The sequence below is a fragment of the Cannabis sativa genome, chromosome 7 (genome assembly GCF_029168945.1).
Source record: "Cannabis sativa cultivar Pink pepper isolate KNU-18-1 chromosome 7, ASM2916894v1, whole genome shotgun sequence".
Lineage (NCBI taxonomy): Eukaryota > Viridiplantae > Streptophyta > Magnoliopsida > Rosales > Cannabaceae > Cannabis > Cannabis sativa.
In genome coordinates, this window is record NC_083607.1 from 38,477,633 (window position 1) to 38,549,721 (window position 72,089).

Below are 72,089 nucleotides of genomic sequence, written 5' to 3' on the forward strand. Positions count from 1 at the left end.
ACTACCAAGTATGTTTGATTAACATCCTAATATGAATTCTAAAACAATGAAATAAACACATAAGGGTTTAAGAAAACCTTACATTGGGTGCAGCATAATATTATGACTCCTTCCATTCAGATCTCTAGCCCTTGATTCCTTTCTGTAGCAGAGCATTATCAAGATCTGAATCTGGATGTGACAGTCAGTAGTCCCGTGATCCGTAAGGGGAAACATCGGGTAAGCTGTGCAATCCCACACCGCCTGGGGAAGGTCAAGTGGGATGATTCTGAGACTCTGTAGGTATGGGACTACACAGTTGAAGAGAGCTTAAATGGATTGATTGGTACTACCTATGTCAACAAGGTGCATCTTGTTTTTCGGTAGCCTATCACGAAAGAACTCCACAGTTAAGCGTGCTTGGCCTGGAGCAATTTCAAGGATGGGTGACCTCCTGGGAAGTTTTCCCAGGAAGCGTGTGAGTGAGGACAAAGCACGCTGGAAACACTCGTGTTGGTCTGTAGGGCCAGTGATCAATCCAGGTAGTAGCAAGAGTGACATACTTGTGTATAAGAGCCATTCATTCCGTGGGTGTAAGGACCCAATGGAGGCTTGAAGCGGGGACGTTACACTGGATCTCCTTCTCTTCTTCTTTGATGCTGATTTTCCGTAGTCTTACATACTATGATTGAGGTACAACTTGATGTGTGTGGGCACTACTCTATATTGGAAATTATTTTACCAGGAGCTTAGATCTACTCACAAGTATGTTGATTAACACCCTAAATATGAACTTCTAAAACGATTATAAATTAAACACATATAAAGTATGAGAAACCTTACATTGGGTGCAGCGGAATAAAATGTCTCCTTCCGTTTAGATCTCTAACCCTTGTATCCTTTCTGTCGCAGAGTATTATCAAGATCAGAACCTGGATCTCTTTCTCTCCTTTCTTTAGTGCTGAATCTCCTTCTTGTTGAATGTCTTTCTTCAAGATCTTCCTCACTATGATTAAGGTATCACTTGATGTGTGTGGGCACTACTCTATCACTAAGAGGCTCGAAATTATTCAAGGAAGAAGAAGAGAGTGAAGGTGGCGGCTAGGGTTTTGAAAGAGAAGGCTTCAGGTTTTTCTCTGAAGGAAACCAGAAGTGAAAGTTCTAAATTTCTTGCAGCCTTCACTATCTATTTATAGCATTCCACATAGGATTATGTTTGAATTATTTAGCATTAAAATAATAAAAATATCAGATGATAATGCATATAAAAGTGGTCGGCCATGGCTATATGGATTTGGGCCTCACTTTTTGCAATTTTGCAGTTTTATCATTTCTGCATCTCATTTTCCAAAAAACGCCAATTTTCAAATTCAACCATTTAAATGCCAATTCTAACTGTTTAATAACTATAAATAATTATTAAATAATATTTTCATTTATCATATTTATTAATTGAACCATACAAAGTATCATAATTAACAAATATGCCCTAAAAACTCTTTCTTTACAATTTCGCCCTTACTTAGTGAAAAATTCACAAATAGACATAGTCTAATTTGAGAATTATAATTGATTAATCAAAACCAATTAAATGAGTCTTACAAGTAATATTATCTCAACTAGTGGGGGGACCATGGGTCTATATAACAGAGCTTCCAATAAGCAGATCAAGAATTTATAACCTAAATTCACTAACTTATTAATTCTTCGTTGAATCCACGCATAGAACATAGAATTGCACTCTCAGTATATAGAACGCTCTATATGTTCCACCATATAGACACGTCATTAGTTATCCATTGTTATAATCCTAATTTGATCAATGATCCTCTATATGAATGATCTACACTGTAAAGGGATTAGATTACCGTAACACCCTATAATGTATTTTATCCTTAAAACACTTAACCCCGTATAAATGATATTTAAGCTATGTGAAATGCGTACTCCGGCATTTATTTTTGTTTGGTCAAGCTCGAAGGAAATCATCCTTTACTTACTATTCGCCAGATAGAAGCTATAGATTCCATATTTATGTTAGCGCTCCCACTTAATTGCACTACCGTGTTCCCAAAATGTACGTATCACCTTGACCCAAAAGTAGGCTTAACTAACAAATCAAAGAACACGAATAACTTTCTTGAGATTGAGCCTAATCATATCAGGATTTAGATCATTTGATCTAGGATCAACTAGGCGTTATTGACTTGAAAAAATATTACAGTAAGTTTGATAAATCTATGTCAAAGTTCAATATCGGTCCCTTCCGATGCATACTCCATGCACCCAACTTGAGCTTTACTTTAACCAATGCTCTCGAAAGAACATAGCATCATACCAAATGCAAGTAAACTCTGTTGTAGATTATCATATCAGTAAAACCCAGTGTCTGATAAATCTAGGAATCTTTATTCACATAGTCATGTTTACTTTCTAATGTGTTGACAACACAATAAACAGGATCAAGTATGTGAAAAGGGTTTCAGATGAATTTATAAATCAAATAGATAAGCAGTTGATAAGATGAACCAAAACATACACAAATGAATGAAAAATACTTCTGTTTGTTTATTGATGTTGAATACAATGGATTACATTGAATTGGAGTTTTATTTAGGGCATAAAACCCAACAAACTCCCACTTGCACTAATATAAAACTAATCAGTACATATCAATTAATCCTAAATTCTGACGGTGCTTTTCAAATGCAGTTACTGCCAAGACTTTGGTGAATGGATCAGCTAAGTTGTCTTCTGTATCCACTTTCTCAACCAGTACACCCCCTCTTGCCACATATTCTCTGATGATGTGATACTTTCTTTCTATGTGTTTGCTTCTCTTGTGACATCGAGGTTCCTTACTTTTGGCTATTGCTCCATTATTATCACAAAGTAGGACCAGAGGCTTTTCCATTCCAGGCACGACACCAATACTGGTGAAGAACTTTCTTAGCCAGACAAGCTCTTTAGCAGCTTCTGTTGCAGCTATGTATTCTGCTTCCATCGTCGAGTCCAATATCGCGGTTTGTTTAGCACTTCTCCAAACCACTGCTCCACCCCCAAGAGTAAACACCATCCCTGATGTAGATTTCCTATCTTCAAGAAATGCCTGGATATCTGAATCAGTATAGCCTATGGGATTTAAAGCACCACCCTTATAGACTAATACAAGATTTCTTTTACTCTTTAAGTATTTCAGAATATACTTAACTGCATTCCAATGTTGTTGTCCTGGATTTGATTGAAACCTGCTCATGATTCCAACTGCATAGCAGATGTCAGGTCTAGTGCATAACATTGCATACTTAGACTTCCAACTGTAGAAGCATAAGGAATTTTCGCCATGTCCTCTATTTCTTGAGGATCAGTAGGAGATTGTTCCTTAGATAGACAGACACCATATCTAGAAGGCATGTTCGCCCCATTGGTATTGTTCATGGAGAATCTCTCTGAAACTTTGTCCATGTCGGTTGTTTGAGAGAGAGCAAGAGATTTGTTCTTCCGGTTTCTGATAATCTGAATACCAACAACATAGGCTGCCTCACCCAAATCTTTCATATCGAATTGAGTGTTAAGCCATTCCTTCATGTCAGTCATTTCCTTGATATTGTTTCCAATAATCAAAATGTCGTCAACATAAAGGACCAGGAATACTACTACTTGGTCTTCCTTGAGTTGGTAAACACAAGGTTCATCTTCATTCTGAAGAAAGCCGTAGGTCTTGATGATTTCAGCAAACCTTTTGTTCCATGAGTGAGAAGCTTGCTTTAGTCCATAGATAGACTTAATTAATTTGCAAACTTTCTTTTCCTGCCCTGGAAGAACATAGCCTTCTGGTTGCTCGATATAGATGGTTTCTTCAAGTACCCCATTAAGGAAGGCAGTCTTGACATCCATTTGCCAGATTTCATAGTCGAAAGCAGCAGCTATGGTGAGAAGAATTCGGATGGATTTGAGCATGGCAACAGGACTAAAAGTTTCCTCATAGTCCACACCTTCTCTTTGGGTATAACCCTTGGCTACAAGTCTAGCTTTAAAAGTGTCGACTTCGCCTCCAGCGCCTCTTTTCTTCTTGTAAACCCACTTACATCCGATTGGATGATAGTCATCAGGTGCGTCTACATATTCCCAGACTTTGTTCTTTTTCATGGAATCCATTTCTGAATCCATGTCGGCTGACCATCGTTTCTGTTGCGGACTAGCCATTGCCTATTTATAGGTTAATGGGTCGTCATCAATACCGTCACCAACGACCATATTGATTTCACCATCCAAGCCATAACGAGCTGGTTTTGTTGAAACCCTCCCACTACGACGAGGAGCGGTGATCTTCTGAACAGGAACTTTGGTAGTAGTTTTCTCAGTCGGTTCGACTGAGGGAGTGGGATTATCCTCTTCTTGAGTGGAAGAGGACGGAACATTGGAAGGAGTTATATCTGAAAGCATTTCCTCTAAAACAACTTTACTTTTTCGGTTTCTTGTCTTTAATATAGTTTTCTTCAAGAAAAGTAGCATTTGTAGAAACAAATACTTTGTTATTCTTATGACTATAAAACAGTCCACCCCTAGTCTCTTTAGAATTTCCGACAAACATGCAAACTTCAGTTCGTGATTCAAGTTTGCCTTCTTTCTTTCTCAAGACCTGAGCAGGGCACCCCCAAATTCTGTAGTGGCGTAAACTAGGTGTACGACCATTCCATAGTTCGACGGGTATCTTAGGGACTGCTTTAGATGGAACAACATTTAAAATTTCATTTGCCATCTGTATAGCATATCCCCAGAAGGATGTAGGTAGAGTTGAGTAACTAAGCATGGACCTAACCATTTCCAAAAGCGTGCGATTCCGTCTTTCTACAACTCCATTTTGCTGTGGACTGATAGGGGCGGTTAATTAGGATTCAATTCCAAGTTCAATTAAATGATCTTTGAACTGCATATCCATATATTCTCCACCCCTATCAGTTCGCAAGATCTTTAATGTTTTACCCAATTGGTTTTGAGCCAATGCTTGAAATTCCTAAAACTTTTCAAATGTTTCAGATTTCTTATGCATAAGGTAAATATGTCGATATCTAGAGTAATCGTCAATGAAAGTGACAAAGTACTCATAACCACCTCCGGCTTTTACATTCAAAAGGTCCGCAAACATCTGAATGCACTAACCCTAGGGGTTATTTGGCACGCTCTCCCTTTGCAGAGAAAAAACGTTTGGTCATCTTTCCTTCTAGGCAAGACTCGCGAACAGGTAATTCACCTAAGACGACATTTTTCAATGGACCGTCTTTGGTTAGCCTATTCAGTCTGCCATAGCCTATGTGACCTAAACGTAAATGCCATAGATATGTTTAATTATCATCATCAATCTTTTGCTTTTTGTGGTTTCTAGGTTTAGCTACTTTAAAAAGTTCGTTATGTAGGGCAAATGGTGTTTCTGGTCTAAGAACATAAAGCCCCTGTTCCATGGATGCAACACAAATATGAATGTTATTTCGAGAAATGGTAGAACCAGAACTCGAAAAATCTAATTTGTATTGTTGCAATTGTAAGCATGAAACAGAAACCAAGTTTCTACTGAAATTTGGAATGTATAAGACATTGTCTAATTCCAAAATTCTGTTTTGAAACTTGAGTTTGGCTTTTCCTCTAGCTCTAACCGAAACCATTTCGCCATTACCAACCTTAAGTTTCAACTCTCCGGATTTCAAATAATTCCATTTCTCAAGCAATTGCAATGAACAACTTACATGGTTTGTTGACCCAGAATCAAGAATCCAAATGGATTTATCATTCTCTAAAACACGTGATTCGAAGACTAAAGCATCACTGCTTATTCGTTTGTGAATTGTTGTTCTTGCTGGTTCATTTTGTTGTGAAGTATAACTTGAGGAAGTGGAATCACTTTCTCTTATCTTCTCAACTAAGCTTGAAATAGTAGGATTTATGGAGTTATGAACTATTTTCTCTTCAGAGTGAACAATTCTTAGCTTACATGCTTTCTGGAATTTCATGTTCATCATGAGCATATGTGAAGTATTACTCTAACAAGGAGTTTATAACTTCAAGTTCATTTGCTAAGATATTAACTAGGAGTGGAATGGGATGAGGGTTATTGGCACTACAATACATCAATAAAACAGAAGTAAGGTTTTAGTTCAAATTCATACACAAGTTCAGAAAATAACGAATAATCACTTATGTTATAAAAATACTAAATCTAACATAGTTTATTTTCCAAGGTTTTCAACATAATGAAATACAGTGTCCCGGTAGGCGAGAATTAAAGATAACATTATTTGAATAGAGTAGTCAGCTCATCTAAAATAAAACCATTTTAGCAACCTTTAATTCGATCAAAATGAGAATCCAACGTTGTCCCGGTAGGCGAGAGTCAAGGTTATTCTCATTTTATGAGCTTCCACCATTGTTTCGTGTTTTATGAGTTTATCTCTAAGTTGTCACCGTAGGGGAGAGTCTAATAGAGACGAAAACTCACAAAACACTTATAAAATGAGATCTTACGGTGTTAAAAGTTTTCAACGAATAACCATCCATAAGGGGGACGAAGTCTAGCGTCTCGAGGTTATATTGAAAAAATTTAACTATGGTAAGACCAACGATGGAGATCGAATATCTTTTGATTAAAGCTCATTATTTTAAAAATATGTATTTTATTTAATCATCTATTCCGTATCATAATAATAAAAAATTACAAATCAAAGTTGGTTTAAATAAAAAATTAACTTTAATTAAATTTCAATTATTATTTAAATTCGAAAAATAATGGAACAAATTTGAAAATATCTTGTTTAAGTTGTTTTAGAAGAATCTAAAAAATCAACTTAAATATCTTTCAAATTATATTTAATTAAATATAAAATTAAGTTGTAACCACTTAATTTGAAAATATTCCATTTTAAGTTAATATTTAAAAAAAAATATCAACTTAAAAAATATCTGAAGAATCTTAATAACCAATTCCTAAAATTCCTCAACTTAATTTTGAAATTTGAAATTCAAAAAGATATTCAGATTTAGGTTGATTAGTTAGAGATAACTAATTTTCAACTTAAATAGGAATATTTAATGAAAAATTTAAATTAAGCTTCAGAAAGAATCTAGTTGGTTATAATTCTATATTTAATTAAATACAAGAAAATACATATAGTTTAGCTTAGAATATAATTCATTGAACTATGTTTTTCTTAAATTAATTTCAAAATAAATGAAATTAATTATGTTGCTAATCAATTTTATTAGGTTAAACTAATTTAATTAACCTAGTACAGTTATCCAAATCAGGCAAATGGGCCTTCACAATTGGGGTAGTTCATGTGAGGGGGAGCAGGGTTCAGTATGCCGTACCCACTTCTATGGCCCCCAACTCTCACACAAGGCCCAAAAGAGAGGAATTTAACCTTAAAATGAACAACTGTTATTAATTGAATAGGCCCAAAAACTAAATTGGCCTAAATAAAATCTATCAAAAACTATGATATTTTCTTTAGCAACAACAACATATATGCATCTATAACAAAATTAAACATATAGTCTCACACAGGCACACATTTGGATGGATCCTATCATGTTGCTAGGTCATACACAGATGAAAGAAGATTGTAAAATTTACCTGTTACAAATTATTTACTTGACCTATTGACAATTGAACCATGGGTTAAAATCAGATCATTGGATCTGTCAACAAGTTAACCATGACAATTTAGATCAAGCAATAAAAGGTTTTATAAAACTTACATACAAGCTAAAACACATACTCCTGCAACAAGATGAATTTGGATAGTTGGATGTAGGAATTATTTAATTTTAAATAAAAATTTCGAAAATAATTAAATATTAAAAAAAAATATTTCGGTTTCTTAAGAATAAAATAATAATAATAAAAAAATTAAAATTAAACCTACAATTTTTGAAAAAATAGATTTCAACTAACTTAAATATCATTTCAAAAATAATTGCTAACTACCTTTTAAATTTTTAAAGTTATTTTATAAATTAAATATAAAATAAAAAAATAAATAAATATTTTTCATATTTTATAATTTAATTTGAATATAAAATAAAAAGACTTAAAAGTTAGCAAAATATCTTACTTCTATTTAAAATTACATGATTATAGTAATCTTATTTTAAATTTAAATAAGGCCAAATAATTTTAAAAATATTTAATTTAAAAAATATTTAATGTCTGACCTTTATTTCAACAAATAAGATAAAATAATCAAATTTAAAAATAAGATATAAAATCAAGCAAAAAGATAGATTTTTACTTGTTTTCAAATTCAAATTACACTAATATTTAAAATTAAATTTAAAAAATTCAAATTAATTTATTTTTGATATTAGATTTGAAAATTGTAAAATAAAAATCAAAATACAAAACTACACAAAAAATCAGAAGTTAATTTCATGAAATAGCATGAAAAATCGAAGAAAAACGAAAAAATTGCGAGTTGTACGGAGAGTATGCATTGCATACTGTCCGCGTGCGTGCAAGGGAGGAGCTGACCGAGAGAACTCGGTGCAGGAGGCTGCTAGCAGCCTCTCCGCGCGCGCGCTCAGTTTCAGACACAGATTTGTGTCCGTGCGCGTGCTGTCTGAAGGGAAGTCCCTCATGCGCGCGTGTGTGACAGTTGCACCATCCCGATATTTTTCGAAACTTCAAAAAATCATAACTAATTCAAATTAAATCGAAATTGAGTTCTGTAAAAAAGTAAATTGCTTAATTTTTTCCAAATTATCCAATAAAAAGAATTCTAGAAACAGATATTCAATTATTTTTCACGAAAATTCACAAACATCAATCAATCATCATACAACACACAAAACAACATGATACCATCCAAAACACAAAACAACATGATACCATCCAAAACACAAACAAATCGTTTTAAGTCCAAATTTCTTGCAAGCAAATCAATTACCATGGCTCTGAGGCCAGTTATTGGAAATTATTTTACCAGGATCTTAGATCTACTCAGAAGTATGTTGATTAACACCCTAAATATGAACTTCTAAAATGATTATAAATTAAACACATATAAAGTATGAGAAACCTTACATTGGGTGCAGCGGAATAAAATGTCTCCTTCCGTTCAGATCTCTAACCCTTGTATCCTTTCTATTGCAGAGTATTATCAAGTTCTGAACCTGGATCTCTTTCTCTCCTTTCTTTAGTGCTGAATCTCCTTCTTGTTGAATGTCTTTCTTCACGATCTTCCTCACTATGATTGAGGTATCACTTGCTGTGTGTGGGCACTACTCTATCACTAAGAGGCTTGAAATTATTCAAGGAAGAAGAAGACAGTGAAGGTGGCGGCTAGGGTTTTGAAAGAGAAGGCTTCAAGTTTTTCTCTGAAGGAAACCAGAAGTGAAAAGTCTAAATTTCCTGAAGCCTTCACTATCTATTTATAGCATTCCACGTAGGATTAGGTTTATGCCCTAAATAAAACTTCATTTCAATGTAATCCATTTTATTCAATATCAATAAAGAAACAGAAGTATTTTTCATTCATTTGTATATTTTGGTTCATCTTATCAATTGCTTGTCTATTTGATTTATAAATTCATCCAAACCCTTTTCACATACTTGATCCTGTTTATTATGTTGTCAACACAGTGGAAAATAAACATGACTATGTGAATAAAGATTCCTAGATTTATCAAAACACGGGGTTTTACTGATATGATAATCTACAACAGAGTTTACTTGCATTTGTTAAAATGCTATGTTCTTTCCAAACCATTGGTTAAAGTAAAGCTTGGGTTCGGTGCATGGAGTATGCATCGGAAGGATCCGATATTGAACTTTTACATAGATTTATTAAACTTACCGTAATATCTATTCAAGTCAATATCGCCTAGTTGATCCTAGATCAAATGATCTTAATCCTGGTATGATTAGGTTCAATCTCAAGAGTGTTATTCGTGTTCTTTGATTTGTTAGTTAAGCCTACTTTTGGGTCAAGGTGATACGTACATTTTGGGAACACGGTAGTGCAATTGAGTAGGAGCGCTAACATAAATATGGAATCTATAACTTCTATCTGGCAAAGAGAAAGTAAAGGATGATTTCCTTCGAGCTTGACCAAACGAAAATAAATGGTGGAGTACTCATTTCACTTAGCTGAAATATCATTTATACGGGGTTAAGTGTTTTAAGGATAAAATACATTGTAGGGTGTTTCGGTATCTAATCCCTTTACAATGTAGATCATCTATATAGAGGATCATTCATCAAATTAGGATTATAACAATGGATAACTAATGACGTGTCTATATGGTGGAACATATAGAGTGTTCAATATACTGAGAGTGCAATTATAAGTTCTATGCGTGGATTCAACGAAGAATTAATAAGTCAGTGAATTTAGGTTGTAAATGCTTGATATGCTTATTGGAAGCTCAGATATATAGACCCATGGTCCCTCCACTAGTTGAGACAATATTACTTGTAAGACTCATTTAATTGGTTTTGATTAATCAATTATAATTCTCAAATTAGACTATGTCTATTTGTGAATTTTTCACTAAGTAAGGGCGAAATTGTAAAGAAAGAGTTTTAGGGCATATTTGTTAATTAAGATACTTTGTATGGTCCAATTAATAAATATGATAAATGACAATATTATTTAATAATTATTTATAGTTATTAAATAGTTAGAATTGGCATTTAAATGGTTGAATTTGAAAATTGGCGTTTTTGAGAAAATGAGATGCAGAAATGATAAAACAACAAAATTACAAAAGTGAGGCCCAAATCCACTAGCCATGGCCAGCCACCTTTGTAGGATTTATCATTTAATATTTTCATTATTTTAATGCCAAATAAGTCAAATCTAACCCTCTGTGGCATGCTATAAATAGATAGTGATGGCTTTAGGAAAAATAGACTTTCACATCTTGTTTCCTCCAGAGAAAAACCTGAGCCTCCTCTCTATACCTAGCCGCCACCTTCCTCTCCTTCTTCTTCATTATAAATTTCGAACCTCTTAGTGATAGAGTAGTGCCCACACACAGCAAGTAATACCTCAATCATAGTGAGGAAGATCGTGAAGAAAGACATTCAACAAGAAGGACATTCAGGCTCAGATGTTGATAATACTCTGCGACAGAAAGGATACAAGGGTTAGAGATCTGAGTGGAAGGAGACATATTATTCCGCTACACCCAATGTAAGGTTTCTCATACTTTATATGTGTTTATTTATAATCGTTTTAGAAGTTCATATTTAGGGTGTTAATCAACATACTTGTGAGTAGATCTAAGATCCTGGTAAAATAATTTCCAACAATTACAGGCTCCTAAATCACATCAATCACAACACTGATAATGGATACGCTAAATCACTTCCCGGGGACTTAAACTTGAAACTAAAAGTTTCTATATCGATAAATAACATGGAAATACCCTAAATAACACAAAAATGGGAAAAACTAGGGTTCCCAAATTTGCCCCAACCGGAATTCCGGTTTTAGGAGGAAATCCTAGAAGCCAACCAGAATTCTGGTTCCTACAGGCCTCTCTGAACCGGAATTCCGGTTCAGTGCAGGAATTTTTCAAAATTTCATTTCTCAACCAATTCAACCTCAATCCAAACCAAACTTTCCAAACCTGCTCTATACAACCTAAAGAACATTTTCAAAGCAACAAAACAGCCCTACACACAGAATCAAAATCAACCGTGGAAGCTCCAAGTTTGAGCTTCAAAGCTCAAAGCTTGGCCAACACAACAACCAGCCATTACTACTATCTTAAATCAACATTAAACAACATATCTAACATCCAGAAAACATCCTCAAACTCTACCAGCAACTACATCACTCAAAATCACAGCATGCATAAATTCGTTTCCAAAAACTTCAAAAACTAAAGAGAGGGTTGATGGAAGCTTACCAACAACTAGAAATCACTAAATTTTGTAGAGAAGCTACTTGAATTGATGAAGGAATGCAGAACCGTAGCTGCCTCAAGGAAATTTTCGAGAGAGAGAGAGAGCTTTGAGAGAAATACAATTTTTTGCTACTTTTCCTTATTTTTTGTAAAATGAAATTATAACCTTACTTTATTTGTATTAAATCAGCTACTAAACAATAAAAACCTAATTTAAAGAAATAAATTAAAACCTCACAAAGGACAAAATACCCCAATGGGCAAAAAGACTAAAATGCCCTTGTCCTCACAAAACCATTCTAAAAAATACGAAGGGTATTTTGGGAAAACTCTAAATTCCTGACTAATCTTGACATTCCCAATGTCTAACTAAAGTGCCCCACTATACTAAAATACTAAGATGTGATTCTACTGAGCCATACACCGCGTTCCAATGTTGCCGGGCGAATCATGCAAAAATATGAAATTTCACTATATGACATATAAAATGCATCCTGAATTCAAATACATCAACATAAATAATCAATTTAATATTAATAAATAATTTTCATAATTAAACCCTAATTATCTGCTAATTTCGAAATTTAAACTAAACGGTCTTTACAATTATATTCCCGACATTCTATGCCGAAATGATATAAATCCTCAATCTTAGAAAGCTCCTACTTGTATATGCTTGCTTTAGGCAAATTAGACTTAGAGTTAGATTAGTAGTGGTGGTCCAAGATAAAAGAATACTAATGTATATTTGGTATAAATTTAAGTCTTTGACTTTAAATTTTAGATTCCAAATAAAGTTTTTTATATTTCTATTTCCAGAATACAATACAGTTACACTTTCACAAGTGTTTAATAACCATTTTCTATCAATGGATTCAAACTGTATGTTAGTATGGAATATGAGTTTCGTATTCAGTGACCAGGATCCACTTGCACTATTATAAGAACTCTTTGATGTAACTAAACCTAAGTCATCAAAAGACACAACCATATTTTATAAATCTATGGCATTTGTATCTTGTTCATAGTGGTTTTGACAAGATCCTTCTCTGCAAAGAGTGAATATGCCTATATCCACTGAAAGTATAATCATCTCATTCGCAAATGGATGTACATTCAGGGGTGGATATGAGTTTTCGTTATATTCTTAAGACGATCACTCTAGATTTTACCTTATGCAAAAAATTTTGAAATGTTTGAAAAAATTTCATGAATTTCTAGCAATGATGAAAACCATTAAGGTAAGTAATTAAAGATCTTGCGAACTGATAGGGGTGGAGAAATACTTGGTACATATGCAGTTCAAAGATTATTAAGTTGGCTCTTGAATTATATCCAAACTTACCTCCCTAGAAATTCGATTTGCATATTGATGATTAGTTACTAGTCGTTGCCTAAGTCCTTCTAGGGAAATACCCTAGTGATAGAAAAATTTTAGTATGATGGAATGTTTGTGTACTTAGTATGAACCATTAATAGATTCATGGATGACCTAATCGTAATCTTAAGAAAAGCTAGAACTGTTAACTAAGGTTTGCATGTTTGTTAGCTATTGTAAGTGATTAGGGGTGGACCATCCCATAGTCATTAGATAAGAAAGTGTTTGTTTAAACAAATACAACTTTTCTAAGAAAATGACTAAGTCTGAAAACAACGTAGCAAAGTAGAGGAGATAATTTTATCCTGATTCCAAAAGTGTTCTATCATCTTATTATATATAAGATGGTCCCACTGTCTCTGTTGTCTTAACACAACTGAAGAGGTCAATACCATTTAGATTCTTAGAAAAAAGTCACGGTACTTTGTCGTAGTGGGAGGGTTTCAAGGAACTCACCCGGTTATGACTTTGAAGACACCGGTGATTAAAATCTATTGTTAGTTTAAACGAGTAATGGATTGTCAGAATATGAAACTAAGAAGTAAAGCCAAGAGAACTATGGTTTAAACCATTCATATGGAACGACCAAAAGTTTTCATATGAAAGGAAATTTCGTTAATAAGTCTATTCAATGGACTTAAAAAAACTTCCTGTTCCTAGTATTATAGGTTTGAGTTTATCTAAACCTATAGCGTGTGGTATACCTAGTAATTTACTGTTGGATATTATTTTACCAGGATCTTAGATCTACTCACAAGTATGTTGTTTAACACCCTAAATATGAACTTTCTAAAACGATAAAATAGACACATATAAAGTTAAGAAAACCTTACATTGATGCAGGGGAATTAATGTCTCCTTCCACTCAGAACTCTAAGCCTCGTATCCTTTCGGTCGCAGAGTATAATCAAGATCTGAGCCCGAATGTCCTTCTCTTTGAGTTTGATCCTTCACAGTCGTCAAATCTATGATTGAGTTACCACTTGCTGTGTGTGGGCACTTACTCTATCACTAGGGTCGAAATTTAGGAAGAGAAAAGAGAGAGAGGGGTTTCGGCCAAGGTATAGAAAAGGGAAGGCTCAGTTTTTCTGAAGAGAGAATTTTCTGACAGAAAAGGTTACTGAAAACTTGTGAAAGCATGTTATTTGACTGAGCCATCACTTTCTATTTATAGGCAACTACTAGGTTTAGGTTAGGAATTATTTGGCATTAAAATAATGAAAATATCAATTTTAAAAACCTAAATAAGTGGCCGGCCATAGTGTAGATAATGGGCCCACTTGATTTTGCAGTTTTAACAAATTTTATTTCTATTTTCTCAAAAACGCCAATTTTCCAATTCTAACCATTTAAATGCCAAAACTAATTATTTAATAACTAAAATAGATTATTAAATAATATTGTCATTTAATTTAATTATTAACTAGACATATAAAGTCCATTAACAAATAAATAAACCTAGAATCTCTTTTCTTTACAATTTCGCCCCTGCTTAGTAAAAATTCACAAATTAGACATAGTCTAACTTTAGAATTATAATTGACTAATCACGAATCAATTATTGAGTCTTACAAGCAGTATGCTCTCAACTTGAATGGGGACCATGAATCTATATGCTGAGCTTCCAATAAGTGAACCAAATTTACTAAGTAAATTCCTACTTATTAATTCTTCGTTGAATCCACTCTTAGAACTTAGAATTGCACCATCAGACTTATATAGAGCATATTATATGTTCCACGATATAGATATGCTATCTCATTTAACCATTGTTATAATCTTATTGTGATCAAAGATCCTCTATATAGATGATTTACATCGAGATGGGATAATTTTAGTGTTCTCACCCCTCAATGTATTTTGCCCCTTAAAACACTTAGCTACCTGTAAATGGTGTTTAGTGATCTAAGAATTAGTCACTTAAACAAGAGCTCATCCATTTACTTCTATTTGCTAAGCTCGAAGGGAATCATCACTTAACTTCTATACACCAGTAAAAGCTATAGATTCCATATTTATGTTCAGCACTCCCACTCAATCATACTATCATGTTCCCAAAATATACGTATCATCCTGACCCAAAAGTAGGCTTAACTAATAAATCAAAGAACATGAATAGTACTCCTGAGTTGAGCCTAAGAATATCAGGATTTAGATTCTTTTAATCTTAAGATCAACTACTGATATTGACTTGGAAAGATATAACGGTAAGTTTATAATATCTTAACTAAGTTGCAATATTGGTCCAGTCCAATGTATACTCCATACATTCGAAACTAGTGTACTTTACTAATGTCCTGGAAAGAACATAACACTTACTCCAAGTGTAAGTACACATCATCGCTGATTATCACATTAGTGTAAATCCAAAACACTGATGAACAAGGACTAAGTCTTTTAATTCATATGATCACAATCACATTCCACTGTGTTGACGATACTGTAATTGTGAATAAACATATGATCTGGATTTAACTAATTTTGTGTATAGATGTAATAAACATATTAAACCATTAGCATGTAAAATTCATGCAAACATAAATCACTTCAAATTTCTTATATTGATAACTAATCAGATTGTAAAGAGTTTTATTTAGGGCATAAAACCCAACAATCTCCCACTTGCACTAATATAAAACAAAGTGTGCAAATAGGTCAATCTGATGTCTTGATCTTTAGATCAAGTGTAGTATATTTGAATCCACCCAAACTTCTGGAAACTAGTTCATAAATACATTTATGAAACATCATTTACTATATGATTTACTCATCAAGGGATACTGAAATCCTTACTGTTTTAAAGTACATCTGAATAAACAGAAGACATGTCTCTCATATTTTGAAATATGTAATTGAGATAATACAGTGTAGACTTTTCTTCAGTAATATAACTTTCTGGTATTTTCGAATTTACAAAGTTATAATTCTTCTCTGGTAGAGCTTGAATTATTATAGAATAACTCCTCCACCCCCAAAGTAAGCACCATCTCAAGAATTTCGAATGAGTTGGTGAGATACAAGGACAACTAATACACATTTCCTTAATATCTAACATATAGATCACTTTCATAACTCTTTCTTGAATATCTTTTAATGTTCCTTATTTGATTACATCTCAGATAGCTCCCACTCAATAGCAGATGTCTGGTTAAATAATACTTTTAACCTCTTTATTGTTTGGAGAGTTATCTAGTTGTGACTTTTCTTATTAGTCTAAGACTTTAAGTTAAGACTAAGTCATCAACATAGCAGACTAGTATTTGAAGTGAAAAAATACATGCCAGAGATTAAGTAATCAAGATTAAGATACCATAAAATTTTATGAGGATTAAGAATTCATAGTTCAAGTCATTCGAATGGATTGAACTAAAGTTCTTTATCTAATTCTCATAATTCTGATAAGTTATACCTATCCATGTGAATGGTTAGATTTGCTTTTCAGTAGTGTTCTTAAGCTCCTATCACAAGGGTCAACCTAATGGAGATGGGTATAGAATTTTAAAATTCTCCCACTCAATTAAGGTAGTGTGAAACTTTATCAAAGAACTTTTATAGGTATCAAACTTTTACTACAATAGTAAAACGAAATGGAACATACAATCAAGATCAAGGATTTATATTGATAATAGCTAAGTCATTATATTACTTCCATGTTTAAAGAAAATATGTGTTACATAGGGAATTGTGGAATAGACTCCACCCAAAAGCATATACATATAGGGTATTGTGGATAAACTCCACCCCTAAGTATATAGAGATTATGATCCACCCCTAAAGGTTGTAAAGATCGTGATTCTCTAAGTGTGATAGAGTTTATGTGGAGTTGAATACTATCCAGAGTTCATTAGATATAAAAGATCGTTGAACTGCATAGTTTTCTTAACTTTTCTCCACACCTATCAGATCAAAAGATCCTTTTATTAAGCAAATTCTTAATGATTGTATTAGAATTAACAATTATCAATAAACATAGAATTAGTTTCTAGTGTTTATTTAATATAATCCTATGAAGAGTTGTAAATATTATAGAATTTGCATCAATAATAAAAACACTTACACATACAAACATATAAATATAATGTGGTAATTGTGTTGAAAGATAAAGTAAATGAAGCTCAATCTCATAAATTGCAATTGGTTTGAATAAAATAAACTTTATTAATAATAATAAAAATATTGCAACAATATGAGAAAAACAGGGATAAATATCCCTAACTAAAATTCAAAATGCAAATTGTCTTTAAACTAAAACAATTAATTCAAAAAAAAATATATAGAAGAGCTTCATCTTCATCTTGACGATTTCACCCTTGGTCCAGCTTTCCGATCCACTCATCTGAGTTCAAGTAGCTTGACCTACAAGAAGAAGAAAAACAAATAAACAAAGTTAGTTCAGAATCATAAATCCAATTGGATAATAATTCACTAAAACTCTTAAAGTTTATAAATAGAAATACCTTGTTTCTTTGCAAGAAGTTTAGGACACTGGGGTTTCCAATGACCTTTCTCATTGCAGTAGAAACACTTTCCTTTGAGTGTAGCATCACCAGAAGCAGCAGCCTTTTTGTTTTTCATGGCTTTTGCACGCTTCTTGGTGTTCTTCCACTTCTTCTTCGATTTGGGTTTCGAAGCAGAGGCAATATTTGCTTTAGGTTTGAGCGTCCCATTACCATTCCCAGGATTGTGAGGTTTACTCCCTTTCTTCTTGGGTCCTCCAATCAAATTTTCATAAGTTTGAAGGTCATTGACTAACTCATGAAAGTCTATGTCCTTCTTATTCATGACATAATTTGATGTGTATGGTAGAAATGCTGGAGTCAGACTATTCAAGATAAGGCTTACTTGAGTAGTGCTATCCATTTCAGCACCATGATCCTAGGCTTCTTGGAAATAACTTGCCATGAGGAGAACATGATCATGCATGTTTTAATGGGGTTCCATCCCTGCATTGATGTACTTCTTAGTCGCGTCAAAGCGAGACTGAATTGATGCCTTACCGAATAGCTCATTTAACTTCGTCATTACTTCAGCAGCCTTTTCGGTTTTAGAAAACTGAGTTTTGAGGGTGTCAACCATGCTGGAAAGCATAAAGTATAGAGCTTTGTCATTTGCTTTCTGCCAACGCTCATACTTTTCTTTCACAGCTTTGGATGCATTATCCCCAGGCACTTCAGGTGACGGCTCAGTTAAAACAAACAAGGCACTTTCTCCTATGATAGCAATATTAATGTTCTCATTCCATTTAGGAAAGTTAGATCTATTTAGCTTATTTTCAGTCAACAGTGATAACATGGAATTCATCATGATAATACAGGATACTACAAAATAATAGAAATCAATAATGGTTTAACACAAAATCAATTCAGAAATTATAAGCACATAGCAAGTAGGAATGATAAGAGAAAATACTTAAAAAATATTCAATCCTAAATAATTTCCAAGGTTTTTCAACAAACTGATATCACTGTCCCGTTTAGGCGAGAGTCAAAGCTACCATCCATTGAATAGAGTTGTCAGCTCATCTAAAATGTTAAACATTCTAGCAACCTTTTATTCGATCAAGATTGGAATCCAGCGTTGTCCCGTTTAGGCGAGAGTCAAGGCTATTCTATCTTATGAGCTTCTACCACTGTCTCGCAATTTGCAAGTCAAATATGGTTGCCACCATTAGGGTGATCCATACAATATAAAACACTTACAAACTACTTATCTTTCGAGATTAAACAGTGTGAAATTGCTAATGAACGTTCCTCCATTAGGGAGGATTACTCACTAAAACAAACGCGATGTAAAACCAACAATGGAGATCGAATATCTTAATAATAATAAAGCTCATTCTTTAAAATGTATTTTCTTTATTATTCTAATAAATATATTCATTAAATATCAAATTTAGAAATAAAATTCAAAAATAAGAATTTAATATAATAATTATAAATTATACTTAGATGGTGATTGAAATAAAATGAATTATTTCCATCTTAGTAGTAATTTTAAATATAAATATTAAGAAAATTAATTTAAGTTGTATTAATATAAATTAATTAACAACTTAAAAATTTCCATAAGAATATATTTATTGTATTCGAAAAATAAAGTATAAAAACTATACAAATTTTCGAAAATAATAAATACTTAGAAAAAATACTTCAAGCAAAAATATCACCTATCTAGATTTTCTTTTGACTAATTAATTCAATTTCTAATAATATATATTTTAAATTTCATTTATTTTAAATTAATCAATAGATGAAAAAATCATTGATTTAAGTTGGTCCAAGAATTAATTAAAATAAATAATTAATTTACAACTCAATCTATTTTTCAAGATAAATTCAAAAATATTGCATAATTAAAATGCAATTTTTCGAAATTGATTAATAAAATAAAGAAAAAATATATTTTGAAAATTATTTAAATTTAAGTTGAAAAATTAAATTTCAACCTAAAAATAATTTTCTATTTAATTAAGTGTCATGAAAAAATAAATATTTAAGTATCATGATAAGAATCAACTTAGATATTTAAATTTTTTAATTTAATTAAATGTATTAAATTCAAGAAATAAATAATTAAGTGTAGAGAAGGCTTAATTAATAATTTATAGTTTAATACTAGGAAAAATATACTTAAATAAAATTGTACCAAAATTAATTATTTAAATAATTTATTTCACAATATAATATTTTCCTATTTAAATATTAGAAATAATAAGTAGTCTAGAAATAACTATCTAGAAAATATCTTATTTGACTAAGTATCTTTTCATCAAAAATTTAAAAAATATCTAATTTAAGTTGTATAGAAAAAATCTAAAACTTAAATATTTTCAAATTTAATTTTAATTAAATATCAAAGATTAAGTTGTAACTACTTAATTTGAAAAATATTTCATTTTAAGTTTAAAACTAACTTAAAAAATATCTTAAGAATCTTTAATAACTAATGCCTAGGATTCCTCAACTTAATTTAAAATTTAAATAAAATATTCAAATTTAGGTTAGATAAGAAAAATCAGTTGATACAACTAATTTATAACTTAAATAGGAATATTTAATTAAATAAGCTCCAGAAAGAATCTAGTTAGTTAAAATTCTTTATTTAATTAAATACAAGAAAAATACAAATAGTTTGTGTAGAAATAATATCTAAAACTAAAAGTATTTTTCTTAAAATTAACTTTAAAATATTAAAATGAAAATAAATTTCATATATTTTAAAAGTTAATTATGTTGCTAATTCAATTTTCTTAGGTCAAACTAATATAATTAACCTAGTACAGTTATTCAAATCAAGCAAATGGGTCTTCACAATTGGGGTAGTTCATGTGAGGGGGTGCTGAGTTCAGTATGTCGTACCCACTTCTATGGCTCCCAACTCTCACACAAGGCCCAAAAGAGAGGAATTTAACCTTAAAATAAATAACTGTTATTAATTGAATAGGTCCAAAAACTAAATAGACCTAAATAAAATCTATCATGGTGTAACATTTTATTTAGCAACAACCTATATGCATCTATATAATAAAATAAACATATAGGCTCACACAGGCACACACTTGGATGGATCCTATCATGTTGCTAGGTCATACACAGATGAAAGAAGATTGTAAATATTACCTGTTACAAATTATTAACTTGACCAAGGGAGCCATGAGTTAAAATCAGATCATTGGATCTGTCAACAAGTTAACCATGGCTATTTGCAATCAAGCAATAATAGGTTTTAAAAAAAACTTACAAACAAGCTAAAACCACATACTCTTGCAACAAGGTTAGCTGGATAGTTGGAAATAGGATTTATTTAATTTTAAATAATTAAATTTCAAAAATAAAATAATTAAATAAATAAATAAAATTAATATTTAATTTTCGAAAAAAATGAAAATAAAAAAAATTATTTATTTTTCGAAAATAATAAATAAATAAAAAAATATTTATATTTAATTTCAAAATTATTTAAAATAAAAATTTAAAATTAAACCTACAATTTTGAAAAATTAGGTTTCAACTAACCTAAATATAATTTTAAAATTTGCTAACTACTTTTAAAAATTAAATATTATTTTATAAATAAAAAATTAAATAAAAATTAAAAAAGATAAAATAAATATCTTTTTTCAGATTTTAAATTTAATTTAAATAAATAAAATAGCAAAATTTAAAAGTTAGCAAAATATCTTACATCTATTAAAAATTACATGATTATAGTTATCTTATTTTAAATTTAAATAAGGTCAAATAATTTTAAAAAAAATTTAATTTAAAAAATTTAATATCTGACCTTAAATTTAAAAATAAGATAAGATATAATCAAATTTAAAAATAAGATAGATAATTAAGCAAAAAGATAGATATTTACTATTTTAGAATTCAAATTACACTAATATCATGAATTAAATTAAAAAAAAAATATTAAATAATTTAATTATGATAATTAGAATTGAAATAGGAATAGTAAATGTCTAAATACAAAACTACACAAAAAATCGGAAGTTAAATCCATGAAAAAGCATGAAAAAACGAAGAAAAACGAAAAAATTGCGAGCTGTACGGACGGGATGCAGTGCATACCCGTCCGCGCGCACAAGTGGGGAGCTGGGCCAAGAAACCTCGGCAGTAGGGGTGTCACGCAGGATTTCCATGCGCGTATGAGGCTTCAGACAGGCGCTGGGCGAGCTGCTTGTCTGAATGCACTCCATCCGCGCGCGTGCGTGAGTGCAGCAGCCCTATCTTTTTTCGAATCTTCAAAAAATCATAACTAATTCAAATTAAATCGAAATTGAGTCCTGTAAAAAAGTAACTTGCTTAATTTTTTCCATACTATCCAATAAAAATAATTTCAGAAACAAAATTTCAATTATTTTTCACGAAAATTCACAAACATCAATCAATCATCATATAACGCTCAATACAACATGAAACCATCCAAATAACAAATAATCGTTTTAAAGTACTAATTTCTTGCAAGCAAATCAATTACCATGGCTTTGAGGCCAGTTGTTGGATATTATTTTACCAAGATCTTAGATCTACTAACAAGTATGTTGTTTAACACCCTAAATATGAACTTTCTAAAACGATAAAATAAACACATATAAAGTTAAGAAAACCTTACATTGATGCATTGGAATTAATGTCTCCTTCCACTCAGATCTCTAACCCTTTTATCCTTTCTGTCGTAGAGTATAATCAAGATCTGAGCCCGAATGTCCTTCTCTTTGAGTTTGATCCTTCACAGTCTTCCAATCTATGATTGAGTTACCACTTGCTTTGTGTGGGCACTTACTCTATCACTAGGGTCGAAATTTAGGAAGAGAAAAGAGAGTGAGGGGTTTCGGCCAAGGTATAGAAAAGGGAAGGCTCAGTTTTTGTGAAGAGAGAATTTTTTGACAGAAAAGGTTATTGAAAATTTGTGAAAGCATGTTATTTGACTGAGCCATAACTTTCTATTTATAGGCAACTACTAGGTTTAGGTTAGGAATTATTTGGCATTAAAATAATGAAAATATCAATTTGAAAAACCTAAATAAGTGGCCGGCTATGGTGTAGATAATGGGCCCACTTGATTTTGTAGTTTTAACAAATTTTATTTCTGTTTTCTCAAAAACGCCAATTTTCCAATTCTAACCATTTAAATGTCAAAACTAATTATTTAATAACTAAAATAGATTATTAAATAATATTGTCATTTAATTTAATTATTAACTAGACATATAAAGTCCATTAATAAATAAATAAACCTAGAATCTCTTTTCTTCACAATTTCGCCCATGCTTAGTGAAAATTCACAAATTAGACATAGTCTAAATTTAGAATTATAATTGACTAATCACGAATCAATTATTGAGTCTTACAAGCAGTATGTTCTCAACTAGAATGGGGACCATAGATCTATATGCTGAGCTTCCAATAAGTGAACCGAATTTACTAAGTAAATTCCTACTTATTAATTCTTCGTTGAATCCACTCTTAGAACTTAGAATTGCACTCTCAGACTTATATAGAGCATATTATATGTTCCACAATATAGATATGCTATCTCATTTAACCATTGTTATAATCTTATTGTGATCAAAGATCCTCTATATAGATGATTTACATCGAGATGGGATAATTTTACCGTTCTCATCCCTCAATGTATTTTGCCCCTTAAAACACTTAGCTACCTGTAAATGGTGTTTAGTGATCTAAGAATTAGTCACTTAAACAAGAGCTCATCCATTTACTTCTATTTTCTAAGCTCGAAGGGAATCATCACTTGACTTCTATACACCAGTAGAAGCTATAGATTCCATATTTATGTTCAGCACTCCCACTCAATCATACTATCATGTTCCCAAAATATACGTATCATCCTGACCCAAAAGTAGGCTTAACTAATAAATCAAAGAACATGAATAGTACTCCTGAGTTGAGCCTAAGCATATCAGGATTTAGATTCTTTTAATCTTAAGATCAACTACTGATATTGACTTGGAAAGATATAACGGTAAGTTTATAATATCTTAACTAAGCTGCAATATCGGTCCAGTCCAATGTATACTCCATACAGTAGAAACTAGTATACTTTACTAATGTCCTGGAAAGAACATAACCCTTACTCCAAGTGTAAGTACACATCATCGCTGATTATCACATTAGTGTAAATCCAAAACACTGATGAAACAGGGACTTAGTCTTTTGATTCATATGATCACAATCACATTCCACTGTGTTGACGATACTGTAATTGTGAATAAACATATGATCTGTATTTAACTGATTTTCTGTATAGATGTAATAAACATATTAAACCATTAGCATGTAAAATTCATGCAAACATAAATCACTTCAAATTTCTTATATTGATAACTAATCAGATTGTAAAGAGTTTTATTTAGGACATAAAACCCAACATTTACTTTAGTAAGATGCTGAAGAATTTTCTTTTCTAATGGCAATCTATAGAAGCTTCTCGACTTCTAGACATAGATTTTATTTATCTAAGGAAAAGTCTCAACTATTCCAGAAAACATAAAGCCATGAAAGAATTTCTTGAATCAACAGTGAGAGGTCTCAGATATGCTTTAGTATGCCTTAGACCAGACACCTACTGTTGAGTGGGAGTAATGAGTAGGTATCAGATTACTCCAGGAAAGGAACATTAGAAGACAATCAAGTAAATCTTAAGATAAAGAAGACGAACTATATGTTAGTCAATAAATGGTGTATTTAATACTCTTAGACTACGCCACATCAGATTTCTAGACTTGCCTTAGTGCTAGAAAGTCTGCTGATGAGATGGTGATTACTTTGGGAGTGGAGTAGTGATTTTGGAGAAATGTAAAAACCTATCTGAAGTCTCTAAGTCTACCAGAGAGAGACTGAATGTTAAAGTTGCAGGAAAGATACTTATTCAGTCTAAGGAAAGTTCTATACATTTTTGGCACTGTCCCAACATGTCTTAATTACTAGTGTTACTTCCTGACTAACACAAAAGTAGTTGCCAATAGTAAAGAATCTAGTATCCCAAGAGAGTAGACATATAGAGAGGAATTTTACCATATCAAGAATTTTGTGATTAAGGAAAAGTAATGGTGGAGAAAAGGTTGTGTTGAATACAACCTGTCAGATCCTATTACGGAGAGTATACTACACACTACACTTGATTTGTTTATCAAGGTGTTGAGATTATTTAAAATGTACTTTTTGTTTTATATTAGTGCAAGTGGGAATTTGTTGGGTTTTGTGCCCTAAATAAAACTTATTTCAATATAATCAGATTTACTATTTAATAAAGATCAGAAATAACATTTTATGTTGCATGGTTCCTGATTAAGACTCAAATTTGTACATTTTAAATCTTTAGTTTTGTATAAAAAATCTATTTAAATACTTATTTTCATGACTTTAATTGTAAAACTATTTTGATTGAAAATATTTAATCTATTTTGATTTTACATTCTTGTTTTAGATTTGGATTACAAATGATAAAGTTGTAAGTGATTGAAAAGAATGAAGAAAGAAGCCCATCAAAATGCTCCAACATGATTGTCATCCATCTCAATAAAATAATCTAATATCAAGCTATTATGGTTTGTTAATCTACCATGGGAATATATTAATGATGGGCTTTGTCCATGCATGAGACTCATACTCTTTCTTCTCAATGGCACGTGGTCCGAGCTTGAATTGAATTGATGATTATGAACTTGTGACACATGACAAACATCTCTTATTATTATAACCATATAAGAGAGAATGGGCTTACAGTATATTAATCAAAATGAGGCTACAATATCTCACGCACTCCACTCTCCCAACAAAACTGCCACGTGGCCCACACCTCTCCTTTAATAGCGGTTGTTTCTCTCTTTCAGTTTCAGCAACACGCAAGGCCCACTTATTCCACTCCACTTACGCCCATAACACCATTTCATCAGCTTTTTGAAGTCATTTCTCCACTACTCATACTACAAAAATACCAGAATTAAGGAGAAAATTGACACTATAAATAGGAGTCAATACAATGTAAAAAAAATATCAGATTTTAGAGAGAGTTGAAAATTATTTTGTAATTTTATTTATTTCTCATATTACTATTTTATCTATACTTATTTTAGTGAGAAAAATGAGTGTATTAAAATAGTAATATTGGTGAGGTTAGAGTGTAGCTATTGTACTTTTTATTCTTAATATTGATATTGATTCTTTTGTGCTTCATCTCCATATCTCATTTATTAAATTGTTCTTCATTTTCTAATCTTTCTTCCAAAATTAATAGTATCTTTTATATAAGTTCAGTCACGCTTTTCTTATGTAAGTTAGGCTATTAATATTTTGGTATATATATTATATTGTATGTTGTTTACTGCATTCTGCCAATAGTGGTATTTTGTCGATTTATAATATATAATATGATATGCTGTGAAATTAGAAGTAAGATTCAATTTATGCAAGATTAATTAATTTGTGCTTTTAACATATATATCTTCCAGTTGTAATTAATGGTGTAGAATTACAACTCCGTTCGAATTAATATCGGTATTAGAATAGGATTTGTATAACTACATTTCTACCTTACCAAACTCTTTATCTGATCAACTTTCTGACCTCATCATTTCATTATTTTTATTTCATTCCAATTTCTATCTTTTTCTATTTATACTAATTTTTAGTAGTAATTTGCCTCCCTTTGGATACGACATAGCCCGTTTACTACCGGGACCGCAGTGGAATATAATCTTGATTATATGTTCGAAAGTTTCATTCCCTGATTTGTCAGCTCACTGGATTTAGACCGGCATGATAATCAGCGATAGGTATTCTTACACCTTGGATAAGTGTTATGTCCTTTCCAGGGCATTGGCAAAGTTTACAGGTATCGGTTGTATGGAGTATACATCGGAAGGGACCGATATTTAACTTTGATTAGATATGTTAAATGTACCGTAATATCTATTCAATTCAATATCACCTAGTTGATCCTAGATCAAATGATATTAATCCTAATATGGTTAGGTTCGATCTCAAGAGTATTATTCATGTTCTTTGATTTATTAGTTAAGCCTACTTTTGGGTCAGCGTGATACGTACATTTTGGGCACATGATAGTATAATTGAGTGGGAGCGCTAAACATAGATATGGAATCTATAACTTCTAAAGGTATTTAGAAGTGAAACGATGATTTCCTTCGAGCTTGGCTAAACAAATATAAATGGTTGAGAACACATTTCACTTCGATGAAATATTATTTATACGGAGCTAAGTGTTTTAAGGATAAAATACATTGAAGGGTGTAACGGTAATTTAGTCCCTATACAACGTAGATCATCTATTAGAGGATCATTGATCAAATTAGGATTATAACAATGGATAATTAATAGCGTATCTATATCATGGAACATATAGAGCGTTCTATATGACTGAGAGTGCAATCCTAAGTTCTATGCGTGGATGCAAGAAGGAATTAATAAGTCAGTTGATTTACTTGGTAAATTCTTGATCTGCTTATTGGAAGCTCGGTTCTATAGGCCCATGGTCCCCATACTAGTTGAGACCATACTGCTTGTAAGACTTAGTTAATTGATTTTAATTAATCAATTATAATTCTAGAATAAGACTATCTAGTTTATGAATTTTCACTAAGCAAGGGCAAAATTGGGAAGAAAAGAGATTCTAGGTTTTATTTGTTAATTAAGAGACTTTATATGTCTAATTAATAAATATATTAAATGAAAATATTATTTAATAATTAATTTTTAGTTATTAAATAATTGGAATTGGCATTTAAGTGGTTAAATTGGAAAATTGGCGTTTTTGAGAAAATAGAATTGAAAATGACAAAATGATAAAATTGCAAAGTGGGGCCCAATCCACATCCTATGGCCGGCCACTTAGTGTGAATTTTACTATTTATTTTTCAATTATTTTAATGCCAAATTAATCTAACCTAAACCTAGGTGGTTACTGTTGGAAATATTTTACCAGGATCTGGATTTACTACCAAGTATGTTTCATTAACATCCTAATATGAATTCTAAAACAATAAAATAAACACATAAGAGTTTAAGAAAACCTTACATTGGGTGCAGCGCAATATAATGACTCTTTCCATTCAGATCTCTAGCCCTTGATTCCTTTCTGTAGCAGAGCATAATAAGGATCTGAATCTGGATCTCTTTCTCTCCTTCTTTGATGCTGATTCTCCACAGTCTTACACACTATGATTGAGATACCACTTGATGTGTGTGGGCACTACTCTATCACTTAGGGAATTTCGAAATTTGAAGAGAATAAAAGAGAGAGAGGGGCGACTATAGCTTTCTCTGAAAGAAACAATGTACAAGTCATGAGTTTCCTGAAGCCAACACTTTCTATTTATAGAATGTCCTCTAGGTTTAGGTTAGAATGTATGGCATTAAAATAATAGAAAAATAAAATTGTGAAAGCTTGCATAGTGGCCGGCCATATAAGGAAATTGGGCCTCACTTTGCAACTTTCCCATTTTGTTATTTTGCATTCCTATTTTCTCAAAAATGCCAATTTTCCAATTTAACCATATTAATGCCAATTCTAATTATTTAATAACTTAAAAAATAATTATAAATAATATTTTCATTTAATATACTTATTAATTAGACATATAAAGTCTCTTAATTAATAAATAAACCTAGAATCTCTTTTCTTTACAATTTCGCCCTTGCTTAGTGAAAATTTATAAAGTAGACATAGTCTAACTTTAGAATTATAACTGATTAATTAAAATCAATTAACTCAGTCTTACAAGCAATATGGTCTCAACTAGTATGGGGACCATGGGTCTATATAACCGAGCTTCCAATAAGTCGAACTAATACCAAGTAAATTCCCTAACATATTAATTCCTTATTGAATCCACACTTAGAACTTGGAATTGCACTCTCAGTCATATAGAATGCTCTATAAGTTCCACGATATAGATACACCATTAGTTATCCATTATTATAATCCTAATTTGATCAATGACCCTCTAATAGATGATCTACATTGAATAGGCACTAAATTACCGTTACACCTTCAATGTATTTTATCCTTAAAACACTTAGCTCCGTATAAATGATATTTCAGCGAAGTGAAATGAGATCTCCACCATTTATCTCTGTTTATTAAAGCTCGAAGGATATCATCGTTTCACTTCTAAATTCCTATAGAACTTATAGACTCCATATTTATGTTAGCGCTCCCACTCAGTTATACTATCATGTTCCCAAAATGTACGTATCACCTTGACCCAAAAGTAGGCTTAACTAACAAATCAAAGAACATGTATAGTACTCTTGAGATCGAACCTAATCATATCAGGATTAAGATCATGTGATCTAGGATCAACGGTTGATATTGAATTGAATAGATATTACGGTAAATTTTAATATATCTAATCAAAGTTCAATATGGGTCCCTTCCGATGTATACTCCATACATCCGATACTGGTAAACTTTGCCAATGCCCTGGAAAGGACATAACAATTATCCAAGGTGTAAGAATACCTATCGCTGATTATATCATACCAGTCTAAATCCAGCGTACTGACAAATCAGGGAATAAACTTTCGAACATATAATTAAAAATATATTCCACTGTACTGACAACACTATAATCTTTAACAAATTCATATGTTCTGGACTTAAATAGAATTCATACATTATATATATATAATCATGAAATAAATCATGTGAACCATGCAACATAAAATGTTATTTCTGATGTTTATTAATAAGTAAATCTGATTATATTGAAATGGGTTTTATTTAGGGCACAAAACCCAACAAACTCCCACTTGCACTAATATAAAACAAAATGTGCATTTCAAATAATCTCAACACCTTGATATATAAATCAAGTGTAGTAGTAGTATACTCCTCGTAATAGGATCTGACAGGTTGAATTACCCACAACCTTTTCTCCAACATTACTCTTCCTTAATCACAAAATCCTTGATAATGTGAAATTCCTCTCTACATCTCTACTCTCTTGGGATACTGGATTCTATACTTTTGGCAACTACTTTTGGTTATTCAGGAAGTAACACTAGTAGTTAAGACAAGTTGGAACAGTGCCACAAATGTATAGAACTTTCCTTGGACTAAATAAGTACCTTTCCTGCAACTTTAACATTCAGTCTCTCTCCGGTAGACTAAGAGACTTTAGATAGGTTTTTACACTTCTCCAAAATCACTACTCCACCCGCAGAGTAATCACCATCTTATCAGCAGACTTTCTAGCACAAAGGCAAGTCTCGAAAGCTGATGTGGTGTAGTCTAAGAGTTTTAAACACACCCTTATCAACTAACATATATAGCCTCTTCTTAATCTTAAGATTTACTTGATTGTCTTCCAATGTTCTTCTCCTGGATTAATCTGATACCTACTCATTACTGCCACTCAACAGCAGGTGTCTGGTCTAAGGCATACTAAAGCATATCTGAGACCTCTCACTGTTGATTTAAGAAATTCTTTTATGGCTTTATCTTTTCTGGAATAGTTGAGACTTTTCCTTAGATAAATAAAATCTATGTCTAAGAAGTCGTGAAGCTTCTATAGATTGCCATTAAAAAGAAAATGCTTCAGCATCTTACTAAAGTAAGTTGCTTGCATTAGAGTAAGTAATTAGCAGGTATACCATAAGCCATAGGTTTAGATAAACCCAAACCTATAATACTAGGAACAGGAAGTTTTGTTAAGTCCTTGTAATAGAAAACTTTAGGTTACTCCATGTGAATGGATCAAACCATAGTTCTATTGGCTTTTCTTCTTAGTTTCTTATTTTGACAATCCATTACTTGTTTAAACTCACAATGGATTTTAATCACTAGTGTTTTCCAAGTCATAATAAGGTGAGTTCCTAGAAACCCTCCCACTGCGACAAGGTATCGTGAATTGTGTCTAAGAAAACTAAATGGTATTGACCTCTTTAGTTGTGTCAAGACAACAGAGGCAGTGGGATCATCATATGTAGAATAAGATGACAGAACACTTTTGGAAAAAATTATCTCCTTTATTTGCTACTTTATTTTCAGACTTAGTCATTTTCTTAGAAAAGTAGTTTTTGTTTAAACAAACACTTTCTTATCTAATGACTATGGGATGTTCCACCCCTAATCACTTAGAATAGCTAACAAACATGCAAACCAAGGTTGACAGTTCTAGCTTTTCTTAAGATTTCGATTAGGTCATCCATGAATTTAGTAATGATTTACGTTAAGTATACAACCATTGCATCATTCTGAAATTGTATTAGCATAGAAGGATTTAGGCAACGCCTAGTAACTAATTATCAATATGCAAATCGCATTTTTCGGGAGGTAAGTTTGGATATAATTCAAAAATCAAATTAATGGTCTTTGAACTGCACATCTACTAACTATTTCTCCACCGCTATCAGTTCGCAAGATCTTTAACCACTTACCTTAATGGTTTTTCACCATTGCTAGAAATTCATGAAATTTTTCAAACATTTCAAATTTCTTTTGCTTAAGGTAAAATCTAGAGTGATCGTTTTAAGAATACAACGAAAACTCATATCCACCCCTGAATGTACATCCATCTGCTTTTGAGATGAACTACTTTCAGTGGATATTGGCATATTAACTCTTTGCAGAGAATGATCTTGTCAAAACCATTATGAACAAGATAGAAATGCCATAGATTTATAAATTATGGTTGTGTCTTTTGATGACTCAGGTTTAGTTACATTAAAGAGTTCTTAGAATAGTGCAAGTGGATTCTGGTCACAGAATACTAAACTCATATTCCTTACTAACAAACAGTTGGAACCCATTGATAGAAAATGGTTATTTAAACACTTGTGAAAGTAAAACTGTATTGCATTAAAGAATTATTTGGAATCTAAAATTTAAAGTCAAAGACTTAAATTTATACCAAATATAATAAGTAATTCTTTCTTGGACCACCACTACTAATTTAACTCTAACTCTGATTTGCCCATACGAGTAGGAGATTTCTAAGATTAAGGATTTATATTATTTTGGGACAGAATTTCGGGAATATAATCATATGTGTCATTTAATTTCTTAAGAGAAAATATAGAATGACATGAAATGATTTATAGACCATTCATCCAATGATATGTTATAGAGTTAATTCGAAATGAACAAGCTAAGAGGGATTAGGATAATTTCGTTTTTAAATAAGAATCCAACGATGCTTCAAGAGTCAAAGCAATCTTATTTATACAATCTTCTTGTTTCATATTGTAAATACTAGTCTAAGGTGTCATCAATTGATGAACAGCTAGATGTTGCATTTACGATATTTATCTTTCGAGATATAACACTATTATGTTTGTCTAATGGTGACAATCCATTAGGGATTAATCCCATTAGAACAACAAACCAAGTTAGACCAACAATGAAGATTCGAAATTAAACTACAATTTAATAACAGAAAATAACATGGTTCAATATAAATTCATACATAATTCAGAAATTATTAAACATATAGCAAGTAGGAATGATTAGTGAAAATACTAAAACATACAATCCTAAATAATTTCCAAGGTCTTCAACAAACTGATATCAGTGTCCTGTTTAGGCGAGAGTCAGTGATACCATTCATTAAATAGAGTTGTCAGCTCATCTAAAATGATAAACATTCTAGCAACCTTTTATTCGATCAAGATTGGAATCCAGCGTTGTCCCGTTTAGGCGAGAGTCAAGGCTATTCTATCTTATGAGCTTCCACCATTGTTTCATACTCTTGCAAGTCTTATACAGTCGCCACCATTAGGGTGATCAATACTACATAAAAAACTTACAAAAAAACTTATCTTTAGAGATTAAACGATGCTAACTTACTAACGAATGTTCCTCCATTAGGGAGGATTACTCACTCAGACAATAGCTATGTAAAACCAACAATGGAGATCGAATGTCCTAATAATAATAAAGCTCATTATTTAAAGTGTATTTTCTTCTAATATTTATTTTAATTAATTTATTTTAAATATATATTTATTTAACTAAAATTTCCAATTTATAATGAAAAAATTCTAAATATAAATTTTAATTTAATATTTATAAATTATACTTAGATGGATATGAAAATAACATGAATTATTTTCATCTTAGTACTAATTTCCAATAAATATTTAGAAAATTATTCAATTTAAGTTGTTTCGAAATTAATTTAAATTAATTTACAACTCAAACTTAATTTTCTATAAATATATATTGTATTTCAAAAAATTGAAGTATATAAGAATACTATTTTCGAAAAAACTGCTTTAAAATAAATTAAAAATAAATCCTGGAAAAAATTATTCTAATTTTATGTTGGCCTAAAATTTATTAATAAAATTAATTTACAACAAAAATATAATTTTCCTATTTAATAAAATATTTAAGAAAAATTTCAAATTTTTAAGTATCATGATTAAGAATCAACTTAAATATTAATTTTCTATTCAATTAAATATCACTAGAAAAATACTTCAAGAAAAACAGATAATATCTATCTAGACTTTCATTGACTAATTAATTCAATTTCTAATTATAATATATTTTAGTTCATTTATTTTAATTAATCATTAAATTAAAAAATTATTGATCTAAGTTGGTCCAAAATTAAAATAAATAATTTTCAACTTTAATCTATTTTTCAAATAAAATTCGAAATTTCTGCATCAAAGTGATGCAATTTCGAAATTGTGGGAAAAATATTAATAAAATAAAATAAAATTTATTTTAAAAATTATTCAAATTTAAGTTATTCTAAAATTTTAAAGAAAAATTTCAAACTTAAAATAATTTTCTATTTAATTAAATATCATGAAAATAACAATATTTAAGTATCATGATGAAAATCAACTTAGATATTGAAATTTTCAATTTAATTAAATGTATTAAATTCAAGAAATAAATAATTAAGTATAGAGGAGACTTAATTATTAATTATAGTTTAATACTAGGAAAAATATACTTAACTTAGATTGTACAAAAATAAATTATTTATTAAACAATTAATTTCACAATCTATGATATTTTCTTAATAAATATTAAAAAGTATAATTAGTACTAGAAATAACTATCTAGAATATATATCATTAACTAAGTATCTTTTCAAAATTTGGAAAATATCTAATTTAAGTTGTTATAGAAAGAATCTAAAATAACAAACTTAAAAATTTCCAAATAAAATTTAATTAAATATCAAAATTAAGTTGTAACTACCTAATTTAAGAATATTCCATTTTAAGTTTAACAACTTAAAAAAAATCTCTAGAATCTTCAATAACCAATTCCTAGAATTCCTCAACTTAATTTTGAAATTCAAAAGATATTCAAATTTAAGTTGACAGATAAAATTAGTTAGAAATAACTAATTTACAACTTAAATAGGAATATTTAATGAAATAATTAAAATAAGCTTCAGAAAGAATCTAGTTAGTTATAATTCTATATTTAATTAAATACAAGGTCCTAATATTTTACCAGGATCTAGATTTACTACCAAGTATGTTTCATTAACATCCTAATATGAATTCTAAAATAATGAAATAAACACATAAGAGTTTAAGAAAACCTTACATTGGGTGCAGCAGAATATAATGACTCCTTCCATTCATATCTCTAGCCCTTGATTCCTTTCTGTAGCATACCATAATCAAGATCTGAATCTGGATCTCTTTCTCTCCTTCTTTGATGCTGATTCTCCACAGTCTTACCCACTATGATTGAGATACCACTTGATGTGTGTGGGCACTACTCTATCACTTAGGGAATTTCGAAATTTGAAGAGAAGAAAAGAGAGAGAGGGCCGGGTATAGCTTTCTCTGAAAGAAACAATGTGCAAGTCATGAGTTTCCTGAAGCCAACACTTTCTATTTATAGAATACCCTCTAGGTTTAGGTTAGAATGTATGGCATTAAAATAATGGAAAAAGAACATGGTAAAAGCTTGCATAGTGGCCCGCCATATAAGGAAATTGGGCCTCACTTTGCAACTTTTCCATTTTGTTATTTTTCATTCCCATTTTCTCAAAAATGCCAATTTTCTAATTTAACCATTTAAATACCAATTCTAATTATTTAATAACTTAAAAAATAATTATAAATAATATTTTCATTTAATATATTTATTAATTAGACATATAAAGTCTCTTAATTAATAAATAAACCTAGAATCTCTTTTCTTTACAATTTTGCCTTTGCTTAGTGAAATTCATAAAGTAGACATAGTCTAATTTTAGAATTATAACTGATTAATTAAAATCAATTAACTGAGTCTTACAAGCAATATGGTCTCAACTAGTATGGGGACCATGGGTCTATATAACCGAGCTTCCAATAAGTCGAACTGATACCAAGTAAATTCCCTAACTTATTAATTCCTTATTGAATCCACACTTAGAACTTGGAATTGCACTCTCAGTCATATAGAATGCTCTATATGTTCCACGATATAGATACGCCATTAGTTATCCATTATTTTAATCCTAATTTGATCAATGACCCTCTAATAGATGATCTACATTGAATAGGCACTAAATTACTGTTACACCTTCAATGTATTTTATCCTTAAAACACTTAGCTCCGTATAAATGATATTTCAGCGAAGTGAAATGAGATCTCCACCATTTATCTCTGTTTATTAAAGCTCGAAGGATATCATCGTTTCACTTCTAAATTCCTATAGAACTTATAGACTCCATATTTATGTTAGCGCTCCCACTCAGTTATACTATCATGTTCCCAAAATGTACGTATCACCTTGACCCAAAAGTAGGCTTAACTAACAAATCAAAGAACATGTATAGTACTCTTGAGATCGAACCTAATCATATCAAGATTAAGATCATGTGATCTAGGATCAACGGTTGATATTGAATTGAATAGATATTACGGTAAATTTTAATATATCTAATCAAAGTTCAATATGGGTCCCTTCCGATGTATACTCCATACATCCGATACTGGTAAACTTTGCCAATGCCCTGGAAAGGACATAACAATTATCCAAGGTGTAAGAATACCTATCGCTGATTATATCATACCAGTCTAAATCCAGCGTACTGACAAATCAGGGAATAAACTTTCGAACATATAATTAAGATTATATTCCACTGTGCTGACAACACTATAATCATTAACAAATTCATATGTTCTGGACTTAAATAGAATTCATACATTATATATATAATCGTGAAATAAATCATGTGAACCATGCAACATAAAATGTTATTTCTGATCTTTATTAATAAGTAAATCTTATTATTTTGAAATGGGTTTTATTTAGGGCACAAAACCCAACAGTTACCTATAAATAGGTAGTGATGGCTTCAGGAAAAAGATGATGCATCTCATTCCTTCAGAGAAAATTCTAAGCCGCCACTTCCCTTCTCTTTTCTTCTGCAATTTTTAACCTTGAGTGAATGAGTGAGTGCCCACACATATCAAGTGGTATCTCAATCATAGTGTGGAAGATTGTGAAGAATCCAATCAATAAGAAGGAGAATCAGATTAAAGGAAGGAGAGAAAGAGATCCAGGTTCAGATCTTGGTGATGCTCTACTACAAAATGGAATCAAGGGGTAGAGATCTGAATGTAAGGAGTCATTATATTCCGCTGCACCCAACGTAAGGTTTCCTAAACTTTATATGTGTTTATTTCATTGTTTTAGAATTCATATTAGGATGTTAATGAAACATACTTGTTAGTAAATCTAGATCCTGGTAAAATATTTCCAACAAGAGGAAGTGCCTCCAATACCCCAAGCTCCCCACTTCAACCTTGAAGAAGCTTTTGCTAACCTTACCACCTCCATGACTTCCAATTTCAACAACTTTAGAGGTGAAATGAACAACCAATTTTCCACTCTTCAACATGAGATGACAACAATAAGGAGTGATATTACCATATTGAGAGGAGACATGGAACAAGGGTTTGACAACATGCAAGAGGAAATGGCACAATGGAAGGCATACATGGATCATTTCGGACCTCCGCCACATTATTTTCCTTGCATTTTTATTATCTTTTTTGCATTTTTACTCATGTTTCTTTTTTGTTGTTTGTGTGCGAAGGCTTAGTGCCTTTTGACTTTATGTGTTGGATGTTATTTTTTTTAGTATTGTTGGATGTAATTTTTTTTTTTTTTGTTTTGTTGGATGTTATGAGTTTGATTTTTTTTATGCATGGTACGTGTTGTTTTATTTTTCTCTTTATTTTGTGAATTCCTTGCCACCCTTTTTGATGAATCAAAAGGGGGAGAAAATCCATATGATTATTTTTGGCACAAACTCAATTTTTTTTTTGGATGTCTAATCTTATAATCTTAAGTATAAAATTGAGGGGGAGTTTACAAAATCATGCATGGTAAAATTAAAAGGTAAAAATTTATTTTTTTCTTGCACACATTAAGGGGGAGTTACTCCAATATACATTGTTTTAATTTTTCGTTTTCCTTTTCAAAATAATCAAATATTTGATATCATCAAAAAGGGGGAGATTATTAACTCAAATTTTTAGGTTTCCTTGTTTTGATGATGAACAAATATTTAATTATTATTTGGTACTAATGATTTGTTGATTTTGTAGTAAAATTAAAAGAGAAAATATTTTTTTCAAGACAAATTGTTATTTTTACCAAACTTCTTAAAGTGACCCAAAATGGATTCAACAAGCATATCAAGAGCAAAAGATTCATCAAGGGATCAACAACTCAAGACCCTATTCAAAAGAGATTTTCAAAACCCTAAAGTCAAAAAATAACTCGAAAGTTAAAGTCAAAGTAAAAGTCAAGTCTCGGGAAAAGTCAACTTGGGATCCAAAACATGTAAATCAAGCTAGGAGACTCATCTACATAAAGAGTACCAAAAATCAAATGGTATAAATTTACTTTAGTCTTGTTAAAGTGATTTGCGTAGCACACTAGGATTTATGAATTCAAATTTTAGCCCATTCACTAACTTATGCAACAAGTTTTCTCACCCGATAGTTCAATTTTTTTTTTATTAGATTTCTAAATCACATTTCATTTAACTAAGAGAACAAAATTAGAATTTCTGAAATCGCATAATCGAGTAGAGCGCTATGGCCATTTTAGTGCAAAAAATTGGACTTTTTCCCACTGCCTGGAATTAGGTTAACCGATTTCAAAGAGGTTAACCGGTTCACCCAAAACAGGTTAACTGGTTTGGAAATCAGTGAACCGGTTTGCCCAGTGGCAGTCTCGTTTTTTGCGTCCAATAGCTATAAATGACTATTTTTCACCCCAACACTGTATAAACTCGATTTTCACTCAAAAAATTAAGTTGGTTGAGCATTTATGTCATACACCTAACCTATCTAAGTGAGATTAATGAGCTTCCAAGTTTAAAATCCAACAAATACTTTTCACACACTTTGAGCCAAATTTTGTGTTTATTCATCTTGAGTGTGCTTGCTTGTCACTCTAGGTTTCCATTGTATTATCATAACTCTAGAGTGATTTTGCTTGTAATTTCAAACACATTTTCATATTGTGATTGAGGTGAGGTTGGCACTGGTATTGTAAATAACCCGGTTATAGTGAGATTGGCACTACAACAATCCGAGAAAGAGGTTAATAGTTCTCGGCTGTAACACCCTAACTATCTTAGGCGTATTACGTGATTTTTTAAACGTACTGTGCAGCTCGTTGCTAGTCAACGAGGTTTATGGAAAAACGTGATTAATTAAAATTTTGCTTATTCATTAAACTTATAAACCATTTTGCAAAAAGTCTCGGGATCCCGATTTATAAAATATTTACAAACGTTTTTACTGTTCAACTTTTACATCAAAATAAAGTCGTCTAACGACAGTTACAAAAATCTCAGCCCTGCTGTCCCGAGGATCGTACGCTCCAGGCCTAACCGCCCCGACATGTACAACCTTCATAAGCTCGCTCACGGTCCATCAGCTCTAGCCTTGCCTTTACCTACACATCAACGTAGAACTGTGAGTCGACAGACTCAGTAAGAAAAGCATAATAATACTCATACATAATTCTAACTGCCGTGTCCAACACGATACTGAGTCCCGCTACTGCCATGTCCAACATGGTACTGAGCCACTACTGCCATGTCCAACATGGTACTGAGTTCTGAACGTTCATAGGGACGGTACTATTGACACGTAACAACCTGATCGGTCGAACCGGTCATACTCATTCTTGGTCATACTCCGGCTGTACCGACGTGTTACTATATCCTCCCGATCGGTCGAACCGGTCATACTCCGCCGCGGTCATACTCCGGCTGTACCGACGGATACGTCAATAGCACGGAACCACCAACCAAGTGTCGGCTGATCGGTCAAACCGGTCATACTCATTATTGGTCATACTCCTGTTCGTACCGACGTGACAGGGTTGGATGGTTCGAAGCCAACATACAACTAATGTAATCTAATAGGCTTCCTACATGCTCGCTAAACATGTAATCTACATATGCATACTGTTATACTAATCTTACCTGGATTCCGATTTCGTGTGTGCGTCAACCCGACCGGAACCGAAGCCGAACGGCGGACATCGGCTCCTAAACCATAAAAATCACAACGCTATAAGCGACACGCTAAATCACTTCCCGGGGACTAAAACTTGAAACTAAAAGTTTCCCTATCGATAAAAAACATGGCAATACCCCTAAAAACCCAAAAACGAGGAAAACTAGGGTTCTGAAAAATCCCCCAACCGTGACAGGTTGCCCAACCGGAATTCCGGTTCGGGAAATTTCGAACCCCCATCCGAATTCCGGATGCACAACCGAATTAGGTTCCTCGCAGGCAGCAACCATAAAATCTCATAACTTGACCAATTCAACCCCAATTGGTCCCAAACTTTCCAGACCTGTTCTATATGCCCCAAATAACAATTCAAGAGCATCAAACCTACCCAGAAATCACACATGCAAAATTCACCATTGGAGCTCAAGCTTTGAGTTCCAAACTCAAGCTTGAGCAAAACCACCTAACATGCATCCTAACCTATTTAATTCTACTCAAGTAAGCATATAATCATCTCTGAAAACATACAGAAACATCCAGCAATTCACAGAAACCAAACATAGCATTTTCTCTCAAAATTCATAACTTTTGCAATAATAAACCTCTAGCATGCTCAACCTAGTAATCAAGCATCAAAACAACCCTAAACTAACATGCTTAAACTCAAAATAATAATCAGATTACAGCAGCAACAACAACAACTATTCAAGCATGCATTTCATCTATTTTCACTTAAAATTCAAGAAAACAAAGTAGGAGATTAAGGCCAAGAATTACCTCAACTAAAAATCACTATGATCTAGCAAAATCACTAGAAATCACCAACCAAAAATCCCAGCTTTGAACCCCCAAGCTCAGCCGAAAAGAGAGGAAAAGAGAGAGAGCTTTCCATTTTGAAATTTCTAATTTTTGACTAAGTTTTGGAAAAATGAAAGAAACTAAAGAATAAGGCCATATAATACCATTTTATTAAGTCCGTTTCAGCCAAAAGCAATTAAGTTAATAAACATTTAATTCCCAATAAAAGTCACATAAGACAAAATATCATTGGGGCAAAAAGACCATTTTGCCCCTCCATACTAAAACCACATAAATCATACTTAAGGGGTATTTTTGGGAAATTCTAAATTCCCGGCCATTCCCGACATTCCCAATGTCTAAAACCCGTCCCCAAAATACTAACATACTAAGTTGTGATTTCTACTGAGCCAAACGCCGCGTTCCAAAATACCGGACACCGGAAATGCGAAATATAAAAGCTACTGATAACATACTCATGCATATCTGAATTCCATAAATATCCATAATAAATTATTTAAATAGCTATAAATAATTCCATGATTAACATAAATAACTGCTAATTTCCAAATTAACTAAGCGGGCTTTACAACTATCCCCCCCTTAAAAGGATTTCGTCCCCGAAATCTAACCTGAATAACTCTGGATATTGAGCTCTCATATCTGACTCTAGCTCCCAGGTGGCTTCTTCCACCTTACTGTTTCTCCAGAGAACCTTGACCAACGCTATGGTCTTATTCCGAAGGACTTTATCCTTTCTATCCAGGATCTGCACTGGTTGTTCCTCATAAGACATATCTGACTGAAGCTGAAGGCTCTCATAACTGAGTATATGAGAGGGGTCTGAAACGTATTTTCTCAACATTGAGACATGAAATACGTTGTGCACTGCTGATAAAGCTGGAGGCAATGCTAACCGATATGCCACTTGACCTATCTTCTCGAGAATCTCGAAAGGTCCTGTAAATCTAGGGCATAACTTGCCTCTTTTCCCAAAACGTTTAATCCCCTTCATCGGAGATACTCGCAAAAACACATGGTCCCCTACTCGGAACTCAACATCCCTACGTTTCGGATCTGCGTAACTCTTCTGTCTGCTCTGTGAGGCAAGCATTCTAGCTTTTATCTTTTCTATTGCCTCATTGGTCCGCTGAACTGACTCTGGACCTAAATACTTCCTCTCCCCTGTCTCATCCCAATGGATAGGGGATCTGCACTTCCTACCGTACAACAGTTCATAGGGAGCCATCCCTATCGTACTCTGATAACTGTTGTTGTATGAGAATTCTATCAACGGTAGATATTTACTCCATGAACCCTCAAAGTCCATAACACAGGCTCTCAACATATCCTCCAATATCTGAATTGTCCTTTCGGACTGACCATCTGTCTGAGGATGGAATGCTGTACTGAATTTTAGCTTTGTACCCATTGCCCGTTGCAAACTCTGCCAAAATTTGGAGGTGAATTTCGGATCCCTGTCCGAAACTATAGACTTCGGTACCCCGTGAAGTCTCACTATTTCCCTTACATATAACTCTGCCAACTGATCCACTGTAAACGTTGTTCTAACCGGCAGAAAATGAGCAGATTTCGTAAATCGATCCACCACTACCCAGATGGAGTCATACATACCCGTGGTCCTAGGTAACCCGACCACAAAATCCATCGTAATATCCTCCCATTTCCATTCTGGTAGGGTTAGAGGCTGCAACAACCCTGCTGGTCTCTGATGTTCAGCCTTGATCTGCTGACAAGTGAGGCATCTCGATACGAATTCTACCAAATTCTTCTTCATACCGCTCCACCAGAAGTACGGTTTCAAATCTTGGTACATCTTGGTGGTGCCGGGATGCAGAGAATATGGAGTAGAATGAGCCTCCTCAAAGATCTCGTTTCTCAGGTCCACACTGTTCGGGACACAAACCCTGGCTTTATACAAAAGTATTCCACTATCTGACACTGAAAAGTCTTTGGCTTGACCAGCCAATACCTCGTCTCGGATCTTCACTAACTCCGGATCTGTCATCTGAGCAACCTTTATTCTTTCCAACAGATCAGATTGCAGCGTTAAGTTGTGAAGCTGACCTACCACAAACTCAATGCTGGATCTAACCATATCCACTGCTAGCTGAGGTGAGATCTGAACCATGCTAGCTACTTGCCCGGGACCCTTTCTGCTCAGAGCATCGGCCACTACATTGGCTTTCCCGGGATGGTAAAGGATCTCACAATCATAATCCTTCACTAATTCCAACCAACGCCTTTGTCTCATGTTCAAATCTTTCTGAGTAAAGATATACTTGAGACTTTTATGGTCGGTATAGATCTCGCACTTCTCCCCATAAAGGTAATGCCGCCAAATCTTCAGTGCAAAAACCACTGCGGCCAATTCTAAATCATGAGTCGGGTATCGCTGTTCATAATCCTTTAACTGACGGGAGGCATAAGCGATAACCCGATCGGCTTGCATTAATACGCACCCCAAACCCTGTTTGGATGCGTCACAATAGACTACAAACTTCTCCTTGTCCGAAGGCAAAGCTAGTACTGGTGCAGTAATCAATCTCTGCTTCAGCTCCTGAAAACTAGCTTCGCATTTATCTGACCAGATAAATCGCTGATTCTTCTTTGTAAGTTCGGTTAGGGGCATTGAAATTTTGGAGAACCCCTCCACGAACCTACGGTAGTACCCAGCTAATCCCAAGAAGCTTCTGATCTCATCCTTGTCTTCGGTCTCGGCCAATCCCTGACGGATTCGATCTTCCCGGGATCCACCTTGATCCCGTCCTTACTCACAATGTGCCCCAGGAAGGACACCTGAGACAACCAGAACTCACATTTCTTGAACTTGGCGTAGAGTCTATGTTCTCGAAGTCGTTGCAGTACCATTTGAAGATGTAACTCATGCTCCTCTTCTGACTGAGAGTACACGAGGATGTCGTCGATAAACACAATCACACAGATATCGAGGAAATCCTTGAATACTCTATTCATCAGGTCCATGAATGCTGCAGGAGCATTGGTTAGTCCGAATGACATAACCAGAAACTCGAAGTGTCCATACCTAGTGCGGAAAGCTGTCTTTGGAATGTCCTCCTCTCGGATTCTCAACTGATGATAACCCGAACGGAGATCAATCTTAGAAAAGACCGTCTTCCCCTGAAGCTGATCGAACAAGTCATCGATCCTAGGTAATGGATATTTATTCTTCACCGTCAGCTTGTTCAACTCCCTGTAGTCGATGCACATCCTCATAGATCCATCCTTCTTCTTGACGAACAAAACCGGGGCTCCCCAGGGTGACACACTGGGCCGAATGAACCCTATGTCAAGCAACCCTTGGAGCTGAATCTTTAATTCCTTAAGTTCAGCTGAAGCCATTCTATACGGGGCTTTGGAAACCGGATCCACCCCTGGTGCCAAGTCAATCACAAAATCAATCTCTCGCTGAGGTGGTAACCCTGGAAGTTCTTCGGAAAAAAAAACGTCCAAAAATTCCCGAACCACTCAGATGTCCTCTGGCCGAATGGTATCTGGCCGGGTGGTGTCCACCACCACTGCCAGAAACCCTAAGCAACTGCCGTGTAACAATTCTCTCGCTGACATAGCCGAGATCACCGGGATCCGAGATCCCTGAATTGAACCAACAAATACAAACAGTTCCTCACTTTCCGGTTGGAAGACCACCATCTTCCTTTTACAGTCAATGCTCGCCGAGTATTTAGATAGGAAATCCATTCCTAAAATAATATCAAATTCGACTAAACTCATCTCTATCAGATCAGCACTTAAATCTCTACCATCTATCCTGATCGGCATAGACCTAATCCACCTATTGGAGATAACCAATTTTCCGCCAGGTAAAAGGGTTCCAAACCCTGAGTCATATCTGTCATACGGTCTATTCAATTTACTAGAGATTCTAGCAGCCACATAAAAACAACCTTGACCCAAGCACTCACCCGGAGGATGCCTCTCACTAACGAGATACTCCAGTAGGAATAACGGGTCTCAACACTACCCTGACGACCGCCTTGATTCTGGTTCCCTCGGAACCTCTTGTTCTGCCTCGAGCCACCGGATGCAGTGGATGATTCCTCCTCCAGTCCATGGCCGAACCACTACCTCCCCTGCTGAAACCTGACGCAGAAGGGGTAGGAGCCCTGCCACATTCCGGAGTCCTAACTGATTCCACATACATCTAGCTGCGCCCTCAGCTCACCATGCTTTCTTCGCCATCTCAGCATAGATGGTCTTATCGTCGGTAGTGATCATAAGGTCATACTTGATCTTCACATTAAGTCCATTGAGATATTTTCTTTCTTACTGAAATCGGTTGGCACAAATCCCGAGGCTAACCTCACCAACCGGTTAAACTGAGTAATATATTCCGTCATGCTCATATTCTCTCGCTGGGTCAGGTGGGCGAACTCTTTCCTCTTGGCGCTTCTGGCCGCCTCGTTATAACATTTAACGCTGAAGAGTTCCTAAAACCTTTCCCAGGTCATAGTGATGACGTCATGGATCTGAGACACCATGTCCCACCAGACCAGAGCGTCTTCTTAAAACTGAAAAGTGGCACTCACCACTCTGTCGTTCCCGGTGACACCCATAAAGTTTAGAATCTTGGGGATCACCGTCAGCCACTGCTCGGCTTTCATCACGTCCGGACCTCCCAGGAAAACCGGAGGTGCCTGCTTCCAGAACCGTTCGTACAAAGGTTCCAATCTACTGGCCGCCACCACTATCTCGGCACAGGCGGCGAGGGCAGTGCCACCGGAACTACGGCACAGAACCGCGGAAGCACCCCGCCGTCTCAACCTCGAATCTCGAGATCTTGCTCTTCTATCCGGCTTGCATTTCCGCAAACCGTAACTTCCCACCCCGGGCTTCCTGATTGACTTGGGCAGCCTGCGGCGAGTCAACATCACTCCAACCGCGAACCCTGCCCCTGGGACCTCTACCTCGGCCCAAAACACTTGAGGGGAACTGAGCTCCTCGACCTTGATCTGACCCGACTAAGATGCCCTGACTCCTAATATTTCGTCTGGCGTCCATCTAGTCTGAACCGCCTCGAAATCCCGAGTTGGCACTTCAGGTCACGATCATCGAGAGCTTACTAATGCCGCTTAATTTGGAAATTAAAAACGAAACATGCGCCTATTCTACTATCAGGCTACTAACATGCTTCCTAACAGGCTTTTCTTTTTCATAACTGAATAAAATAAACAACTAAAGCAATAAAGGCTTACTGAACCGTGAACCGAGCTAACTGCTGATGATGATTGTACATGTCGTGACGATCTTCGGAAGACAACCTGGCGGCTCTGATACCAATTAGTCTTGTTAAAGTGATTTGCGTAGCACACTAGGATTTATGAATTCAAATTTTAGCCCATTCACTAACTTATGCAACAAGTTTTCTCACCCGATAGTTCAATTTTTTTTTTATTAGATTTCTAAATCACATTTCATTTAACTAAGAGAACAAAATTAGAATTTCTGAAATCGCATAATCGAGTAGAGCGCTATGGCCATTTTAGTGCAAAAAATTGGACTTTTTCCCACTGCCTGGAATTAGGTTAACCGATTTCAAAGAGGTTAACCGGTTCACCCAAAACAGGTTAACTGGTTTGGAAATCAGTGAACCGGTTTGCCCAGTGGCAGTCTCGTTTTTTGCGTCCAATAGCTATAAATGACTATTTTTCACCCCAACACTGTATAAACTCGATTTTCACTCAAAAAATTAAGTTGGTTGAGCATTTATGTCATACACCTAACCTATCTAAGTGAGATTAATGAGCTTCCAAGTTTAAAATCCAACAAATACTTTTCACACACTTTGAGCCAAATTTTGTGTTTATTCATCTTGAGTGTGCTTGCTTGTCACTCTAGGTTTCCATTGTATTATCATAACTCTAGAGTGATTTTGCTTGTAATTTCAAACACATTTTCATATTGTGATTGAGGTGAGGTTGGCACTGGTATTGTAAATAACCCGGTTATAGTGAGATTGGCACTACAACAATCCGAGAAAGAGGTTAATAGTTCTCGGCTGTAACACCCTAACTATCTTAGGCGTATTACGTGATTTTTTAAACGTACTGTGCAGCTCGTTGCTAGTCAACGAGGTTTATGGAAAAACGTGATTAATTAAAATTTTGCTTATTCATTAAACTTATAAACCATTTTGCAAAAAGTCTCGGGATCCCGATTTATAAAATATTTACAAACATTTTTACTGTTCAACTTTTACATCAAAATAAAGTCGTCTAACGACAGTTACAAAAATCTCAGCCCTGCTGTCCCGAGGATCGTACGCTCCAGGCCTAACCGCCCCGACATGTACAACCTTCATAAGCTCGCTCACGGTCCATCAGCTCTAGCCTTGCCTTTACCTACACATCAACGTAGAACTGTGAGTCGACAGACTCAGTAAGAAAAGCATAATAATACTCATACATAATTCTAACTGCCGTGTCCAACACGATACTGAGTCCCGCTACTGCCATGTCCAACATGGTACTGAGCCACTACTGCCATGTCCAACATGGTGCGAGTTCGAACGTTCATAGGGACGGTACTATTGACACGTAACAACCCTGATCGGTCGAACCGGTCATACTCCGCCGTTGGTCATACTCCGGCTGTACCGACGTGTTACTATATCCTCCGATCGGTCGAACCGGTCATACTCCGCTTGGTCATACTCCACCGTACCGACGGGATACGTCAATAGCACGGAACCACCAACCAAGTGTCGGCTGATCGGTCAAACCGGTCATACTCATTCTTGGTCATACTCCAGCCTGTACCGACGTGACAGGGTTGGATGGTTCGAAGCCAACATACAACTAATGTAATCTAATAGGCTTCCTACATGCTCGCTAAACATGTAATCTACATATGCATACTGTTATACTAATCTTACCTGGATTCCGATTTCAGGTGTGCCGGTCAACCCGACCCGAAGCTGAACGGCGGATTACTGGCTCCTAAACCATAAAAATCACAACGCTATAAGCGACACGCTAAATCACTTCCCGGGGACTAAAACTTGAAACTAAAAGTTTCCCTATCGATAAAAAACATGGCAATACCCCTAAAAACCCAAAAACGAGGAAAACTAGGGTTCTGAAAAATCCCCCAACCGGCAGACCGGTTGCCCAACCGAATTCCGTTCGGGAAATTGAACCCCATCCGAATTCCGGATGCATAATCGAATTCCGGTTCCTCGCAGCAAGAACCATAAAATCTCATAACTTGACCAATTCAACCCCAATTGGTCCCAAACTTTCCAGACCTGTTCTATATGCCCCAAATAACAATTCAAGAGCATCAAACCTACCCAGAAATCACACATGCAAAATTCACCATTGGAGCTCAAGCTTTGAGTTCCAAACTCAAGCTTGAGCAAAACCACCTAACATGCATCCTAACCTATTTAATTCTACTCAAGTAAGCATATAATCATCTCTGAAAACATACAGAAACATCCAGCAATTCACAGAAACCAAACATAGCATTTTCTCTCAAAATTCATAACTTTTGCAATAATAAACCTCTAGCATGCTCAACCTAGTAATCAAGCATCAAAACAACCCTAAACTAACATGCTTAAACTCAAAATAATAATCAGATTACAGCAGCAACAACAACAACTATTCAAGCATGCATTTCATCTATTTTCACTTAAAATTCAAGAAAACAAAGTAGGAGATTAAGGCCAAGAATTACCTCAACTAAAAATCACTATGATCTAGCAAAATCACTAGAAATCACCAACCAAAAATCCCAGCTTTGAACCCCCAAGCTCAGCCGAAAAGAGAGGAAAAGAGAGAGAGCTTTCCATTTTGAAATTTCTAATTTTTGACTAAGTTTTGGAAAAATGAAAGAAACTAAAGAATAAGGCCATATAATACCATTTTATTAAGTCCATTTCAGCCAAAAGCAATTAAATTAATAAACATTTAATTCCCAATAAAAGTCACATAAGACAAAATATCATTGGGGCAAAAAGACCATTTTGCCCCTCCATACTAAAACCACATAAATCATACTTAAGGGGTATTTTTGGGAAATTCTAAATTCCCGGCCATTCCCGACATTCCCAATGTCTAAAACCCGTCCCCAAAATACTAACATACTAAGTTGTGATTTCTACTGAGCCAAACGCCGCGTTCCAAAATACCGGACACCGGAAATGCGAAATATAAAAGCTACTGATAACATACTCATGCATATCTGAATTCCATAAATATCCATAATAAATTATTTAAATAGCTATAAATAATTCCATGATTAACATAAATAACTGCTAATTTCCAAATTAACTAAGCGGGCTTTACATCGGCAGTGCGAAACTATTGTAAGAGGTTTAGAAACACCTTGGTGAAAATTTCCTGGTTGTAAGGGTTAGTCAAGCCCGTTCACTTGGCTCTATATTGAAACTCAAAGCTATGTCCATAGAGAACAAAATTGGAATTTTTGAAATTGGATAATCGAGTAGAGAGTTATGGTCGTTTTAATTCGAAAAATTAGACTTTTCCCACTGCCTGGAATTAGGTTAACCGGTTTCAAAGAGGTTAACTGGACTTTTGAATTCAAATTTTGGCCCATTGACTAACCAGTCTCGTTTGTCACGTCCAACGGCTATAAACTACTATATTTCACCCCAACACTATATAAACTTGATTTTTACTCAAAAAATAAAGTTGGCTTAGCATTTATGTCATACATCTAACATATCTAAGTGAGATTAATGAGCTTCCAAGTTTGAAATCCAAAAAACACTTTTCACACACTTTGAGCTAAAATTTGTGTTTATTCATCTTGAGTGTGCTTGCTTATCACACTAGGTTTCCATTGTATTATCATAACTCTAGAGTGATTTTGCTTGTAATTTCAAACAAATTTTCATATTGTGATTGGGGTGAGGTTGGCACTGGTACTATAAACAACCCGGTTATAATGAGATTGTCACTACAACAATCTGAGAAAGAGGTTAATAGTCCTCGACAGTGTGAAACTATTGTAAGAGGTTTAGAAGCACCTTGGTGAAAATTTCCCGGTTGTAAAGGTTAGTCAAGCCCGTTAACTTTGCTCGATATTGGAACTCAAAGCAAGGTCCATAGCTTTGAAGACTAAGGACGTAGGTGGCTTAGTTCTACCGAACCTTGTAAAAATTGAGAGTTTGCAATTTCTAACCCTTAAACTCTTTATTGCTTGCCATATTACTTGCTTTTATTTGATTAAGTGGTTAATTGCTTAATTTTGTGTTAAAAGTTTTAATTTACCGAAGTTAGTTTAAATTTCCAATTCACCCCCTCTTAGAAACATATCTTGGGCTAACACAACTATCATGCATGGGGTCATTTATGTAAAATACTTGGTTTGTTTGAGATGCTAAGATAAAATGATCCTCTTTGTGGCCTATTTGACTCAAATTCACAAGTTCAAAACCCATTCGATCCTCTTTGAATCCATTGTTATTGTAAACCCAATCACATTTAAACACTGCCACTCGAAACTTAATGTAGTCAAGCTCTCATATTTCTTTGATGGTTCCATAATATGACATGTCTCCATACACTACTCTTTTATCTTTAGAATTAGAAACCATCATTGTCTGTGCAACAATTGAGACTCCACTATATTGATTAACTTGAATATCATCCTGAGACTTAGTGTTAAAATGATGTCCATTAACTAGATAGCTCTCCTACTTTATTGGCATGTTTCTTGGTCCTTTAGCGAACCACTTCAATTCATCTGGCACAGTTTTTGTTATATGCTCATTTTCAACCTTTTTTTTAACCAAAGAACAAAAGTTTTATGAAGTTCATCTTGTACCCACTTGTCCCTCCTTGTTGTGTTGACACTCCTCAAGTGCTGAAGGTGTTCACTATATACCATACAATAAAGTTATTACTGATTTCATGTTTACATTACTCTCATTATAGTGCTCACTCAATGTAAGGTTGCACCAACGACGTATTGTCTATCACATTTATGTGTGCCAAATAAATTTCTTCATCATTTGTGAAGGTAGGAGTTCCAGCACCGAATCCTTTACTAGTGTTTTCATCAGATATTGGTTTTGGGATACCAATTGCATCAATATTACTAACATATTCAGAGAAAAACTCAACAACCTCTTCTGCAATGTAACATTCAACTATACAACCTTCCGGCCTACTATGATTTTGAACATATCCCTTTAATATATTCATATATCTCTCAAATCCGTACATCCACCTCATATACACTAACCCACCTAACTCAACTTCCCTAACTATATGCACTGTAAGATGAAGCATTATATCGAAAAAAGATGGAGGGAAAAATTGCTCAAGCAAGCATAATGTAAACTCAATTTAAGTTTGTAATGGCTTCAAAGAAGATACATCGATAGTTTTGGCACAAATTGCATTAAAAAAAACAAAGTCTGGTGATTGCAGCTTTAACATGAGTTTGAGATGTTCCCCGAATAGCAATATGGATTAATTGTTGCATTAAAGCGTGACAATCATGAGACTTAAGCCCAATAAGTCTTAAATCTTTCATTGACACCAAGTTGTGGATATTGGATGAATAACTATACGGGACTTTTACATTGGCCAAAATCGCACACACTTGATGTTTTTCATCTTTTGTAAGATTAAAACAAGCAGCTGGTAAAAATTTCTCCTTTCACCAACTTTAACAAGAGGAGCTAAAGCCGTTCTAATTCAAATTTCCAATAGATCTTGTCGTGCTGCAAAACTATCCTTTGTCTTTCCTGGAACGTGAAGAAAAGTTTCAATTATGCTTTCATAAACATTTTTCTCAATGTGCATGACATCGAGATTATGCCGCAACAAAAGATGTTTCCAATACTCCAACTAAAAAAAAAGTGATTTTTTTTTCCAACAAGCATCTTCAATCACATTCTTATTTTTTTGGGAATTCTTTTAATTTTTAAAACTTTCTTCTTCTATTTCCCTTTCCCTTTCGCTTTCACTTTTCCTTTCCCTTTTTCTTTTTCTTTTTCTTTCATGTTTTCTTTTTCTTTTACATTTGGAGCCTCCTTCCCGAATTGATTTACCAACTTACTAACTTTCTCAAACACTTTCAAACAAGTCATGGGAGCAGGAGCAATTTTGTCTTCTATGTTGCCATCAAATTCTTTTTTGTATCTTTGGAATAGATGAGTCTGATGTAGAAAGTGTTTATGGCCCAAGCATACAACTTTCCTACTGTGTGTTGATCTAACAACGTATGTATTCTCGGAACAAATAGGATAAGCTTTATATCCCTTAACACAATGGCCTGACAAGTTACCGTATGCTGGAAAATTGTTGATTGTCCATAGTAGAACCGCTCGCAGAGTGAAAGTTTCATTTTTTTCTTGCATCATAACATTCAATCCCATCCCACAAAAGTTTTAAATCATCCACCAATAATGCCAGGTACACATTAATGTCATTTCCAGGCTGCTTAGGTCCAGAGATTAATAATGACAATAAGAGAAATTTACGCTTCATGCATCATCACGGTGGAACATTATAAATAACAAGATTGACTGGGCAGCAACTATAATTGCTACTCATTGAACTATGAGAATTAATTCCATCTGCAGAAAGACCAAGACGAAGATTTCTAGGATCCAAAACTAATTTTGGATTCATATCGTCAATTTTCTTCTAAGATGGAGAATCCGCTAGATGACGCAATTTTCCATCCTTAATTCTCTCTTCGTCATGCCATACAAGACTATTTGAATTTTCTTCTAAGCAAAATAATTGCTTAAACCTAGGGATCGGGAGAATATACCACAACTATTTTGCAGGAGTGCCAATTTTAAGCTCTTTCCCATTATCATTCAACTTCCATCGAGAGTACTTACACATAGGGCAATTACTAGCCTCAGCGAACTCATTCCTAAACAAAATGCAATCATTTGGGCATGCATGTATCTTTTCATACTCGATGGCCAGTGATCGCATTATCTTATTTTCCTCATAAGTACTACTAGGGATATTGTTACCTTCAGGAAAAATCTCACACATGTAAGAAAGTAGTTGAGAAAATCATTTGTCGCTCCATCCATTTCTAGCCTTTAAATTATACATCCTAACCAGCAATGATATTTTTGTAACCTTAGACCCTGGATAAATTGGCTTTTCGGACTCCTCAATTAGTCTTACGAATTCACCTGGGCGGTCTGCAAAATTTTCTTCTACATTGTTAAACATGTCATTATGAAAGTCATTGTTCAATACATGCTCTCTGCGAGCTTTTTTGAAGAATTTGGTCGAGTCACCCGCTCAGCATGTCAAATCCCATTTTTATATGACGAATCTATACCAAATTTGTAAAGGTATACTCTAATGTCTACAGTCTACACCACTCAACTTTTTAAAATTTCGACACATTAAACATGGGCAAGGTATCATATTAGGGTCGTCGCCATTTTTTATGGCAAATTCACATGAAATACTTAACACCCTCTTCATATTCCTTAGACAATCTATTTCCTTTCATCTATTCTTTATCCATATCTAACTAAAACCACTTAAAATAATTAAATCACATTAAGTAAGCTAAATGAGCAATCTATCGAGTTTTCAAACTAATTTTTTGATTTAAGTACTAGTTATTTAAAAGAAGTTTGATTTTTAAAATTTTTGGCAGAGTTGCCTCTGTTTATACAATATGTACCAATTTAACAAATCACCTATCAATTAACAACAAAAAACAATAAATGAAAAATACAAAATCATCCCCATCCGACCACAGTTAATCACAGAACCTATTTCACTACGAATGTATTTAAAATATTCAAACTCATCTAACATGTATATTATTCCACCCAACCGACTACAGTATATATATAGTCTTAGAACCTACCTCGCTATAGATAGATATCTAACATATTCAAACTCCTCTACAATTTTCATAATATTATTAAACAAAAATCATTGTACATAGCTCTTGCAATGAACAATCAAAAAAAAAAAAATTCTTTTGTGAAAATAAGACTTGTTAATTATCAAAGTGGTCCTGCATACAAAATTAAGAATATCATAACAAAACTTTAAGAAAAATAATAAAGTTAATACACATAGTAACTATTATATTACTTATGTCTAACCTATAATTGTCTCGCCGATTCAAATGTCAAAATATTTGTTGATTTCTTATATGTTGCTGTTTATTCTTTTCTTAATTTTTGCGGTCTTTCTAGAGATTCAATTTTTATTTTGGTAGGACTAGACGTTTAATTATTACAGTGTATATGTAAGTGTATCCAAATTATAGTGTACATAGCTGGTTTATGTTGAGAAAATATAATTTATTAACATGAATGGCTCTAATATTGTTTGTAGATTTGCAAATGGGATTTTGATTTTACCATTTATCTGACAATTAGTCTTTATATTTGTTATAACTTGCCAATGTCTAGATTATTAGCTTCTCAAATTCCAGGGTCTTAATTTCTAAAATTCTCTACTAATAACAACTTAAATTGAATGGTACCGTAAATAATAATTGAAAGTAAGGTAATAAAGGTGGTATTTAGTAATATTTTTTAAATTAGTTTTTTATTTTTAAGATTGAAAAATTGAAAATATTTTGTTAAGAATACTCTAAATCTATATATAGTCCTAATTAATTCAAGAAAATCAAACAATAGAATATAGATTAGCAGAAGCGTACCGGTGTTCATAGAATCGACCTTTAAATGGTTTGATCTTCCAATTTGCATCAAAACCTTTCTATGAAACTTTTTCTCTTATTAATGGGATACAAGAGTGAAAAGATACCATACAAATTGGGGACCAATACCTGTTATTAATAACTGATAAAAAAGTAATTAATCTTTATTTACTATTTCTAATTTAGCCCCACATCAAATTAAAAATTTTCTTTATGGTATCCACATATTAAAATCATGACAATCATGCCCTTAAGTCATAAATTTTATTCTAAAATAGACCACATAAATTTGACTTATTTATTTGATGACCCAACACACATTTTATTTATACAGTTGTGACCCTAATAAATTTCTAACAATCTCCCACTAGGCCACATATGTATACATATAAATGTGTTAACCTTATTGAGCTCCTAACTTTGTCATCATCACCGTAGGCATGTACAATCTCGTCCATTAACTATATCAATATAGGATCAAAGCGATTTTCGTTGTATCAATTACAACTAAACCCATTAATGGTCACATATATCAACAAAGCCAAATGACATAGTTCAATCAAGATAATGTGGTATGAAAATTACATGCATGGTGATCTATTCATGTCAATTTTCAATTGGTCCTACTTTACTTTATGGAGATCAAAAGTTTAGCTTAAATATACAAAGTGAAATAAACTGAATAACATAATTTCTTATCAGAAATAATATCCAAATACACATGTTTCATGAAACAAATAAAACACACTAAGGATAATAAAGACAAACTCCCACTGAATCTAGATATCCTCATAATCTAAAACACCCATACGAGTAGTGTCCTCATGAAAGACCTTGGGTGGCAAACCCTTAGTAAGGGCGTCTGCAATCATGGAGTTTGTACCTAAGTGTTCTATACAAATCTATCCACTTTGTACCCTTTCTTTTACAACAAGAAACTTGATGTCAATGTTTTTTGACTTCGTCGAGCTCCTGTTGTTGTTGGAATACAATACAGCTGACTTATTATCACAATACAGCTTAAGTGGTCTTTCAATTCCATCCACAATACGCAGCCCGATGACAAATTTTCTCAGCCATATGCCATGGTTAGATGCCTCATAACATGCAACAAACTCTGCTGCCATGGTAGATGAAGCTATGCGTGTTTGTTTTGCACTCCTCTATGATATAGCTCCACCACCTAACAGATATATGCAACCCGAATCTTGGCATCCCGCAAAATCAGAGTCAAAATATCCAATGATCTCAAAGTGATCTGACCTCCTATATGTCAGCATGTAATATCTTGCTCTCTTTAAATATCTCATAACCTTTTTGGCTGCTTTCTAGTGATCAATTCCTGGATTGCTTAAGTATCTGCCTAACACTCCAACAATGTACGCTATATCCGGACGAATACAAACTTGAGCATACATTAGACTCACTACTACAAAAACCCCCTTTAGAGGCAGTTTTTAAGCCCTTTCAGCGTCGGTTTTCGCGAAATTCGCTACCGACGCTGATCAGGGCGACGCTAAAGGGTTTATACGAACTGACGCCATATGTACCCCTATGGCGTCGGTTATTATCTAGGAACCGACGCCATAGGGGTACATATGGCGTCGGTTCCTAGCCAATAACCGACGCCATATGTGGCGTAGCAACCGATGCCAAAAGCAAGCGAAATTCAGTTTTTTCAATTTTTTTTAATTTAATTATATAATATTAATTACATTTTAATTATATAATTTATTTTAATTATATATTTATTAATTTATATATTATTTATTTAATTTAAATTACATATTTATTTTTTAAAATGTAAATTAAATATTATATAAATTTGGGTAAAATACATAATTTCATTTCATAAAAGTAATTAAATATTACACAAACACTAATGTAAAATTAGTCAAAATATATTAATAAGTTAATAAATCTAACTACAAGTTAATCTATACAAATTACATAATGAACAAAAATTCTTCGGCCTTTCAACCTCAATCGTCAACGTGAATCAGCGCCATCAATTGTTCTATCCACTTTCGCTGTAATGGTAACAATTCAGTTTTTGGATCGTATTGCTTCTTACCCCCAAACTGTTAAAAAAATTAAAAATTTATATTAGTTTATATATATGTATATTATATATTTGTTATTATAATAAATATATACTATAATCAATAATTAAAACTTATAGCTTTTTGATCTTGTATGTAACGGCTGGGGTTTGCACGTGTGACGATGTCAGTGATATATTTCAAAACATAAAAACGACATTCTTGGATTTTAGGTTGTCTTGGACAGTTTGCTTGGTTAATTCCTAGCCATGGGCCAAGATACTGATGTGCGTCCCCTATATACATGAATGCCCTGTTTTGAAAAATTATATTAGCATTTCAATTCGTTAGTGAATTTAAATTTGTTACATAAGAAGTCCTTAAATTATTACCTTCTAATCATTTGTTCTATTTCTTCGGGAATTGGGCGGCCACTTACAGGGTTTAAATGGATAATTTTTCTTGGCGTAACCACCACTAGCGTCCAATGCGCACTAGAAAATTATATTGGAATATAAGTAAGATAGTATAAAAAAAAAATTTGAAGTCATAATATAGAAATGAACAATTAGCACTAAAGAATTAAATAGAGTTTACCCGATATTCCAAGGAATAAAGAACATTTGGTGGTTGTTATTCATTAATGATAACCAATTAGCCAATCGTCTTGCCGCATCGTCAAAAGACTGACTCTTTTCTTCATTGGTGTTCCCATGCACTATGAGAAGCTCTAGGTCGTAAAACTTGAAAATTTTTCTCAGACCGTTGATGCTCTCCCAGATGTGCCTGCCAAAAATAGTGTTATTGTCTTATAATAATTTGACTAGAATTTGATATATAAGGTTAATTAGACTAAAGAAGAGTATACATCATTCCAAACAGCATTCCTTGGTTGCCGATGTAGTCACACGTAGCAACCTACTGCAAATCCTCTCCAGATAACGTGATCTGGGTACGTGGTGCAATGAATCCTCGGGGGACAGGAATTGTGATTACATCACGTTTATCTTTGAGCCTCAGGAATTCACGAATCATCCATTTTAGCGAATTAGGGATCAATGTCATCTTCTCTTCCGTGAACAAGTCATCTTCCCGTGCACCACCGCCTTGTGGAGAAAGCATCGGAGCTTTCCCCTTTGACGCATCACGTCTTGAGGGCAGTTGAGCGAGTGGACCCTAAACAAAACGAAACATAATATATCAAATTTTATCCAAATTCTACTGAAATTTCGGCAGCATAACGGTTGTAATTGAATGCCCCTAAAAATTTTAAATATGTCTGTATAAAGACAAATAACACATATATAACAATAGTTTGTTCATCCATCCCACCGCAGCACATATATTTGCAGAACCTACTTCACTACGGATGAATATTGAAGATACTCAAACTCCACTAATCATTAATAATTAATTTATAAGAGAAGTTACCTCGGTTGTTAGAATTAAGTGTTTAGACCAAGGAAGGAACATCTGTGATACGTCCCTAACATATCTTCACTCTTCAATTGGGACTGGGATTTTAGCGTCCTCTTGCAGGATTTCCGACACCAAAATTCGGGCATGTGAATCATCGTATTCCTGGCAGTGAACTTTGATTATATCAACATGCTCGTACAAATACCCTCAGGCCACAATGTTGTCGATGTTGTCAGAGCAGAGATGTACTTGCTGATTAAGGGCCGCATGGACATCAAAATTGTACAAGAGACCTTGGTCGTTGAGGGAAATAAACTCCTCAGCATAAGTTTGTGGTTGTACCTCATCCTCAGGAGCGTATGGTTGTGGAACATACGCCTCACCAGCCACCTCTCCTTCTTCCTCTTGTTCGGCAGCGTTTCTCTTCTGCTTAAGGGATTGGACTTCGACTTTTAATTTTTCAATCTCCTTCGCTTGCGGAGCCACAACATCAGACACATCCCTTTTCTTCCTGCCGAACAGTTTAGATGCCCTGGTCAGGAACCTACAAATCATAAAATGCAAATTAGCTACGATTTTATTTGTGTAACTAAATAAATAACATTTCAAGTAATAGTATACCTTGCAGCCTTGACACGTCCACGATGCTTTAGTGTCCTGAGCGCCTACATCACGATATCGTTTTGGCCCTGGACCTGAATTGAATATACGCTAAGTGTTTTTAGTGTTATTGTTTCTCTTTCGCGCAGCGAGGTTGAGGCCTCGTCATGCACACGTGCACCCACATGATTTCTCATCAATACATAAGTTAACAGTTCGTACGTTTCTGTCTTGCTGAAGGCTATTTAGCCAGTCGAGTTATAAACACACATTGCAAATTATATTTCCAACGAGTCGTTCCATGCTAAGTGTACTTTTCGTTTGTGTGTTTAAGTTCTTCGTTCTTCGTAGCTTGACACGTGTCTTCCTCTGATGTGCTTACCAAATTTTGGGTATAACAATTGCTCCTTAAAAGTTCTTTTTAATTAAAAAGAGTTTTTTAATGATTACAAAGGGTATTTTCGTCATGTTCCTCTTTCTTGAAAAGACGCATATTCTATGATTTTGGTGGTTGTGCAGTTTCGAGGTACATCAGAATTTAATAACCATCTTTTCCACTTCCGCTATGAATCATGTCCATAGGATCAAATCTTTCTCTGATCTAACGAAACCACTATCATGGGTATAAAATAAGAAAAAAGTAACCACTTGTGCACCATTTCAGAAAGTTTGAGAAAAACCCTTAAAATTCTTCATCAAGGATCACCATTAAATCCGTCCGAAGACTTGTATGCCATCCTTGTCCTTGACCTTTTTCCTGCGAGTTTCCTCCGACTTCATCTCCTCAAAGCTATCCTTGCTTCGTTCGAAGGTTTGCAGATGAAATTACCAGGCATTGCCCCAAGCCCTAACTACAAACGGTAAGTTGCTTTCTTCTTTCTCATGTTTGTTACATAGTGTGGATCAGTTACTTGATTTGTTTGTATCGTTATCATCTCATCTAGTTTTGGTAGTTTTTTTAAGGGTTAAAACTGTTCATACTAGGATTCAGGCAATATGTAGGTTGTTTTAAGATCTCCAACTCATTACCTTCTGGTTTGATAAAATTCTCTCCAAGGATTGGGACTGCTTTTTGCTGGCAGCAATGTCTCTTTCTAGTTCAGGAATTTATCATCCAGAAGTTTTAGAGTTTTAATTTCCTATAGAATCGGCCATCCCATATAAACCCAACCCCTTAAAACCCACCTCCAAATTAGAGCTAAACGACGCTATGGTTAGGGAACACATTGTGAGAACCCAGCAGGAAGATATTTCTAGTCACTACAGGTGCTTCTTGCAAGAAATATTCGAAGGCAGACGTGGATTCTTGCGAGAAGCAGCCTTGTCAGAACCACCCAGCGTGTCCTTTATTCTTGTGGCAAAACCTTTATTTTTACCAAACGTCACAATTGCTTTTGAACCAAATCACTTGGATTTCAAAATTATGCCTGCCAAGCCACGTACATCTAAAACACCTCAAGATCTCAGTCACCTTCGAGGCAGAGTTGATAGAATCAAAGGTGCGATCTATCTCAGGCTATACGGGCGAGATGCTGAAGACCTATGGAATTGAATTTGGGCAATCATGTCAAGTTAGGTCAGTACGAGAGGGTGAATTCAGTTGCTACCCTCTGCACGCTTTGCCAGCAGTAACCCAGGAACTAGTTGTGAGACTCGTACTAGTGGTTCAACTAGCATGGGCGCGTGGAGCCTTAACCATATTAGTACAGGGGCCATCCTCCCTCTTCAAGACTACTTCAAAGACTATATAAATCACAATGAGGTTGCCCCATTCTAGCCGACTCCCATTTCCTACAAGATTCTTGCTAGTTTGAAAGTCTTGTACAAAATTATGAATTGGGGGTGTGTTGGGTTTTATGCCCTAAATAAAACTCATTTCATATAATCAGATTTACTTATTAATAAAGATCAGAAATAACATTTTATGTTGCATGGTTCACATGATTTATTTCTTGATTATATGTATATAATGTATGAATTCTTTTTTAAGTCCAGAACATATGAGTTGGTTAAAGATTATAGTGTTGTCAGCACAGTGGAATATAATCTTTATTATATATTCAAAAGTTGATTCCCTGATTCGTCAGAACACTGGATTTAGACTGACATGGTATAATCAGCGATAGGTATTCTTACACCTTGGAAAAGTATTATGTCCTTTCCAGGGCATTGGCAAAGTTTACCAGTATCGGATGCATGGAGTATGCATTGGAATGGACCGATATTGAACTTTGAATTAGATTTTGAAACTTACCGTAAATATCTATTCAATTCAATATCACTTGTTGATCCTAGATCACATGATCGAAATCCTGATATGGTTAGGCTCAATTTCAAGAGTGTTACTCGTGTTCTTTGATTTGTTAGTTAAGCCTAGTTTTGTATCACGATGATACGTACATTTTGGGAACACGGTAATACAATTGAGTGGGGGAGCGCTAACATAAATATGGAATCTATAGCTTCTATTTGGCAAATAGAAGTAAAGGATGATTTCCTTCGAGCTTAACCAAACGAAGATAAATGGTGGAGATCTCATTTCACTTAGGTGAAATATCATTTATACAGGGTTAAGTGTTTTAAGGATAAAATACATTGTAGGGTGTTACGGTAATTTAATCCTGTACAGTGTAAATCATCTATATAGAGGATCATTGATCACATTAGGGTTATAACAATGGATAACTAATGACGTGTCTATATCGTGGAACATATAGAGCGTTTCTATATGACTGAGAGTGCAATTCCAAGTTCTAAGTGTGGATTCAATGAGGAATTAATAAGTTAGGGAATTTACTTGGTAAATTCGGTTCGACTTCTTGGAAGCTCAGTTATATAGACCCATGGTCCCCATACTAGTTGAGGCCATACTGCTTGTAAGACTCAGTTAATTGATTTTAATTAATCAATTAAAATTCTAAAAGTTAGACTATGTCTACTTTATGAATTTTCACTAAGCAAGGGCGAAATTGTAAAGAAAAGAGATTTTAGGTTTATTTATTAATTAAGATATTTTATATGTCTAAATTAATAAATATATTAAATGACAATATTATTTAATAATCTATTTTAGTTATTAAATAATTAGAATTGGCATTTAAAAGGTGAAATTGGAAAATTGACATTTTTGAGAAAATGGGAATGGAAAATAACAAAATGGGAAAGTTGCAAAGTGAGGCCCAATACCCTTTGTATGGCCGGCCCTTGCATAGGAAATTCCATTTGTAGTTTCCATTATTTTAATGCCATGCAATTCTAACCTAAACCTACAGGGTTTTCTATAAATAGAAAGTGTTGGCTTGAGGAAACAATGACACACATCTTTGATCACTTTGTTTCTCTCAGAAAAAGCCTCACACGCCACCTTCTCTCTCTCTTTTCTTCTTTGTATTTTCGAATTCCCTTGAGTGATGAGTAGTGCCCACACACATCAAGTGGTATCTCAATCATAGTATGGAAGACTATGGAATTTCTGCATCAAAGAAGGAGAAAAGAAGATCCAGGTTCAGATCTTGGTGATGCTCTGCTACAGAAAGGAATCAAGGGCTAGAGATCTGAACGGAAGGAGTCATATTATTCCGCTGCACCCACTGTAAGGTTTTCTAACTTTATATGTGTTTATTTTTATTGTTTTAGAATTCATATTAGGTTGTTAATCCAACATACTTGTTAGTAAATCTAGATCCTGGTAAAATAATTTCCAACAACTGGCACCAGAGCTATGGTAATGATTTACTTTCATGTAATATGAATTAAAACGATGATTGCATGTTTCTGTGTTGATTTGGATGGTTTCATGTTGGTTTATGTGTTTTTATGATGAATGTTGATGTTGTACGAAATTTTTCCATGAAATATATTTTTTCAATTTTTGAAAATATTTTATTTGGATTCTTTGTGAAAAATTGAGCAATTTTTGTTTTTACGGAACTCGATTCCGATAAAAATTGAGAAAGATATGATTTTTGGAAAATCGAGAATGATGGCTGTGGAAGCTAGGTGTACACGTGCACCAGGTGCTTCGGACAACCTCCCATCCGCGCGCGTACGTGGGTCAATCACTCAGGAGCACGCCCGTGCGTCTCGCCTGGGAATCCTGCAGCCCGCCGAGTTTTCTCGGCAGATGGGGCTGCAATTCCCCTTGTCCGCGCGCGCAAAGCTGGTTTTGCAGCCTATCTGGGCTGCTCATGCAGCCTTGCTGCCAGCTTTCCCAAAAAGTTGCGATTTTTGGGATTTTTTCCCAAAAATCCAATTTTTTCATGGGATTGTTTCCCAAAATTCATTTTTCCAATTTTAAATATTTCTAAATTGAAATGTTTCCAATTTTAAATATTTTCAATTTCGAATTTTTCCAATTTTAAATATTTCTATTTTGGATTGTTTCCAATTTTTAAATATTTCCTATTATGGTCAGATTTAAAAATTTGTTAACTTCTTTAATATTTATTTGTTATTTAATTATAAGATTAGATATTTTGATATTTAAGATATTTTAAATTAAAAGATAACTTTGTCTTTTTATTTAAAATATTATATTAAAATTATCTTATATGGCAAATTAAATAATTAATAAATTTGAAATTAACATAGATATTTTTATAGATATACTTACCATAATGTTTTTCAAATTCAAAAATTTGTTATTTTGTTAAATATTTAATTATTTATAAATTATAAGTTTAAAAATGATATTTTTTCTATATATATCATTTTTTCCTTATTAGAAATTTATAAATCATATCTTAAATATTTAAATAACATAGATATTTTTGTAGAGTTTTGAATATTGCTTAATTTGAGATATTTTGACATATAATTATGGTAATTATTATTTAACCAAATCTATTTTAAAATTGGTTTATTTTATTAAATTATAAGATCTGAAAGTGATATTGGAGATTCTTTCCTTTTAAATCATTGATCGTATTAGATATTTAATTTAATTTGATTCAAATAAACCTAGATATTTTAAAATTAGTTTCCTTTATTTGGTTAGTTTAAGAATAATAATTTAATTATATTAATATCTTGTTTCACATCTGTTACATGGACAATGTTTGTTTATATTGTTTATTCAAAACTTTTTTACAAACCTATTGTTTATCTGATCTAAAGTGCTATGATTAACTTGTTGACAGATCATGATCTAATGATCTGATTTTAATCATAGTCCAATTGACGATAGATCTTATAAATAATTTGTAACAGGTAAATTTTGTACTTCTTTCATCTGTGTAAACCTAGTAACATGATAGGGTCCATCCAAATCATTTGACCTGTGTGAGCCTATATGTTTGCTTTTGGGCTTAGATACATATAGGGAGCCCATTTAAGTTTTTACTAAGTAAATGGACTAGGTTGCTAAAATAAATTTTGACATAAGGAAATTTATTTAGGCCCAATTAGATTTGGGCTTATCCAATGAATAACAATTGTTTATTTTAAGGTTAAATTCCTCTCTTTTGGGCCTTGTGTGAGAGTTGGGGGGCATAGAAGTGGGTACGACATACTGAACCCAGCTCCCCCTCACATGAACTACCCCAATTGTGAAGGCCCATTTGCCTTATTTAAATAATTGTATTAGGTTAATTATATTAGTCTAACCTAATTAAAATTGAATTAGCAACATAATTAACTTTTAAAATATATGAAATTTATTTTTCATGTAATATTTTAAAGTTAATTTTAGAAAAACACTTAGTCAATGATATATTCTAGATAGTTATTTCTAGTACTAATTATTATTTCTAATATTAAATAGGAAAATATCATTGATTGTGAAATTAATTGTTTCCTAATTAATTTTGGTACAATCTAAGTTTAGAATATTTTCCTAGTATTAAACTAGAATTAATAATTAAGTTTCCTCTTTACTTAATTATTTATTTCTTGAATTTAATACATTTAATTAAATTGAAAATTTCAATATCTAAGTTGATTTTCATCATGATACTTTAATATTGTTATTTTCATGTTATTTAATTAAAGTTGAAAACTATTTTAAGTTTGGAATCTTATTTCAGAATAACTTAAGTTTGAATAATTTTCAGAATATATTTTATTTTATTTTATTAATCATTTCCCAAAATTTTGAAATTACATTTCTTTAATGTAGAAATTTCGAATTTTATTTGAAAAATAGATTAAAGTTGAAAATTATTTATTTAATTTTGGACCAACTTAAATCAGTGACTTTTTCATTTAATGGTTAATTAAAATAAATGAACTAAAATATATTATAATTAGAAATTGGATTAATTAGTCTATGAAAGTCTAGATAGATATTATCTGTTTTGCTTGAAGTATTTTTCTAGTGTATTTAATTAAATAGAAAATTAATATTTAAGTTGATTTTTTAATCATGATACTTAAATATTTGAAATTTTTCTTAGATATTTAATTAAATAGGAAAATTATATTTTTTTGTTGAAAATTAATTTTTATTAATTTTGGGCAAACATAAAATTAGAGTAATTTTCAAGGATTTATTTTATTTTATTTTAAAGCGTTTTCAAAAATGCAATATATATTTATAGAAAATTAAATTTGAGTTGTAAATTAATTCAAATTAATTTTGAAACAACTTAAATTGAATAATTTTCTAAATATTTATGGAAATTATTACTAAGATGGAAATAATTCACGTTATGTATCCATCTAAGTATAATTTATAAATATTAAATTAAAATTTGTATTTGGAATTTTTCATTCTAAATTGGAAATTTTAATTAAATAAATATATATTTAAAATAAATGGATTAAAATAAATATTAGAAGAAAATACAACCCTTCATTAAATAATGAGCTTTATTATTATAAGGATATTCGATCTCCATTGTTGGTTTTACATAGCTATTGTTTTAGTGAGTAATCTTCCCTAATGGAGGAACGTTCATTAGCAAGTTAGCACCGTTTAATCTCGAAAGATAAGTAATCTTGTAAGTTTTTTATATAGTTTATGATCACCCTAATGGTGGCGACTATATAAGACTTGCAAGAATATGAAACAATGGTGGAAGCTCATAAGATAGAATAGCCTTGACTCTCGCCTAAACGGGACAACGCGGATTCATATCTTGATCGAATAAAAGGTTGCTAGAATGTTTGACATTTTAGATGAGCTGACAACTCTAGTCAATAAATGGTAGCTTTGACTCTCGCCTAAACGGGACACTGATATCAGTTTGTTGAAGACCTTGGAAATTATTTAGGATTGTATGTTTTAGTATTTTCACTTGTCATTCCTACTTGCTATGTGCTTCGTAATTTCTGAATTGTGTATGAATTTGTATTGAACCATGTTATTTTCTGTTATTAAATTGTATTTTAATTTCGAATCTTCATTGTTGGTCTAACTTGATTTGTTTTTCTAATGAGATAAATCCCTAATGGATTTCACCATTAGACTAACATAATAGTGTTAGATCTCGAAAGATAAATATTGTATATGCAATATCTAGCTGTTCATCAATTGATGACACCTTAGACTAATGTTTTACAATATGAAACAAGAAGATTGTATAAATAAGATTACTTTGACTCTCGCTAATCGGAGCATCGTTGGATTCTTATTTAAAACGAAATTATCCTACTTCCTCTTAGCTTATTCATTTCGAATCAGCTTAAAGACATATCATTGGATGAATGGTCTATAAATCATATAAAGTCTTATTTTCTCTTAAGAAATTAGATGACGCATATGATTATATTCCCGGAATTCTATCCCTAAATGATATAAATCCTCAATCTTAGATATCTCCTACTTGTATAGGCAAATCATAGAGTTAGATTAGTAGTGGTGGTCCAAGAAAGAATTACTAATTATACAGTTACACTTTCACAAGTGTTTCATGACCATTTTCTTTCAATGGATTTAAACTGTATGAGTTTAGTATTCTGTGACCAGAATCCACTTGCACTATTCTAAGAACTCTTTGATGTAACTAAAGTAAGTCATCAAAAGATACAACCACATATTTTATAAATCTATGGCATTTGTATCTTGTTCATAGTGGTTTTGACAAGATCATTCTCTGTAAAGAGTTAATATGCCTATATCCACTGAAAGTAATTTCATCTCATTCGCAGATGGATGTACATTCAGGGGTGGATATGAGTTTTCGTTGTATTCTTAAAACGATCACTCGAGATTTTACCTTACGCAAAAGAAATTTGAAATGTTTGAAAAATTTCATGAATTTCTAGCAATGGTAAGTGGTTAAAGATCTTGCGAACTGATAGGGGTGGAGAAAAAGTTAGTAGATATGCAGTTCAAAGATCATTAATTTGATTTTGAATTATATCCAAACTTACCCTCCCCAGAAATTCGAGTTGCATATTGATGAGTAGTTACTAGTCGTTGCCTAAATCCTTCTATGGAAATAAAATTTCAGAATGATGTAATGGTTGTATACTTAATGTAAATCATTACTAGATTCATGGATGACCTAATCGAAATCTTAAGAAAAGCTAGAACTGCTAACCTTGGTTTGCATGTTTGTTAGCTATTCTAAGTGATTAGGGGTGGAGCATCCCATAGTCATTAGATAAGAAAGTGTTTGTTTAAACAAATACTGTTTTTCTAAGAAAATGACTAAGTTTGAAAGTAAAATATCAAATAAATGAGATATTTTTTCTTGATTCCATAAGTGTTCTATCATCTTATTCATTACAAGATGATCCCACTGCCTCTGTTGTCTTAACACAACTGAAGAGGTCTATACCATTTAGTTCTCTTTGACATAGTTCACGGTACCTTGTTGTAGTGGGAGAGTTTCTAGGAACTTTACCTTCTTATGACTTGGAAGATACTAGTGATTAAAATCCATTGTGAGTTTAAACAAGTAATGGATTGTCAAGATAAGAAACTAAGAAGAAAGCCAAGAGAACTATAGTTTGATCCATTCACATGGAGTAACCTAAAGTTTTCTATTACAAGGACATGAAAGGAAATTTTCGTTCATAAGTCTATTTAATGGACTTAACAAAAATTCCTATTCCTAGTATTATGGGTTTGAGTTTATCTAAACCTATGGCTTGTGGTATACCTGGAAATTACTTACTCTAATGCAAGCATGATATGCTGATGCATTTTCTTTCCAATGGAAATCTATAGAAGCTTCACAACTTCTTAGAGATAGACTTTATTTATCTAAGGAAAAGTCTCAACTATTCCAGAGAAGATAAAGCCATGAAAGAATTTCTTAAATCAACAGTGAGAGGTCTCAGATATGCTTTTGTATGCCTTTGACCAGACACCTACTGTTGAGTGGGAGTAATGAGTAGGTATCAGATTAATCCAGGAGAAGAACATTAGAAGACAATCAAGTAAATTTTAAGATTAAGAAGAGGAACTATATGTTAGTCAATAAGGGTGGTTTTGAAACTCTTAGACTACACCACATCAGATTTTGAGACTTGCATATGTGCTAGAAAGTCTGCTGATGAGATGGTGATTACTTTGGGGGTGGAATAGTGATTTTGGAGAAGTGTAAAAACCTATCTGAAATCTCTTGGTCTACCAGAGAGAGACTGAATGTTAAAAGTTGCAGGAAAGATACTTTTTCAGTCTAAGGAAAGTTCTATACATTTGTGGCAGTGTTCCAACTTGCCTTAACTACTAGGGTTACTTCCTGTATAACAAAAGAGTAGTTGCCCAAAAGTATAGAATCCAGTATCCCAAAAGAGTAAACATATAGAGAGGAATTTCACATTATCAAGGATTTTGTGATTAAGGAAGAGTAATGGTGGAGAAGAGGTTGTGTTTAATTCAACCTGTCAGATGCCATTACGAGGAGTTTACTACTATTACACTTGATTGGTATATCAAGGTGTTAATGATTATTTAAAATGCACTTTTTGTTTTATATTAGTGCAAGTGGGAGTTTGTTGGGTTTTATGCCCTAAATAAAACTCATTTCATATAATCAGATTTACTTATTAATAAAGATCAGAAATAACATTTTATGTTGCATGGTTCACATGATTTATTTCTTGATTATATGTATATAATGTATGAATTCTTTTTAAGTCCAGAACATATGAGTTGGTTAAAGATTATAGTGTTGTCAGCACAGTGGAATATAATCTTTATTATATGTTCAAAAGTTGATTCCCTGATTTGTCAGAACACTGGATTTAGACTGACATGGTATAATCAGCGATAGATATTCTTACCCCTTGGAAAAGTGTTATGTCCTTTCCAGGGCATTGGCAAAGTTTACCAGTATCGGATGCATGGAGTATGCATTGGAATGGACCGATATTGAACTTTGAATTAGATTTTGAAACTTACCGTAAATATCTATTCAATTCAATATCACTTGTTGATCCTAGATCACATGATCGAAATCCTGATATGGTTAGGCTCAATTTCAAGAGTGTTACTCGTGTTCTTTGATTTGTTAGTTAAGCCTAGTTTTGTATCAGGGTGATACGTACATTTTGGGAACATGGTAATACAATTGAGTGGGGGAGCGCTAACATAAATATGGAATCTATAGCTTCTATTTGGCAAATAGAAGTAAAGGATGATTTCCTTCGAGCTTAACCAAACGAAGATAAATGGTGGAGATCTTATTTCACTTAGGTGAAATATCATTTATACAGGGTTAAGTGTTTTAAGGATAAAATACATTGTAGGGTGTTACGGTAATTTAATCCTGTACAGTGTAAATCATCTATATAGAGGATCATTGATCACATTAGGGTTATAACAATGGATAACTAATGACGTGTCTATATCGTGGAACATATAGAGCGTTTCTATATGACTGAGAGTGCAATTCCAAGTTCTAAGTGTGGATTCAATGAGGAATTAATAAGTTAGGGAATTTACTTGGTAAATTCGGTTCGACTTCTTGGAAGCTCAGTTATATAGACCCATGGTCCCCATACTAGTTGAGGCCATACTGCTTGTAAGACTCAGTTAATTGATTTTAATTAATCAATTAAAATTCTAAAAGTTAGACTATGTCTACTTTATGAATTTTCACTAAGCAAGGGCGAAATTGTAAAGAAAAGAGATTTTAGGTTTATTTATTAATTAAGATATTTTATATGTCTAAATTAATAAATATATTAAATGACAATATTATTTAATAATCTATTTTAGTTATTAAATAATTAGAATTGGCATTTAAAAGGTGAAATTGGAAAATTGACATTTTTGAGAAAATGGGAATGGAAAATAACAAAATGGGAAAGTTGCAAAGTGAGGCCCAATACCCTTTGTATGGCCGGCCCTTGCATAGGAAATTCCATTTGTAGTTTCCATTATTTTAATGCCATGCAATTCTAACCTAAACCTACAGGGTTTTCTATAAATAGAAAGTGTTGGCTTGAGGAAACAATGACACACATCTTTGATCACTTTGTTTCTCTCAGAAAAAGCCTCACACGCCACCTTCTCTCTCTCTTTTCTTCTTTGTATTTTCGAATTCCCTTGAGTGATGAGTAGTGCCCACACACATCAAGTGGTATCTCAATCATAGTATGGAAGACTATGGAATTTCTGCATCAAAGAAGGAGAAAAGAAGATCCAGGTTCAGATCTTGGTGATGCTCTGCTACAGAAAGGAATCAAGGGCTAGAGATCTGAACGGAAGGAGTCATATTATTCCGCTGCACCCACTGTAAGGTTTTCTAACTTTATATGTCTTTATTTTCATTGTTTTAGAATTCATATTAGGTTGTTAATCCAACATACTTGTTAGTAAATCTAGATCCTGGTAAAATAATTTCCAACAGGGTGACCCACACCCGTAGAGATTGAGTATCTTTACTCAGTTAAGGTTGTTCCATCGAGGAAGAACGCTGTAGTGGGCTTTTTCTATCATGGTACTCACACTAGCGAGCCAAAAATTATTATAGACTTGCCAATAAAGTTTCTTTCAAGGACAACTTCTTCGGACGTCTGGTCTTTCCCCCATTGGCACAACCACGTTACGCAAACTTCATAAGTGATTGTTCTCTTCTTACTTATTTACATCAATCTTCCTTTTTCAAGTTTTAGACTAATGTTTTGATTGTTCTAACAGCTCTTTTGACGAGACCTACTCCTACCCCCGAGATGGTTAGTAGGCACAAGCGCCAGATAACTCTTCCTTACGGTCTCTGATAATGCAACTTCCTTTTGAGCGAAGTCAACTTGCGATCAGTGGGCCTTCTCGCTGATAAAGAATATACTTGTGATTTCAAGGTTCCCAAGTATTCTACTTGGCAGCAGATAATTGTTCCACCCGAGGACCAAGCCTGGGATCGCTTGGCCCAAGCACAATACCTTCAACGCACTGCCCCTCGAGAATCCAATGAAGGAGCATCCCAAGGTATTCAATGTGGCTGGTCTCCTACTATACTTGGGCTAAGCGTAATACATTAGTTACCTTCCAAGACTCCTGTCTTAATTTTTATACTTGGAATTCCATTCTTGTGGACCACATTGCTCATAAGTTTGACAGGTATCCTAGATTCTACGTCCAGATTAACTGTCACAAGTCTATAGCCAAGCAATACGGTACAATGGAAGATAGGGCAGGTCACATAGATGCGAGCTGGGATTTAGAACCAATCGAGCCTTTTGATATATTAAAAATTACAGGCTATAGGGATTTTAGCGAATATTATAGTCCTTCTACTCCTTCATCTAGTGATAGCTCGCCTTCTAGTGATTTTGGTAAATCCCTTAGGTGGAAAAATATACTCCTCCCCTTTTTAATCGGCTTTTATAATGATTGTAACGCCTCGTCTTGTTTTGCAGACATAAGTTATGAAGACTGTTGGAATTTATTTTACCAAGATCTTAGATTTACTAACAAGTATGTTATTTAGCATCCTAAATATGTTATTTAGCATCCTAAATATGAACTTCTAAAATGATATGAAATAAACACATATAAAGTATAAGAAACCTTACAGTGGTTGCAGCGGAATATAATGTCTCCTTCCACTTAGATCTCTAACCCTTGTATCCTTTCTGTCGCAGAGTATCACCAAGATCTGAGCCCGAATATCCTTCTCTTGATTCTGGATTCTTCACAGTCTTCCACACTATGATTGAGATACCACTTAATGTGTTTGGGCACTCACTCACTCACTATAAGGTTCGGTTTTCAGAAGAGAGGAAGAGAGAGAAGGTGGCGGCTAGGTATAGGAAGAAGGCTTTATGTTTTTCTCTGAAGGAATGAGATCCATCATCTTTTTCATGAAGCCATCACTACCTATTTATAGTAAACCACCTAGGGTTAGGTTATATTTATTTGGCATTAAAATAATGAAAAAAAATAAATGATAAATAGGCTACATAAGTGGCGGGCCATGTATAGGATAATGGGCCCCACTTTGCAATTTTGCCATTTTATCATTTCTACATCTCATTTTCTTAAAAACGCCAATTTTCCAATTTAACCACTTAAATGCCAATTCTAATTATTTAATAACTAAAAATTAATTATTAAATAATATTGTCATTTAATATATTTATTAATTAGACTAACTAAAGTCTCTTAATTAACAAATGAACCCTAGAAACTCTTTCTTCACAATTTAGCCCTTGCTTAGTGAAAATTCATAAACTAGACATAGTCTAATTTTAGAATTATAATTAATTAATCAAAATCAATTAATTGAGTCTTACAAGTAGTATTGTCTCAACTAGTATGGGGACCATGGGCCTATATATTTGAGCTTCCAATAAGCAGACTCAAAACTTACCAGGTAAATTCACTGACTTATCAATTCCTTGTTGCATCCACGCATAGAACTTGGAATCGCACCCTCAGTTATATAGAACGCTCTATTTGTTCCACGATATAGATACACTATCAATTATCCATTGTTATAATCCCAATAATCAATGATCCTCTATAGATGAATTACATTGTATAGGGATTAAATTACCGTTACACCCTTCAATGCATTTTATCCTTAAAACACTTAGCCACCTATATATGATATTTCAGTGAATATGATCATTGAAATGAGTACTCAACCATTTATCTCTGTTTAGCCAAGCTCAAAGAAAATCATCATTTCACTTATATTTGCTAGATAGAAGCTATAGATTACATATCTATGTTTAGCACTCCCACTCAATTGCACTACCATGTTCCCAAAATGTACGTATCACCCTGACCAAAAAGTAGGCTTAACTAACAAATCAAAGAACATGTATAATACTCCTGAGATCGAACCTAACCATATCAGGATTAAGATCATTTGATCTAGGATCAACTAGGTGATATTGAATTGAATAGA